This window comes from Natrix helvetica (genome assembly GCF_964273705.1).
Source record: "Natrix helvetica genome assembly, chromosome: W".
Taxonomy (NCBI): domain Eukaryota; kingdom Metazoa; phylum Chordata; class Lepidosauria; order Squamata; family Natricidae; genus Natrix; species Natrix helvetica.
The window spans coordinates 18,058,220-18,130,308 of NC_138555.1; the positions used below are offsets into that span (position 1 = coordinate 18,058,220).

Below are 72,089 nucleotides of genomic sequence, written 5' to 3' on the forward strand. Positions count from 1 at the left end.
TTAAGCATGGTTCTTCCCGTCATCCCAGCGAAAAGTCTTGCTGCTCCAATGCTTACCAGAAGCCAAAGCACCCCTAAGTTGGAGGTCACAACGGACCTCATCTGCAAAATTAAGGAAAGCCTTGTGTCCGACTACTGGTTTAAGGAACATTCAAATGAATGCACCATGAAAGATGGACTAGCCTGGATAGGCGCCAAATTATATGTTCCTGCAAGCATGAAGCCTTTGGTATTACATCGAGCTCATGATTCCCACATGGCTGGCTATTTTGGGTTTGTGAAAACTCTGCATCTCATCAAAAGACAATTTTGGTGGCCCTCTTTGAAAAAAGACATTGAATCATATGTGGCCAGTTGTTCTGTATGTGCGGCTGCTAAGCGACCTCCTGGGAAGCCCCAAGGCCTGCTTCAAGGTGTAGCCCGTCCTGAATCGCCATGGAAGGAAATATCAATGGATTTCATTGTCAAATTACCTGAGAGTCAAGGAAATACCGTGATCTGGGTAGTCACGGATTTGTTCTCTAAACAGGTTCATTTTGTGCCTTGTTTCAAGATCCCTTCAGCTAAGTCCTTAGCTAAATTGTTTATTACACACGTGTACCGTTTGCATGGGGTGCCAGAGGGCATAATATCAGATAGAGGGGTACAGTTCACCTCCCTCTTCTGGAAGGAGTTTTTGAAGTTGATTGGCTCCGCCCAGGGGTTAAGCTCCGCCCACCATCCTCAGACTAATGGTGCTTGTGAAAGAACTAATTCTGTTTTGGAGCAATACCTCCGGTGTTTTATCAATTATCAGCAGGATAATTGGACTGAACTGTTACCACATGCTGAAGTAGCGTACAACAACTCTGCACAGCAGCACCGGTTTCACCCCGTTTAGACTTGTATTTGGACAGGACTTTGTGCCAATCCCGGAGTTGCCCCGTGAAAAACCACAAGTCTTGTCCCTTTCGGAGTGGAGTGACCAGCTCCAAAAGGTTTGGCCCATAGCCCAAAAAACGTTGGAGGCTGCTCATCGAGCACACAAGAAACAGCCTGACAAGAAGAGGGTGAAAGAAAGGGAGTACAAGGTTGGAGATAAAGTTTTTCTGTCTACCAAATTTCTCCAAACTACCCAAAAGTCGAAGAAATTAGGGCCTAAGTATGTTGGTCCGTTTCCTATTGTGAAGATCATTAATCCTGTTTCTGTACGGTTGGAATTGCCAAAGTATCTCAACCGCATTTACCCCGTATTTCATGTTAACCTGTTGAAACCAGTGCACACCTCTTCTTTTCGAACACCCGTACCGCTGCCTCCTGCCCCTCTTCTCATCGAAGGAGAGCAACATTTTGAGATCAAAGAAATTTTGGATTCCAGGAGACGTAGGAATCAGATTCAGTATCTGGTCTCCTGGAAACATTTTCCCCCATTCCAAGCTGAATGGATTGATAAGTCCCATGTTAGAGCTCCTAAGCTTTTGCGGAGATTCTACTCTGCCTATCCCGATAAGCCCTAACTCGTATCGCCATACTTATGTCTAATCTGTCTTGTTCCTGTTTTCTTTCTACCTTTTCCAGGGGTGATGTCCTTTCCTGACGGAGGGTCGGATGTCAGCCTCTGCTTTGCTGCTCGCTTTCGGCTGCCATTGAAACGGGGAGGGGGGGAGATGAATGGTGTTTGGGAGGGGAAGCTTGAGCACAGGAGTGAATGAAGAAGGGAGTCGTTTTCTCACCATCTACTGCGCATGCTGCAGATATGGAATTGCCGCCAAGGCCAACCATCCGGCATACCATCCTGATGATGGGTTTTGAAAGTGCAGCCCACATGACACCTGTGGGGTGTGGGGATTGGACTAGGGGTTGGGATCACTAGGGGGAGGGAGCTGGGTCACATATTGACATCTATGATTGTGCTTTTGCCTCAGATCTTGCTTTGCTAGCTGCTATCTACTCATAACCAGTAAAAGTACTCTTAATTCTGAAAAATGGACTTGAGTGGTTTCTTTCTTGGTTACTGATGGAGGCTGCATTGACAAGCAGGTTCATTCTCCATAGTGAGGGGGAGGAGTATCCAGACTGAGTTAACCTTGTCATCTCATTGATTGGACTGAGCCGCGGAGGCTCTACAAGCGCCGGAACGCTCCGCCGCTCCCCTCAGGGTTGACCGGCGAACCGCGGCTTTTCCAAGCGCTGCGGAGCACCCGCGCTGCCTCCACGTGGCCAGACGATCGCAGGGGAGCCGAAGAAGAAATCCCTGGCCACAGCGGCATCGGCAGGAGGCAGGAATCCAGCGGCAAGGGCGCGCGGCAGCTCCTGGGAGCCTCAGCAGCTTGGTGAGCATTTTTAAAAGTCATGCCCTTTAAGCCACACGGCGCCAATTTGAAGCCAGGAGGATCCACGTAATCCAAGATGGTGGCGCCCAGCAGCTCTGAGGCAGAAGGGAGCCAGTCAGCTGCAAATCCGGCCAGCAGCCCCACCGGAGGGGCAGAGGAGCATCCACCCAGGTCAGTGGCCTTCCCAGAGACTGCCAAAAGGGGGGGGGGGGGGAGGAAAGGCTAAATCCAAAAGGAAGCACCTCTCCCCCAGGCCAGATCCAAAGGAAGGGGGGGTCACAAGCCTTCCAAGCCTCCTTCCAAGTACGAGAGGCGAAGGCATAAGACCTTGGAAAGGCTCTGCAAGATGGCAAGCGACCACAAGACCACTCCAGGCCTGGGCACAGAGGGAAAGACTCCAGGGACTCCCTCTCCCATTGGAGCCATACAGGAGAACCCAGCCTCGCAGGCTAGGATCCCTATAGACACCTCAGGCCTTTGGGGCTCTGCTCAGGGGTGGCAATCCCCCTCCCATTCTGCAGTGGGGGCAGCCCTGCCCACAGGACTACCAGGCCTGGGTGTTCCCCCTGCACAGGGGGACATGGGCTCCAGCCAGCTCCCCCCCCCCCCCCACAGGGGCACCCAATTTTCAAGAGCTGATGATGAGGGCCTTCCAGCAATGCATAGCAGCGGCATGCCAACAGCCACAGGGGGCTCCTCCTTCCCCCCCCCCCCCCAGGGTTCCTGACTACCTGGAAGTCCAGGAAGAAGACCTTCCCAGTTCCTTGGCCTCATCCCAAGAGGACAGCGACCTGGAAAGCGAGGAGGGCGAGATCAGAGAGAACAAGCTGTCTGATGACGAAGGCATGCCGCCTCCTAAACCTACATTCACCAGGTTGTTCCAGCCCTCTTTGTTCAAATCTCTGCTCTTCCAAGGCCAAGACAGCAGCCAAGCTGGGAAACAGAGCTACAGAGGTGCCGCCTCAACGCCAGGGCTTCTCAGCGGAAAACATCTTTGATGAGCAGGCCATCGAGGCTGACATGGTACCTACTCCCAAAGCCTTCCTTGACCTGGTCAAGCACCAATGGGCATCTCCCACCGCAGACCCCTCACCCTTATCCACAGACAGGGTCTTCTTTAACGTGGACCAGGAGATGGTGCAGGTGCTGGCACAACCCTCCATCGATGCCCCGGTCGTGGCTTTGCATACGCCCACCAACATGCCCCGGGAGCCAGAGGATGTGCTAAAGTTGGAGGACAGGAAGGCGGACCTCACCTTGCAGAGGGGCCATCAGGCGGCTGCTTGGGCAGTGAAAGCAGCCACCACAGCCTCCTTCATCAACCGATCATCCTTGCTGTGGCTGCAGGAACTACAGCAACGCACCCCCATAACAGATGTCCGATCGCATCAGGACATCAACAAGCTGGTGCCAGCCATCCAGTCTCTTCGGATGCCACCTTAGTGGCAGCCAGGTTCGCTTCCAGGGCGATTGCTTCTTCGGTGGCTTCCCACAGGCTGCTGTGGCTACGACATTGGCAGGCAGACATCCGTCACAAGTGGCGCCTGGCTTCGGCTCCCTTCACAGGGGACTTCCTCTTTGGCCCAGCGCTGGAGCCGTTCCTGATCGAGAACAAGGACAAGAGGAAGGTCCTTCCCACTGCCCCGAAGAAGGGCAGCTTCAGGACGGCTCCGTAAACCAGATGCTCCTTCTCCCGGGGTCAAGACTCTGGGTCCTTCTTTTGGGGTCAGGATTCCTTCAGGGGATCAGATGCGGGGTACTCAGGGAACAGACAGTACCAGGGAGGATTCTCTACTAGGCAGAGATACTCAGACAGGCAACAGAGAGGCAGGCAGCAGAAGCGGCCCTTTCGAGGGGGCGGAGGGGGGCACTCCTTCCGCAAAAACTAAATCTAGGCCCAGCTCTCCGCCCATTGGGGGGCGCTTGGAGTACTTCGCTGACCGCTGGGACCTCTCCTCCGATAAGTGGGTGCAGAACACCATCAGGCATGGCCTTATCGCTCGAGTTCCTTTCCAGCCCCCCAGTTTCTTCCGGATATGTCCCGTCTCTAACAACCCGACCCGGAGGTTGCTGATGCAGGAGGTCATCCAACACCTGTTGTAGATTAGGGCAATCCAGCCAGTGCCTCCAGAGCAACAGGGTCAGGGACACTACTCAATCCTCCTTGTCATTCCCAAGGCGTCAGGGGGCTGGAGAGCGATCCTTGATTTGAAACGCCTGAACCGTTCCATTCGACATAGGAGGTTCAAGATGCGCTCTCTGCACTCTATATTGAAAGGGATTAGGCAGTGGGACTTTCTCACCTCCATTGACCTCACAGAGGCCTACCTGCACATTCCCATTGCCCAGGAGCACCATAGATATCTCAGGTTTTGTTACCTGGGGCACCACTTTCAGTACTGGGCCTTGCCCTTTGGGTTGTCTTCGGCCCCTAGGGTATTCACTAAGGTCATGGCTGCTCTGGCAGCACACCTGAGACAGGTACCAGTACGTATTTAATGTTACCTAGATGACCTCTTATTACAGTCATCTTCCTTTAAGGGTGCCCTACGGGATTTAGATATCACTATGACAGTCCTGAGAGACCACGGGTTTTCGGTGAATATGGCCAAGAGCCACCTCCACCCCGCTACTAGCCTGATCCACCTAGGGGCTCTAATATATACCCAGACAGGCACGGTCTATCTGTCATCAGAAAGGCAGCTATCCCTCAGGCAGCTAGCCACCTTGGTATCCAGGAAGCGTGGGGTACCCTTAGCCACTCTGTCCAGACTGCTGGGTACCATGGTCTCCGCCATCGGCATCGTTCCGTGGGCTCGTCTCTACACCAGAGACCTCCAATGGTTCCTTTTGCCTTTCCAGCAAAGGTGCATGAGCTGCTCACAGTCCAAAGTACTTCTTCCAGCAGAAGTCTCCCGCTCCCTGACTTGGTGGATGTCCCCGGCGATCATGAAGGGCGAGGTCTTCTGGACACCAGACCGCATGACGGTAACAATGGACGCCAGTCTGAGCGGGTGGGGCGCCCATCTGCAGGCTCAGATGGTGCAAGGACATTGGACTCAGGCGGAAGGGACTCACAACATAAACTGGTTGGAGCTCAGGGCGGTCTGCCTGGCCCTGTTACACTTCCATAGCTCGGTCAGGGGCCATAACATATTATTCCGTACAGACAATATCACCACCAAGGCCCACATAAAAAGACAGGGGGGGACCAGATCGAGGGCCCTCATGAAGGAGGCCAAGCGTCTGGGGCTGTGGGCTGAAAGGAACCTCCTGTCACTGAGGGCAGAGCACATAGTGGGGGTGGACAACACCAGGGCCGACTGGCTCAGCCGGGCCGAGGTGGACAACTTGGAGTGGAGGCTGCAGCCGGCGATCTTCGAAGAGGTGGCAGAGTGCTTCGGATGCCCGGAGGTCGACCTGTTCGCCACTCCACTCAACACTCAGCTCCCGAGGTTCTTCTCCAGGTACCAGACACGGCGGGTGGAAGGGGCGGTCTCTCTTCAAAGCCCCTGGCACAGGGGTCTTCTGTATGCCTTCCCACCCTTACCCCTGATCCCCAGGGTCATATGGAAAATCCTTCGGGAGGGGGCGGAAATGGTTCTGTTGGACCCTCACTGGCCTTGGAGGCCGTGGTTTGCAGATCTCCAGTCGCTTTCACTGGAGAGGCCCTGGAGAATTCCCCAGGAGAAGATATCCCTCAGCCAGGGGTCACTGGAGCACCCAGAACCTCAATTGAACTACTGTCGATCTCCGCTCCTTCCGTAAGAAACTCAAGACCCACCTGTTCCGACTAGCCGGCCTGGCCCAATTGTAACCACAAGTACAACCTATTACTGACCTTCCTGGATGGCTTTTAAATTGTAAATTTTGGGGTTTTAAATTGTAAATTTTGGGGTTTTAATTTGGTTTTAGATTGTTTTTAACTATAAATTAGTTTGGGTACTATACAGACTGTATGTTTACGTTGTTTGTCTAGTGTTTTCATGTCCTGCCTTGTTGTTTTTATACATGTACTGTTTGTACACCGCCCCGAGTCCCTGCGGGGAGAGAGGGCGGTATATAAATTTAATAAACTCAAACTCAAACTCAATTGCTCCAGTTGACCGCCTGGTGCTTGAGCGGAGCTTCCTGAGGAAAGACCTCTTCTCCCCCAAGGTGATACAGACCATCCAGGCCGCCCGCAGACCCTCCACGGAGCTCATTTACGGGGCCACATGGCATGCATTTTCCACTTGGTGTAGCTCCCGGGGGCACGATCCAATCCAGGTCACGGTGCCACAAGTTCTGGACTTTCTCCAGGTGGGTCTGGACAGGGGGTTGGCTTCCAACACGATCAGGAGACAGGTTTCAGCCATCTCATCAGTTCTCCTGTGTGGCAGGAACCAGAGTTTGACTCACCACCCCATGGTCAAGCAATTCCTTAAGGGGGCTTCCAATCTCAAACCGCCGACGCCCACGGTACACAGGTACCCGGGTTTTGGATGCTCTGACAGGTGCTCCATTTGAGCCTTTACGAATGGTTTCTCTTGAGTTCCTGACTCTTAAGGTGGCCTTCCTGGTGGCCATCACCTCCGCCAGGAGCATATTCAAACTGCAAGCGCTGTCCACCAGGGAGGATCTCTGCGTGTTCCACCAGGACAGAGTGGTGTTGCGGTTGGATCCATCCTTCATCCCCAAGGTGTGCACCAGCTTCCATCGAGCACAGGAACTGATCTTGCCCAACTTTTGTCCAGACCCTTCTCACCCGGTAGAGAAGAAGTGGCACACTCTAGACGAAAGGAGGGCTCTGAGGTTCTACCTCAGGAGAACCAGGCCAAGCAGGAAATCCGAAGCCCTGTTTGTCTCCTTCCAGCCGGGGACTCTGGGAAACAAGGTAACCTCCACCACCATAGGCAGGTGGTTGCGAACCTGTATTGCCACTGCCTACCAGTCACAGGGCCTGCCTACGCCAGGTCGTATCACAACTCATTCTACGCGGAGCGCAACCACTTCCATGGCCTGGGCCATGCAGGCCAAAATCTGCAGGGCAGCCACGTGGGCTTCCCCCTCATCCTTCGTAAGGAACTATAAATTGGACTCCTTTGCCTCGGCAGAGGCCTCTTTCGGCCGCAGGGTATTACAGGCGGTCCACAGGGCGGGGGCCCTGCCTCACCAGGCATGAGTTGGGGGCATGGTGCCTCAGGGGTCTCCCTCCCTAGGGACGTGTAGGCTTTGGTACGTCCCAGTCTGGATACTCCTCCCCCTCACTATGGAGAAAGGGTGTTGGTACTTACCTGATACACCTCTTCTCATAGTGGGGGAGGAGTATCCAGCCCCTCCCTGACAGTGTTATGTTGATAAGTATTATGTTGGTTGTTTACAAGGTTATGTTGATGTTTAAACCAATAAAAGCTAATAACTGGAATAAGAGTCTGGAGTGAATGGTGCAATGAGTCGGATAGAGTTCTTCGCCAATAACTGGGTAGTACCTGGTGACCAGTGGGCGTGTCCAAAGAGCTTATCTGACTCAGTTCAATCAATGAGAGGACAAGGTTAACACAGTCTGGATACTCCTCCCCCAGTATGAGAAGAGGCGTATCAGGTATGTCAGGGGAAATTTTCACCCTGAGCTAATGAGGTCTTAAACCGACAGCTTTTCCAAACAGCATATCTTCAAGAAAAACAAAAATAAAAACCCGAGAACATGTTCTAATTAAAAACAAGCTTTAATACAAAAATAAGAAATAAGAAAATAAACAAATCTATCTAATTGTTACATTTTGGCAAGAACAAATGTTGTCCACCTTCTTGGAAGACGAACAGAAGATCAAAAGGGAAGAAGTCTCTGGAATGTGTGATGTATTAGAAACATGTTAAGCATGCGCAGTAAATCATTGCTGATAAGGACCTATGACCTGCGGAGTAACTCTTTCAGCTCGGCTAGCAAACAATTAACGCAGTGACAAGGTAAGTATGAATGCCCTTTTTCCGAGCTTGTGGGTTGGTTTCTGAATGTTTCGTTACCAGGCTAGGTAACATCTTGAGTGGAGCTTAGGGGGCGTCAGTGTTCTTCTGTTTATACGGGCTTCCTTATGGACATCCCCTAAACTCCTCTGAAGATGTAATCTGGACCTTCACCCTCATAATTTGATATGTATCTACAGCTGTGTGAAAAAGTCCTGCACGCTTTCAGTTTTAAGCTGTATTTACATGTTTAATCAACTTTTCACTCAGAAACTACGCAAAATTAGTACTTTGATGAAAATTTCTGTAGTCTGATTCAGATGCATAATTTTTATTAATATAACCAAAGTCTTTTTAAGGTTTTGAGTGAGTTTATGTGCTAAAACAAACACAAAATCCACCTACTACGCATGCCCAAGATGTGTCCTGTCACGTTTGAGGAGAGCTTCGGGGAGATGATTGTCCGTCTTGGGGCTTGCAGGGGTACCCTATTCCATCGTTGGTTCCAGGTCCAGCTATGAGAACTTCCTGGGACCTCGGGGGATACCCTTGAGCTGCAATGTCCTGCCTTATAGCCGGAACATCGTGAGTGAAATGGGGCGGTTAGCGGTGAAAGGAGAATGGAGAGCGTCAGTGGCTGCCGGCATGGGTGTGGTCAGCCGCTGCAGCGGGACGACCGGCCTGGGGTCTCTGCAGCCGGCGTGGGTGCAGTTGGCGGTGGCGGTGGGACGCCCGGTTTGGGGTCTCTACAGCTGCCGCCCCACTACGCCGTGGTGTTATCCCAGTTGCTCCCCCCCTCCTTGCTTATGAACATGATAAATTAGATCAGCGGGGAGGGGCTGAGGCAGCTGGCATAGATACTAACGCCGGCGGAAGATGGCTTCGGGAGTTGGCGTGGGCGCGGTTGGAGTGGGGGGGGTCCTTCGCTGTGCCCCCCCCCCCGGTGTTGCCGCCGTTGCCTGGGCCACCGTACTTGGCCATTTGGCCCCCCCCTCCTGTGATATTATGGACTGGGTCAACGGAGTGCGGCCCTGGCAATGGATGTGAGTGTGGCTGGCGTGGGCAGAGCTTAGCTGTTGGAGTTGGAGCAGCTGCCGTTGCCGCCATCACTGGCCGCTTCACCACCTCGCAAGCTACCATCTGCTGCGATTTTGGAAAGCTGTCCGTTACCCTTACATATTGTCCCCAACATCGACTATTTTTATGATGGACATAAGCTTCCTGCTACCCCCTTGAACACTGCCGGCTGCCCCCTCCCCCCATGGACATGTCATCTCCTTGTTCCATCTCCCCATGATGTCATCCCATTTGGTTGATGCCACACTCTCCTCTATGCTATACTGCGACAACTTTATTCCCTCCGTGAACTCCCCCTTTCCCGGGGATGGCCTTCTGACCTATCAAGACTCTTCCTTAATGACGGATCTTGGGATCCCGAGAGGTGGCATGCGAAGAAGAGACTTCTTAAGGGTTTTTTACAGGGGCTTTTAAACCAAATTTTAAGGGGGGGAGGGGGGGTTGATTCGAATGGCTCAGACAGGCTTGGGGGGGAGTCTGCCAGAGCTAACTAATGGGCGCAGGTTGGGAGGGCTGGGAAGGGTTGGGATTCCGGGGGAGACATTAAGCCATTCCATTGGGAGGTTCACCATCTCTACTGTTTGTGGGAGAAGCAGATATGGTGGGGGCCGAGGGCCAAATGATGTTCGGAGGACGCGGGTTTGCTGTTTAAGAGCGATCGTGCGTTCCGACCCTCATCACCCTTCTCGCACCCCCGGGTGCTCGGGATTACAGGACCCTGGTCTCTGGCTGGTGTCGCTTAATGGCAGGTCCATGGTACATAAGGCTCCCCTCATTTACGACCTCATACAAGAGGGTAGAGCGGACCTGGCATGCATTACGGAGACCTGGTTGGGCCATGAGGGGTGTGTGCCCCTTAGCGAACTATGCCCACTAGGCTTCCGGGCGTTTCACCAGCCGAGAGCCCAGGGCAGGGGCGGGGGGGTGGCGGTGGTTATCAGGGAAAGTCTCAGACCTCAGGAGGTCACTGTCCCTCAGATAGGCGGGTGTGAGTCCCTCTGTGTTAAGTGGAGCCTTGGAGCTCAGGTGGGCCTTTTTGTTACATACCTGTCTCCCTGCTATGTTTCATCGGCCCTGCCAGAGCTGCTGAATTTATTAGCTGGATTGGCGGTTGATTTCCCCAGGCTCATGGTCCTGGGGGATTTCAATCTGCCTTCCATTGGCGAGACATCCGAGTCAGCTCAGGAGTTCATGGCTTCCATGACAGCTATGGACCTAACTCAGTTAATTCAAGACCCCACCCATAATGGGGGACACACGCTTGACCTGATTTTTGTCTCTGGGCAGTGGATGAATGATCTAGATTTAGGGGATATTTCTATTCAACCCTTGTCATGGTCTGATCATTTCCTCATCAGGCTTGACTTCCATACCGCTACCCCTCGCCGCAGGGAGGTGGAACCGACTAGATGGTTCTGCCCCAGGCACCTGATGGACCCTGAAAGGTTCCTGATGGAGCTTGGGACTTTTCCTGAATCCCTTGCTCACAACTCGACCGAAGCCCTAGTGGAAGCCTGGGATAGGGCTGCCGCTGGGGACTTGGATAGTGTTGTGCCTTTGCGGCCTCTGACCCGGTGTCGATCCCGGATGGCTCCCTGGTTTACCGAGGAGCTCCGGGAGATGAAACTCCGGAAAAGAAGCCTAGAGAGTGGCTGGAGGGCCAGCCGGTCCAAATCTGATCGAACACTAGTAAGAATTCATATTAAATCCTACTTAGTGGTGATAGAAGCGGCAAAACGGCAATATTTTTCCACTCTTATCGCGTCCGCAGATAACTGCCCAGCCGCCCTGTTTGGGGTGACCCGCTCCTTACTTAACCAAGGAACTGGGGAAGACCCCTTGCAGGGTAGGGCTGAAGAATTTGTTCAGTATCTGCAGGATAAAATCACTCAGATCCGGACAGGCTTGGACTCTGACTGGGTAGATTCGGGCGAGCCGACGGGGATGAATCTTGAGGAGACAATCTGGGATGGGTTTGACCCTGTGACCCCCGAAGGCATGGACAGGATTATGGGGAGACTCAGTGCGGCCATTTGTGTGCTGGACCCGGGTCCCTCTTGGTTAGTTTCGGCTTCCTGGGAGGTGACACGAGGCTGGCTCCAGACGATTACCAACGCTTCATTGAGAGAGGGGTTCTTTCCCACCGCCTTGAAGGAGGCGGTGGTGAGGCCCCTCCTCAAGAAGCCTTCCCTGGACCCAGCTTCTTTAGCCAACTATCGTCCGGTCTCCAACCTTCGCTTTGTAGCAAAGGTTGTCGAGAGTGTGGTAGCACGTCAGCTTCCCCAGTACCTGGATTCAAGGTATTAATTATGACCTTTAAAGCGCTCCATGGCTTAGGCCCAGGGTACCTGCAAGACCACCTACTGCCACCAGTAGCCTCCCACCGTCCAGTACGATCCCAGAGTTGGCCTCCTCAGGGTGCCGTCAGCCAGACAGTGTCGGCTGGTGACCCCCAGAGGGAGAGCCTTCTCTGTGTGAGCGCCTTCCCTCTGGAATGAGCTGCCCCCGGAGCTTCGCATAATCCCTGACCTCCGGTCCTTCCGACGCGCCCTAAAAAGTTGGCTTTTCCAGCAAGCCGGCCTGGCCTGTTAATTTTAACTTATTTTAAATGTATTGTCTTTTAAATTCGGTTTGTTTTTTGGGATATGGATTTAAATTTTTTTAACTTTTGGGATGTATGTTTTTTAATGTTGTACGCCGCCCTGAGTCCTTTTGGAAAAGGGTGGCATATAAATACAAACAAACAAACAAACAAACAAACAACTTTCCCTTTATTTCCCATTAGCTCTCATCTACTCAACTAATATTCAAAAAATATTGTTTTTTTCCCACTCTGTTCCCAATCTGGGATTCTATCACAGCTTTCTAATCACCTTATTTTTTGGAGTATAAGACGCACCTAGGTTTTGAAGAGGCAAATTAAAAAAAAAATTGTTTGCACTCTGCAGACCTCCCAAAAATGGCCCGTTTTTCGCGAAAACGGCCCCGGTTTTTTTTCCAAAAAAAGGGCATGAATAGCCTTTAGGAGGCTTATAGAGTGCTCCTGGGGGCTTGAGGGCGGGGAATTGAGCAAAGAAACCAGCCTGTTTTTCGCTCATTTCTGCCCTCCCCAGCCCCCAGGAGCACTCTGCAAGACTTCTAAAGGCTATGCATGGCCATTTTGGTGAAGGAGGCAGGGTTTCAGGAGGCAAAAAATGCTGTATTCAGTGTATAAGATGCACCCAGATTTTCAGCCTCTTTTTTGAGGGGAAAAGGGTGCGTCTTATACTCCGAAAAATACGGTAGTGAACTTGCCTTCACTTCATGTTCAGGCCAGGGATAGACACAATGAAAAATGTATGGCACCTGTTTGGGTTTGTTTTGGATCACAGCAAGTTTAAGCAATATTACTACCTTTTTGGTAAGGCCCCTAAGCAGCAAGTTATTTATTTATTTCATGCACATCTCAGCAAAATCATATGGCACTCATCATTTTACACACATGTCATAAAAATATCCTGATGACAAACAAAGGGAAACCACAAGCAACCACAAACAATAAATCTTACTTTAAGATCAGAGGTTTGTTGTTTCATGAACAATTTTGAACATGAATAGCAAACAGCATTATTTAGATTAACAATTTATTGCAATAAGCTTCCACTGGCATAACTGAATCCAACTTTTCAAAATGCCACCAAAGGCTGTGCCTGTCTGGAAAAGAGAGGAAGATTTTCTGTAAAGTAGCAGCCACTCCAAGAAAATACCACTTTGAAGCCCTCAAAGGTTTCACCTCTTGTACATCAGGAACCTTCACAAGCCTCAACTGAGACAAACTGAAGCAGACAATCCGGCATGTGTCTAGGAACTGAGCCATACAGGAATTGAAAAGTTTCTTATTTCTTTCCCAGTGCATCTTTCCCAATCAAGTACCTTTCTGTTGCAGTGGATTAGAGTTCTCGTTATTCCCAACTGATCCATGGATTTACATGGGAAGTTTCCATATGTACAGCATTATCTTCTTGCGTCATTTCATGTCAATTGGCAGTGACTTGGGAAGTTACATCTCAGAATAACAGAAAACAGAGTTGGAAGGGACCTTGAAGGTCTTCTAGTCCAACCCCCTGCTTAGGCAGTGTGGGAAGAAATATCCAACTGGTTCAGTTCCAAGTTGGGAGAAAGACACTGGAAACATGGAGGCTGATTGGAAAGATGGTTTATTGATGAAGCAGAACCACATGGGTGTGTGGTTCTGGGCAGCTGACAAAATGAAGTTGAGAGGAGTGTGGGGTTATACCTTCCTTTGGACTTTTCACTTGAGCTTCCTGTTCCTGTGCAAGAACATGTATTCTATTGGCTGTTGTCAAATTACTATGGGGGTTATGTAGGCGTCATAGCTGGCTCCATAGGCAAAAGGGGAAATGCAAATCCTAGGACCCATAATGCAATGCGCGACCCCCAGTGCGCATGCGCGCACAAAAGGCGCGACCCCCCCCCATTTTTACATGCTTTTTTCACCCTCCCCAGGCTCCAGAGGCTTTATAGGAGCCTGGGGAGGGCAAAAAGAGCCTCCCCCGTCCCCCCGGAGGCCCTCCGGAGGCTTCAGGGATCGTCCGGAGGCTTCCCTGAAGCCTTCGGAACGCTTAAAACGACCCTCCGTGCAAACTCGGAGGGTCGTTTTAAGCATTCAGAAGGCTTCAGGGAAGCCTCCGGACGGTCCCTGAAGCCTCCGGAGGGCCTCCGGTGGGACGGGGGAGGCTCTTTTCGCCCTCCCCAGGCTCCTATAAAGCCTCTGGAGCCTGGGGAGGGCAAAAAATGGCTTTTAAAAATGGTGAACTCAGCTGGCCAGCGCGCGCATGCGCGCTGGCCAGCTAACAGGGCAGCACCTTGCGTGCCCTGACAAATGGCTCCGCGTGCCACAGGTTCGCCATCACTGTCCTAGGTGCTTGTCTGAGCTAATTTTGTAAACCTTTTCTTTGTTGCTTATCTGAGTTTCTGTCTTGCCCCAGTCTTTCTGAATGGATTGCCAAATCTGCATTTCTAAAACCTGGCCTCCTTAGTTTCTGCTTCAGGCAGGGAAACTGGGCTGGTTTCTGAATAGGCTGGCCCAATCTTTCTTAATGGGCACAAAATATCGGCTGGCGGCTATTAAGAAAGACTGAGTCTGGACTTCTGGTTTGGCGTTGTGGCGAGATGGTTGGAGATAGTGGGGCTCTGCGAATCCGAGCCAATTTTTCTTTGCTAGGAGGCCCTAAGGGGCCAAAATCACCCTGGGTGACAAAGAAAGGAAGGGTCCCTTGTTGATCGCGGGAGAGTAAAGGCTCTCCCGCTGGATCCAAAGCACCCTCCCAACTAATGAAGAAGAGAGATGGCCATTATGGCTGGACCTGTCCTGACCGCACCTTAGCAGAAGCAAGAAACAGACTCCTTGTCACAAAAAAACCCTTTATTTACCTCTTGTGAATTAATTGCATTCATCCACCAAAAAGTCCAGGCAATAGTCCTTCAAGGAGTTAACTGCAGTAACAGACCTTATCAGTTCCTTGCGATAATTGCAAGGCCGTGAGCTCCCAGCTGAAAGGTTGCAAATTAAGTTCTGGCAAACAGTGTTTGATGCACGAAACACAATGAGCAAAATCTCCAGAAATGCGAACTGTTGTCTCCTATGACAAACACTCCTCTTTCCTTCTATGTATTCCCCAGACAGGGAGGGGCCATTCAGCATCCACGTGTGCTTTGCTTTCCGAATTGACTCCTTGTCCTCCATTGTTCACCTCTCCTAAGTGCTCTGCGCATATGTGCATCGGGAACAGGCCCCAGCTGTTCTTCCTCCTCACTCATCTCAGCCTCCAAAGGCAGCTACCTCTCCGGTGGCTGGGAAATGTCGGACAGTCCTGGCTCTTTCTCTGTGTCCAATGCAGAGCATCCATCAGAGCCTTTCCCAGACTCCAGAACTGGCCCAAGTTCTTCCCCAACCTCCTCATTGTCAGAGTCTGCTGCCAGCTTTGCTGGCAGCTGGTGGACCACAACACTATCCCTCACTGCAGGGCCCTTTCCCTGGGTCTGACGATCTGGGTGCGGCCGTGATGGGAATTGGTCGTGGAAGGCCTGCACCAAAGTAGGTGCATGCATGGAGGTCGCATTCTGCCAGGTGAAATCCTCCGGCCCATAACCCTTCCACTCAATGAGAGAACCGTCCTTTCAGCCACCGGGAGTCCCAAATGCTGGCAACCTCGTACTTGTGCGGCCCATTTCCGTAACATGGGTCCGGTGGGGGACAGTATGGTTGGCTGAGTGGACAGGCTGGCAGTTCTGAAACAAGGAGGGTTCGATGAAAGACCGGATGGACTCGCAGCATGCGTGGCAATGTCAGGTGATAGGTGACAGGGTTGATGACCACTTCAATGGGGAAAGGGCCAAGGTACCAGTGGTCTAACCTCTTGACTGGCCGGTCTGACGGAAGGTGCCTGATGGACAACCATACCCGATTCCCCACAGCCAACACTGGTGTTCCTTGCCGAGACCGGCCGAGACTTTCTTATAATCAGCCTTGGCTTTATCCACATACTGTCACACTAATTGATGGACAGCCTGTAACTTGGCCAGATAGTCATTATCCGCTGGAGTTGCGTGAGGGGAAGGAACCGAGGATGAAAACCCACATTGGCCAAGAAAGGTGTCATCTGTGTGGAGGTGTGCTGCGGGCTGTTAAACGCAAACTCCGCAACTGCCAGATAATCCCCAATTGTCCTGCTTATGGTTCACAAAACAGCGCAGGTATTGCTCCAGGATCCCAATCACTTTCTCTGTCCCGCTGTCGGTTTTCGGATGATGCACTGATGACAGACAGATTTTCACATCCAAGGCCATCATCAGCCCTTTCCAGACCTGGGCTGTAAATTGAACCCCTCTGTCCGACATGACCCTGTCAGATAGATCGGGCAGCAGGAAGACATGTTGGATGCACACGTGGGCGGTGGTGCGGGCCATCGGTAAACCATGACAAGGAATGAAATGCTCCATCTTCGTCAGCATGTCTACCACCATGAACACGGTCGTAAATTCAGAAGACTGAGGCAAATCAGTCAAGAAGTCCATGGAAATGGTTCCCCAGGGTCTCTCAGGCGTCGGCAATGGCTGGAGCAGCCCTGGGGAGGGCTCCTGCCACTGACTTGGCCTGCTGGCACCGTACACAGGCCACCAGAAGGTACAGGGAACCAGGCTCAAGGTCTTTAAGAGGACAAAGTGCCTTGCCGCAGGATTGTTATGGCATTGCGAGAGGATAAGTCCCTGGAGAGGCCCCACCGGCACATATAGCCTGTCTCCATACCTCAAGAGTTCCTCAGTGAACGTCCATGAAGAGGCGGGCCCCACCTCTTCCCGCCGTTGCTCTACCCAAGTGTCGTGTCACTGTGCTTCCCGTATCTGAGCCCATAAGTCCACTGGCTCCCGAACCACAGAGAAGGACTCTACAGGCAGAACTGTCCTGGGCGGGAGCTGGTCTTTGATGCGGGAGTACTCTGGTTTCCACGAGAGCACCTCCGCCCTTTGGTTGCAACCGCTCGGGATGTAAGTGATGCACAAATTGAACCTGGTAAAGAAGAGGGACCACCGAATCTGGCGTTGGTTCAATTTCCGGGCAGTCTGCAGGAACTCAAGGTTTTTGTGGTCCGTCCGGACTTCAAGTTGATGTTGGGCCCCCTCCAAATGATGTCTCCAGGCCTCAAATACCACCTTAATGGCTAGTAGCTCCTTCTCCCAGATGGTGTAGTTGCACTCAGAATTTAGTTTCCGCGAGTAGTACACACAAGGGAAGAGGGTACCTCCAGGCACGTGAGCCTGGAGTAGCACCGCTTCAACAGCAACATCGGACTCATCTGCTTCCACTTTAAACGGACGGTGGGGGTTGGGGTGTTTCAAGATGGGCTCTTGCATGAATGCTTGCTTCAAGGCCTGGAACGCTTGTTGCTCGGGGGTACTCCATCGAAATGGGATCTTTTTCTGAAGCAGCTGAGTGAGAGGCGTTGTCAGGGAAGCAAAGCCGAGGATAAAGGTCCGATAGTAGTTGAACCTGAGGAGTAGCTGGACATCCTTAACTTGCTGTGGAGGTTGCCAACCGTACAGAGACTCAATCTTGCTCGGCTCCATAGCAATGCCCTCAGGAGAAATGTGATGTCCCAGGAAATCGATGGTTGATTGAAAAAAACTGGCATTTCTCCAGTTTAGCATACAAGCGGTTCTCCCAGAGCCATTACAGGACCAGGCGTAGGTGCTGTTGGTGGCTCTCCCAGGAGGGAGAGTAGATCAGGATGTCATTCACATAGATCATGACAAACTGATCCAACAGGTCCTGGAAAATGTCGTTCATAAAATGTTGGAAGACGGTGGTGACATTGGTCAGCCCAAATGGCATGACGGTATACTCGAAGTGTCCGTACCTGGTGCCCAACTCAGTCTTCCATTCATCCCCAGGCTGGATCCAAACTAGATTATAGGCTCCCCACAGGTCCAGTTTTGTGAAGACTGTGGTTCTCTTGGAGCCATTCCAACAGATCCAAAATGTGGGTCAGAGGATACCAATTGTGTACGGTGATGGCGTTCAGTTTGCAGTAGTCGCAACAGAGCCTCAAGTCTCTGGTCTTCTTCTTCACGAACAACACTGGTGCGGACACTTGAGGCGACGAGGGCTGGATAAAAGCCCAAGCCAGATTTTTGTCCAGGAAGTCCTGCAACGCAGCCAAGTCAGGGTCAGACATAGAATACAAATGCCCCACTGGGCATGATGATCAAAATTCAGATAGATTTTTGGCAACTGACTCATTTATGACGGTTACAGTGTCCTGGGGTCATGTGATCACCTTTTGCAATCTTTTGACAAGCAAAGTTAGTGGGGAAGCCAGATTCACTTAACCAACCATTCTACTAACTTAACAATAGCAGTCATTCACACTGTGGCAAGAACAGTTGAAAAATGGGGCAAATCTCACTCAACAACAGAATTTTTTGGCTCAATTGTGGACGTGAGCTGAGGACTACCTGAGGATATCCAACCACTCTATAGCAGTCAATTCAAAGATTTGTGATTAAAATAAACTATGGATGAGAGACTCCAATCAGTGTGGATGATTGGACTTCTTTTAGACAGGAAATGAAAGATCCGTGTAAATCAGGAGTGTCAAACTCATGTTGTGGCAGCATCACATGACGTATTGGGACTTTTTCCCCCTTCGCTAAACTGACTGTTGGTGTGGCCAGTGCGTGACGCATCCAGCCTGTGGGCCGGGAGTTTGACAAGCCTGATGTAAATGGACAGTCAGTCTATAGCGGGGCAAGGAAATAAATTCTCATAGCTATCTTTAGGAACGTCTGCTCTTGTCTGAGTGTCTCCCAAGTGACAGCTGAACCAGCGATCCCAAAAAGGAAATTTTCTCAGGGACATTGGATACCTTGAGCTCAGAGAGAAGAAGGGAGAATATGGAATACAGAAGTTCTCTTGGCATGCTGGATCTTCCATGCTCATGTGTGAAGCTTTCCTGTATCTCAACAGAGAGGATCAATGGAATCTGCCATCCAGGCGTCCTAAGCACGAACAAGGCTGATGCTCAGTCCAGTGTGAATTTCCAGGCTGGCATATTAGGGATGAACTGTCCAATCATGCTAGTGAATGTCTAGATCCTTAGTTAAAGATTAGCCAGCCAGCATTAAAATCCATGGAATGGCTTAAATTTCAGACTAAAAAAGGCTTTAAACTTTGCAAATCCTGGTCTATCAAATCTGACAAATTTATTGATGGTCATCTCTGACATTCTTTGAGACATTTTTTAAAAAAACAATGCACTTTTTATAACCAGAGTTTTGCTGTGATGAATTTTAAATGTATACGCCTTAAAGAAATGTATTTGTGTGATTGTTTTCCTTTTGGTTTCCTCTATGGGTCAATTTTTGAGCAAGGAGCTATCCTCTGACTGGGTTCATATATTGACCAAAAGCATGTTTGCAGAACCATGGTTAATTGGTAGATTGGCAAACCATAAACAAGCAAACCACAGTATGAGTTTGTGTGGGGTGTGAGCTCATCCCCTTTGGATTTGGAGCTGGGTTACCACTGATCCCTAGAATAATAAAGGCTGTTGATTTATGGACCATGAAACTTAATGGACTTACCCTGTCTCCAAGAAAGGACTTGGCCCTCTTGCGTTCCTTTGGTGTCTATTTCTAGTTACCCCCATCCATCCTCCACCCACCCAAACTTGAAGATGTGACTATAGTTAGCTGTCCCTCCTCCCTCTAAGGGAGCCTATATAACCCCAAGGGAATTCACAGCCAAGTGTCTAGGCTGTTTGCCCTTCTGGCCCCTGGGACATCCACATCGCATCCACAGCTGCTGTTCACCCATCTACCTGCCCACTGGGAAAACATGGTAAGTGAGGAAAAATTGGGTGTGCAGGCAAAAGCATAGTGGATGTCTAAGGAAATCGGGGACTATCTCGGTCCAAACTAGTGGTAAATGTACAGCACCAAGAAAAAAAATGGAATTTGAATAGGGAAGCTTCTCAAATGCTCTTGACGAAGGTTAAAATCAGCAAAAGGAAGGTGTAGAAGGGGTAAAAATTATCCAGGCAATTTTTTAAAAATTTTTTGAGTATTTTCAGTTAGGGCTTTTTTAAATATCTGGACAAATGGAATATGTGTGTTAAGAGGAAGCTTTGACACTGTTAGAGAGACAGGGAGGGCTATGAGAACCCAAAGGCATCTCTGCTGTTTTGAGATGGGGAAGGAAACTTGGAAGAGCTGAAGGAATGTAGACTATCAGATTACTATCTATGGGTGATGATTCAACATCTATCATTCTGTTTCATTTTCTTTGCTTTCTGAAATGGATCTGATCTTGCACATGTATCCCATCCCAAGTCGTCTTCCTGCTGAATAATATTTGGCATTACAGTAGAACCTCTGGACACGAAGACCATGACCAAATCAACCAAAAAATTCACAATTTTGTTTTCCGCGGCCGATTTCCCCTTCCACGCCATTTTTTTTGTAAGCACCAAATTTCCAAAATTAGGTTCGGGTCACGACCAAATCAGTTTGCAACCAAAGTTATGGAACGAATTATAGTCGTGACCATAGGTTCTACTGTATTTGGATTTGCGCCTTCAATCTTGCAGTGAATCCCTTCAAGTCCCTGAATAACTATAATGCTCTTCTTGAATAATACAGCAGGATGTTTTATTACACGTGGAATCTTTTGGTTTTTTGCCTTTGCATTTTTTTTTCAAAAAGTAACAAAGGGTGGCTGGACAGCTGCTGAGCAGACAGGAGCCTCTGAGTCAGACTCCTCAAGACACCACAAGATCCAGACAAAGGAAGCTGGTTCAATTCATGAAAAAGACCCACTTAGATTGTCTGGATCTTCAGGTTGTCATTCCATTTTTGCCTTGCTATCCCTGTTCCATCTTCAGCTCTTCCCAGAAGTTACACACATATCAGTTTTCAGGAGTTGAGGATCAAGAAAGAGCCACTCTGAAGATAGGAAGGAAACTCTTGAAGTTATCTCCAGATAATCACAGTCATTCTAAATAACTTCCTGTGATGTAGATCATAATCCTATATATTCTGTATTCTATTTGTAAAATAACTTTGTTCAGAAGGAGACATAGTTGACAAGGTTGAGAGAGAAAAAGAGTAAAATTTCATTTTATGTTTTTCTTTTCATGTATGGGTTAGATTTAGGAAACCAGCTGGAGTTATTTATATGCCTGTATTGGATATAGTCCACCCCTTCCCCTCTTTTCTATTAGGTACACCAGTTGTGGATTAGTGCTATTTTCTGAAACAGTTGTCATGACCCCTGCTTATTATATCAATTAATTACTTATAATTACTTATTAACTTAAAACTTGCAAAGTGATTTTGGGGAAGATGAAAATTATAATACCCACATACAACATAGTTGCCTAAAAGAAAAGATCACCCTCGTGGAAATTAGGTGTTACAAACCTGAAATGAAGACTTTGAAAAGATGCATTAACTGTATATTTGTGTTGAAAGTTAGAGTAGATGCTTCTGCTGTTTCTCAAACCAAAGTATACACTTTCTTTAGAATCATGAATATTAATGTTTCTCTCCAATGTTCCAAGTTTTCAGACTTTTGCTATAGCAATAAAATTGTTTGTTGGGTTGTCCTTATGGATGAACCCCTCCCCTTCCTTGTATTACAGAAAACAACAAATACTAACAATATTTTGAAAATAAATGCCTAACATTAAAGGACATTTAAGGGAAGTTTTAATTATTAAGTTAAAGTAAAATTTTCTGATATTTTAGTAAGGTTCCCTGCCCCTGGAGACAAAAATGTAGAAAACGATCAAGTATGGCTTACATAATCAAATTCAGGAAACGTCTTGGTTATATTGCTTAGAGTCTACTGTAACTGAAGCCGTTTATAAGTTTGCAAAACCAGACAAATAAATAACTCTAGAAACTTTGCATGGTGGGAATCCTTTCTTAAGATGTGCTTGTGTCACTGATGAATTGACTGCTTACACATTGTCAAAAAAGAGAAAATGCATCAGGACAAAGCAGGACCAAAGGTGCTGGTTTGTGTCACATTTGCAGAGAGAAATGTCAGGGGAAAAACACCCTGTTGGAGATCAATGGACCGTGGCTGATTCCCTTCCGCATATCTTTTGAGATATTGAGAAAAATAAGTCTTTAAAGTATTCTAATTAATAAACAAACTTTAATAATAAAATAATAAAAGTAAATGAAACAGAAATAACTAATTGGTTACATTTTGATAATGAAAGCTACGTCTGCCAAAGTTGGCTGCCGAACAAAGAAGAGAAGAATTTGGAATGTGTAACGCGTGCGCAATAAATCACTTTCAGATAAGAACTTTTTGTTTTATGACCTGCGCAATAAAGCTTTCTTAGTTTAACTCTTGAGTGTCAATTCAGGCAGTTCAGGCCTAGCAAACTTTTTAACATCGTGACAAGAAAGGTACTAAACTATAAATCAGTTCTACAATTTAAGTTGAAGGATAATTCATTTAATCATAAAGGGGAAGCTGTGACTAGGTGACCTATGTATTTCCTTAATGATATTTGTGCTAGGACTTGGTGGACCCAGTAACATTGGTTCACTCCTTTTTTTCCATTCATCTAGTTTCAACTTTGAATAGAGACTCACCTATAAAAGTGGGAGGCTTGGTTGCCCTTGTGAGATTTGAAAAACCTCTCAAATATAAATGAGGAGACCATGAACAATAAAAAGCATATTTATTTAAAATATATAGATAAAAGTATTTTGCAAAAGGGTTCTCGCCAAAAGGAAAGAACGCTGTATAGATCTGAATACATGGTTTAAATACATTTTCAACAAAGCAGCAAAACAATTCAACGCCCTTACTTATCATTGGCTATCTGAAGTTATATATGTTTTTGGCTATTGTGCAACAAGTTCCCGAACCAGAAATCCCCCTGGAAATCCCCTTGCCACATTTCTTCATAACAAGACTAATGTTAATCCTAACATGACAGCTCCTTCCTGCCACTGTTAAAATAGTCAAAGTCAAACTTACCTGACTTGGAATGTTCTAATCAATTTTATAGCCTTGTTTTTCCCAGAAAAAGCTTCTTACATAATTCCTTATCTTAATGTCTCACACAGATGGTTAGCTTAGGTTATGAAAAGTGTAAATATGGAGTCACTAAGGCTCTTTTCTTTACAGGAATAATTCTATTTCTCTCAGCCGTAGATAAGGATGCAGTGAGCTGATCTTGAATGCCCATCCTTCTTCTCTTCTAGGCACCCAAGAAGGCAAAGAGAAGGGCAGCAGAAGGAAGCTCCAATGTCTTCTCCATGTTTGACCAAACGCAGATCCAGGAGTTTAAAGAGGTAAGAACAAGAACAAAGATGGACATGGGAAGGGTTGTCATCCATTAGGAAATATAACAAATGTAGTGATGCCATTAAAGGAGGACTTTGGGGTAAATGATTGGATCTTAATGAGCATCACCTAGGAATACCACCCAGAATTGACATTCTAGGAAATTTTTAACTATCGTATTTTTCGGAGTATAAGCCGTACCTTTTTCCCCTCAAAAAAGAAGCTGAAAATCTGGGTGCATCTTATACACTGAATACAGCATTTTTGCCTCCTGAAACCCTGCCCTTCACCAAAATGGCCATGCATAGCCTTTAGGAGGCTCTCAGAGTGCTCCTGGGGGCTGGGGAGGGCAGAAATGAGCGAAAAATGGGCCGTTTTTTGCTCAATTTTGCCCCCCAGCCATCAGGAGCACTCTAGAAGCCATTTTTTGCTCGTTTTTTGGGGGGGACCACCCCCCAGGAACACTCTACAAGTCTCCTAAAGGCTATTCATGCCCTTTTTTGACAAAAAACAGGGCCGTTTTCGCAAAAAACGGGCCATTTTTGGGAGGTCTGCAGAGCGCAAAAACTTTTTTAAAAAATTTGCCTCTTCAAAATTTTGGTGCATCTTATACTCCAGTACGTCTTATACCTCGAAAAATATGGTACGATACTGAATATATAGGAATGAACTTTAAGAACAAAGTTTCTTGTACTATTCAATTCAGATTCCGTCTTCCCTTTGAAAAAAAAATGCTGACTAATCACAGAAATTTTGGCTGTTATAATAGAACCTAATTAAATGTTTCAGGTGAGCCTGTTTTACATATGCAGGTACATCCAGTTTAGTGTACCCCAGTGTATTGTATGAATCCCAACTGCATTTTCTCAACTTCAGCAGACGTGACTACATATAAAAAGTCTAGATAAATTATAGATGCGTTTTTTTGAACATAATTTACCTCAGGAATCCATTTTTGGGTATTTGTTCATGTATGGGTTTGGTGGTGGTTTGATTTGAGTCTGAACCTTTACAAAAATAGGGATTCTTTGTTCCTGAAATTCTACCCATCAAATAGAGGCCCACCATTCATTAATTTTCCTTTCCTTTGCCTTTTATATAGTTCTATTAGTTGGTCATGTTGAATGTTTTTAAGTTTTAAAGATATTTTCCTAATTTTGTTGTCCATTCCAATATGAATTACAGCCCCCATTGTTCACAGATAGAATGGTTGTTGATTGGGAATAATGGGCTTTATTTTTTGCCACACCTGAGGTGCCACCTTGAGGAAGGCTATTGTAAAGAACGTCCTGAAGAGGGAAAGTGATAGATGGATATTATAGATATTATAGGTGAACCAACCCTTTCCAAAAATGTTCTTCTGTCTCACTATGATATGTAGGCTGAGTGCTAGCTTATTTTTGGTTTCTTCAGTAAATCAAGATTAAGCAAGCTGTGAATTCTTGTGAGGTGTAAAGCAGGATAAAAATTGGATTTGCAAACCATGAGTAATGGCTTATTATGATGTGTAAACCTGGCCATATTTTGGAAGAGCCAAAATAATGAGCAACTATGAGTGTGTCTCCACAAAATCCTATTTTGGAGCTTAGAACCTATTAACTGAGCACAGAAGATCAGCTTTTTACCTCCTATTAAAGTTGCTTTTCCTTTCCCAAGGGTAATTCCAGATTATTCGCATTAAGACACTTGTTCTTTAAATTAATTTGGACTTTGAATAGAAATTCTTGCCTATAAAAGTGTGAGTGAAGACCAGCTTTCCATATGGAGATATTCTCTTTGACACTTAAATTCTTAATCTTCATTTCAGAGGAGCATTTTTTACCCTTTGGCAAGCACTAGACCTTCACACATACCCCACCCCAAAGTTGATGGTGTTTCCTTTCCAAGACTCTTGCAATGCAGCAGGGTCTATTTTGAGTGAAGGAAGACTGAGCAAAGAGGTGACATCTGTGCTTGGATGAAGCAAATCACAGAGCCTTACAAGGAGATCTTTAGAAACCCATTCTGACTGGCTAGTTTGGGGGTGGGGGGAGGCGAGAAGCCACCTCATTTTCATCAAAAATGAAGGTCTTTCAGTCTTAAGATATTGATCAACTATAAAGGAGACCAAAACTACATTAGAAGTAGAGTTGGTAGCAAACTATCATAGAAGCTCCTTTGGATTTTCTTTTTCCTACAACCTATGTTTGTACTTCTTTATTTTTTGAGGGCCTCCTGCTTTTAAAAATAGGAGAGCACAGATCAGTTCTTGTAATGTGCATACCTTATTTATTTAATTGCATGTATCACCTGCCCTTCCTTCAGAAAACCCAAAGAACGAGATTTGCCTTCTTTCTCCCCTTCTTCTTGTTACTTCTCTCCACAAGCTTGCTGTGAGACTGGTAACACTGAAGATCACCTATAGAACTTTGTGGCAGGATGGAACCCATCTCCCCTTAGTCTTTAGGTGCTTCTGGTGGGCTTCTGCATTGTGCAATAATTCTGATGTAATAATGGAATTTCAGGAGAACTAGGTGATGATTGCCTTCATTTTAATTCTTTTGCCCTTCCTACTATTCCTTAAGGATAAAAAGATTACATTTCTATTTGGTGGCGGTAGAGTCCACTGGGTAGATCCATGGTGTAAACACAGTCTCTTAGTCTTTGGTCCCAGAGTTTATACTGCTGAAATGTATAGGCATTTGTTGGCATTTTTTAAATGAAATAAATGATGTTTGAGAAGGTTGCTTGAATATGGACTAACAGAAGTAACAATCTTAATATTTAGCTCTAGGGATACCAGATCTGGATTGACATTCACTGGATGGCAGGAAGAGATTTTTAAAAAGCCTAATTATTGACTATTATCTAGCAGGCATCAGGATTTTTGCAGCCCAGGTTAATTCTGGGTTCAGCTACTCATTTCTCCTTGGCCAGTTTGCCTCTTTGGGGATCAATCAATTGTTTTTTGAGCTCTGCCTAATTCTACCCTGGATTGAATTTCTTTGAAGAGATCCTGCCATCCGGAACAGTGAAGAGGGTGAACTGATGATTTGACTCAGGATGAAGTTGTGTGCCATACATAGTATTTTTCTAGCTAGAATGTTTTTTAGACTTTTGTACGAAACAGGATAGGTTTGCCATCAAGATTTCTGGACAGCCTTGGTTCTCTTTGCTTTGCTTCACAATATCTCTTTATCCTTTTGTACTTAGAATGTAATTTCCTCAGAATAGAGGATCTTTCTCACCCTTATACAGCAAGTTCTGAGTAAAAGGCAACTGGTCTGCTTTTTTCTTGAAGAAGAAGAAAATGTTTCACTTCTCATCCAAGAAGCTTCATCTTCTGTGATGGTGGGGAGTATCACATCGCCTGCCATCACAACTGATGAGAAATGAAATGTTTTCTTATTTTTCCTCAACGAAGAAACAGTCCAGTTGCCTTTTGAAAGAGCACCTTTGAGATACAGTGGGGCAAAAAAGTATTTAGTCAACCACCAATTGTGCAAGTTCTCCCACTTAAAAAGATGAGAGAGGCCTATAATTGGCATCATAGGTAGACCTCAACTATGAGAGACAAAATGTAAAATAAAAGACCAAACAATCACATTGGCTGATTTGGAAAGAATTTATTTGCAAATTATAGTGGAAAATAAGTATTTGGTCACCTACAAACAAGCAAGATTTCTGGCTCTCACAGACCTGTACCTTCTTCTTTAGGGGGCTCCTCTGTCCTGCACTCATTACCTGTATCAATGGCACCTGTTTGAACTTGTCATCAGTATAAAAGACACCTGTCCACAACCTCAAACAGTCACACTCCAAACTCCACTATGGTGAAGACCAAAGAGCTGTCAAAGGACACCAGAAACAAAATTGTAGACCTGCACCAGGCTGGGAAGACTGAATCTGCAATAGGCAAGCAGCTTGGTGTGAACAAATCAACTGTGGGAGCAATAATTAGAAAATGGAAGACATACAAGACCACTGATAATCTGCCTCGATCTGGGGCTCCATGCAAGATCTCACCCCGTGGGGTCAAAATGATCCCAAGAACGGTGAGCAAAAATGCCAGGATCACACGGGGGGACCTAGTGAATGACCTGCAGAGAGCTGGGACCAATGTAACAAAGGCTACCATCAGTAACACACTACGCCGCCAGGGACTCAGATCCTGCAGTGCCAGACGTGTCCCCCTGCTTAAGCCAGTCCATGTCCGGGCCCATCTGAAGTTTGCTAGAGAGCATTTGGATGATCCAGAAGAGGATTGGGAGAATGTCATATGGTCGGATGAAACCAAAATAGAACTGTTTGGTAGAAACACAACTCGTCGTGTTTGGAGGAGAGGGAATGCTGAGTTGCATCCAAAGAACACCATACCTACTGTGAAGCACGGGGGTGGCAACATCATGCTTTGGGGCTGTTTCTCTGCAAAGGGACTAGGACGACTGATCCGTGTACAGGACAGAATGAATGGGGCCATGTATCGTGGGATTTTGAGTGCAAACCTCCTTCCATCAGCAAGGGCATTGAAGATGAAACGTGGCTGGGTCTTTCAACATGACAATGATTCTAAACATACCGCCTGGGCAATGAAGGAGTGGCTTCGTAAGAAGCATTTCAAGGTCCTGGAGTGGCCTAGCCAGTCTCCAGATCTCAACCCCATAGAAAATCTTTGGAGGGAGTTGAAAGTCCGTGTTGCCCAGTGACAGCCCCAAAACATCACTGCTCTAGAGGAGATCTGCATGGATGAATGGGCCAACATACCAGCAACAGTGTGTGCCAACCTTGTGAAGACTTACAGAAAACGTTTGACCTCTGTCATTGCCAACAAAGGATATATAACGAAATATTGAGATGAACTTTTGATATTGACCAAATACTTATTTTCCAGCATAATTTGCAAATAAATTATTTCCAAATCAGCCAATGTGATTGTTTGGTGTTTTTTTTTTACATTTTGTCTCTCATAGTTGAGGTCTACCTATGATGCCAATTACAGGCCTCTTTCATCTTTTTAAGTGGGAGAACTTGCACAATTGGTTGCTGACTAAATACTTTTTTGCCCCACTGTAACTGTTCTGACCCCCCCCCCCCCTTCCTCCGTTGCCCACACAGTACACACACTCCGGAACAGTACAAGGGAACAAGGTTTATTACACCAACAGACAAGAGGCTTTGTGGCAGCAAGCCACCAAGACAGAACTCACAAAGACAGAACACACAAAAGCAGCAATCCAGCTTGCCAGGATCCCAGACTAGAGTTGCTGTCCAAAGTCCTTTGTTGATTGCTACGCAGAGCCTGTCCAGAGTCAACCCTTTTATAACCTAAAAAGGGCATCTCCCAACAGCACCTGAGAGCTCTTTACTGCCTATAATTACGCCCACGCTCCTTGCGTTTGTGGGCGTGCCGGAAACGAGCATCCCGAAACGCCCTACTAAGTCCTGAGTCACTATCCTCTCCGCTGCTCCAAGGCAGGGCAACGGGAGTCCTCCTCCTCTCGCTCTCACCGCTGCTCCATGCCTCTGGCGCCACCTGGTGGCCGACCAGACTCTCGGATTCCTGCTCAGCCTCCGAATCCTGTCCAGGATCGCACATCTCTTCTGTAGCTGACTCGTATGGAGTATCACTCTCGGAGTCTGGTGACAGCGGCACCGGCTGGGCCACAACATGTAACTATGACCTGGATGATTGAGAATCTCCACAGACAAGTACTGAGTACATTGCTGACACGGGGTGCTAATGTTACATTAGCTCTCTTGGCTTCCACCCAAAGTAGTCAGGTGTATGTGTGTGTGTGGGGGGGGGGGGAGCATGATTTGGAAAAGCTTCCTGAGGTACTTCTCCAGCCAACATCCAAATTACAAGATTAAATAGTTGAGATGATGCAACTTCCACTCCACCTATATTTATTCTCTGGAAGTTCATAGTTCCCCCTTCTTTCACAGCGTGGAGAATCCATATTGCTCCTTAGACCAGGGCTGAATTCACACAACATGTTGAGCCTGAAAATCTGAGAAACAAGCCCAGTTTCTCCACCATTTTTATTCACACAATACTCCTCAAGCAGTACTTTAGCTTGGATTATTGGCCTTTGGGATACAAAAAGAAATGGAATTTGAAATCCAGGCTGGTTGTAGATTACACATCTTGACACTCCTGTATCCTAAACGGTAGCCATTCTAGGTTTGGATGACACAGCGAACATTACCCTTGGGTTAAAGAGCCTCATCCCTCTGAATAAGACAGCAAGAACTTGCTTGACAGGATGGGCTTTTTGATTGAGTTTGCCCTGCCAGTGCAGTCCCTTTCAATTTGCTGAATTCTAGCATTTCATTTTTATTTGGAAAGAGATAGACACATAGCATTTAGCAAGAAAAAAAGAAAAAAGGAAGGGGCATAACCATGAGAGGAGGGGAGGAGTGAATTCCACCAGTGCCTGCCAGCCTTTGGAGACCTCATTAACAGCCCTTTCAGAATGTACCACCTGTCCCCTTAGGGAGGGCTTGGGGTTTAATATGAGACAGTTTAAGGTTGTTCACATTCCTGGCAGAAGCCAAGAAAGATATCAAACCACAGGTGTTTCTTAGGCCACAGCTGCAGAAAAGGGAGGAGGGAGAGGAGGATTGCACTAGCTGAAGTTAACTTATGTCTCCAAACCTATAATTGCTAGATAAGCAGACAACTAGACAAACCACTGAAGTCTTTTTTATATCCAGTCCAGAATGTTTATTAAAATACTTTAATTTTAATTGTCCAGTTAACCTACTGAGGGCTAAAGAACTGCTATACGTGTCTTGAAATATACACAAACATGAGTGAGCTACTATTTTGTGCCTAGGGTTCAGCGGCAGCTAGTTAATTTTTCATTTCCATCTTACCTGCTCTCTGGAATGAGGTTCTTCCTAAGATCCAGATGGGGCCCACTTCTCTGTTATTTAGAAAATCCATGAAGATCTGGTTCTTTACCCAGGCCTTGGGTAAAGGAAGGGAGATCCCTCACTTCAACACGCTTCTCATCTTTTAAGTTTTGTTGATTTTATTGTAATTTGTTTGAGTATTAGGGGCCTTCCAGAGTTGTTGAGCACCAGGTGGCATACAAGTTTAACTGTTGATAATGAAGATGATTACCAAAATCACTAACACATCTTCTTTCTTTGGCTCTATATGCTTATTATACAATACATTAATCCAAATTAAATAAAATTATAGCTTATTGTGCTACCTAAATCCAGCTGGATTTGTGTAGCACAATAAGCTAAAATTGTCAGCCCTGAAGCCATCTTTAACTTGGAATCTTCATGGCTGCCACAGCGGTGGATGGGCAAGCTGTGGGAACAGGAGGGGGGGTGGAGACAGTTGGGACAGTGACCTGATTGGACCATGTGATGCCCATGTGGATGCAAGGGAAGGAACTTTGACTTTACTTTGGGTGGGGAAAACCCAGGGGCTTCAGATTAGGGTTTTCCCAGATGTGCCAATATGACAGCTCTAATAAATTCAAGCTTTGAGGAAAATGCCTGCCTTGGAGTTTTGATTTCATTGGGGGTGTTACTTGGAACCCTGACACTAACCCAAATCTCCTTTTAAAAACTACCAAGCAGTTCCCTGCACTGCGGGATTGCTGTCCGAGGTCCTGAGCCCCGGGCGCCTTCCCAGTCTACCGGGTAGTGCAAAGACTCAGGGAAGACGGAGGAGAAAACAGCAACCATGGAGTGAGCTACCAGGACTAGGTCGGAGATCGTCTGCAGGACCATCTGCTACCCCTCGGCAACTGTGGTAGCTGAAGCGGAGGCTGTGGAGGCCAAACGTCTGCAGGGCACCTGCATCAAAGAGCTAGCACCCTGGCAGATCGTGCAGATGCATCCTTTTGAATGGGGTACGGGAATCCCACCACCCCAGGAGTCGGTGGGCGTTGTGACCTTCCAGGAGCCCCAAATCGCATTGGGACAGGCCAAGTGTGCCACAGTCTTTGAGTGGAGAGCAATGAGACCCCACGAGTGTAGTGAATCCAGAGTCTTCAGCCGCCATCTCGAAGCCAATCGCTAGTTGGCCTCCTGGAGAGATTTGGTCAGTTCAGTGTGGGCAGCATCACCCAACTCCCCCCAAGCGGCCAGTCTGGTTGGGTTCTGAGTCAACCAACGTTCACCTTCCCAGGCCAAGGCAGCACGACTGTCCAGAGTGGAGCATCTGCCTCGTTCCACTCAGCACAAAACGAATCATGCCAAAATCTTGTCAATCTCATGTCAACCCTGAGCTACAAATATTCTCCTTTATTAACATATATAGTCAGTTTAGATATGTGTTGAGAGTGGATAGGTTTAAATCCAAAAGCTATTATAAAGTAGTTAGTTTGCCATTTTGAGATTCTGGCAACTGTTCATTTTGGTAGGACAGGGAGAGGAAGGTGAATTTTCTAGAGCCCAAACGTGTTGGGTTTATGTATTATGCTATGCCATAATGTGGTTTCTTTAGTTTTTGCTTGGTGTAGCAGTTGAACCAAGCCATTGCTAATAGCTCAACAAGCCCATTTAATATAATGCATGAACTTGGTTAATGTATTTCTTTCTCACCTGCTTCCTAGGCCTTCACTGTTATTGACCAGAACAGAGATGGCATCATTGACAAGGAGGACCTGCGAGATACATTTGCTGCTATGGGTAAGAAAAAAGAAAACTGGATGGATGATCAGATCCTTAAATCAAATCCTCAGCAGTTAAACTTTCTTCCTTTCTCCATAGGTCGCCTGAATGTGAAGAATGAGGAGTTAGATGCCATGATCAAGGAGGCCAGTGGCCCCATCAACTTCACTGTCTTCCTCACCATGTTTGGAGAGAAGCTGAAGGGTGAGAGAGTCTCTTGTTCTTCTCAGTCTTGTTCTATATGACAGATAACCTGTTCCAGAATCTCACTATTCTTCCTGTCTTGTCTCATCAGGTGCTGATCCCGAGGACGTCATTATTGGTGCCTTCAAAGTTTTGGACCCCGAGGGCAAGGGGAATGTCAAGAAGAAATTGTGAGTGTTTACATCCCATTTCACTTCCAGCAGAAGCATTGAATCTGTTCAGACCTAATTCTAAAATGGCTGTTACTAGGTTCCCATGATCTCCTCCTCCGTGTTGCAGGCACTTTGCAGTATTCCCCCTGATTAATTGCTTAAGCAACCCATATCTTGCCATTAAATTATATTCTAGACTAGTCGGTTGGAAAACTGCTTCACTACGGAACTGGAACAGCAGTAGGTAGCATTCTTCGCCATCACGCTCCATTATCCTGTAGCTGTAAAAGGCAGCAGCAGACACGGTCTTCTTGAGAGGAACCTTGGTGTTTGGGTCGCACTGAGGTATATTAATGTAATAGCCATCTTCTCCATGGCAGAACATCAGAGGGTACTGGAGAACATCATAGGCACGGTGCGTCTCACTGATTCGTAACAACTTGTTGTCTCTGTTGTGGAGAACGATATCTCTCTTCTCAAAATCCTGGCCGACAATGAGAACAGCCACTTCTTTAGTCGTGGGGGCATTGAAACGACCTTGGTGCTCTCCAGAAGGCTTCCTATCGGCATTAATCACCACTTGGAAGTTCTTGTGGCCTTTAGGAAGAGAATCAACAGCAGCCTTAAGTTCCAAAATATACTTGTGTTCACGCAGCAACTTCTGCAGTTGGCTAACCAGTTGTGGATTAAAGCCTGGGTAGATTCCACAACAGATGTCCCTCTCATTGTCATCATCACCAACAAAGTATATCTGGAGAAATGAAGGCTGCTGCTGAGGTCCCGCCATGATACTCCCTATCCTATGGTAGACCTGCCCCTGCACTTTGAATGGTGCCGTAAAATTTCCCTCCTTCACCTCTCTGGCTCCAAAAGATGTCGTTTAGAAGCATCCATTGTACTTCTGGACAGCAGAAAGAAAGTGCTTTGCCATTGGATGTTGGTGGGTGAGAAGGCTGTGTAAGGGTTCAGGGTAGGGCTGTCTACTGACTTGGGGATGAGTTTGACGATACTTGTGTGCAGCTTCCCTTACTTGTGTTTTCCTAATTGCATCTTTAAATCTTTTTTTGCGTTTTTTACCTCTTTTCCCTTTAACTGGTGTTACAGTAGAACAGTGATGGCGAACCTTTTTCTTACAGTGTGCCAAAATTGCGTGCACGTGCCCACTCAATCCTCCCCACCCACCTGCACATGCTTGCGCAATCCCCCCATACATGCGCATGACCCCTCCCCAGGCTCCGGAGGCTTTCCTGAAGCCTGGGGAGGGCAAAAACGGCCTCCCCTGGCCCTCCGGAAGCCGGAAACGGATCGTTCCCCAACTTCCAGTTGGGCTGTTGAGGTCGTTTTTCGCCCTCCCCAGGCTTCAGGAAAGCTTACGGAGCCTGGAGAGGGTGAAAAATGGCTCCAACGGCCCAACTGGAAGTTCGGAAACAATCTGTTTTCGTCTTCCAGAGGACCGCCAGGGGAGGCCGTTTTCGCCCTCTACAGCCTTCGGAGGTTTTCCTCAAGCCTGGGGAGGGCGAAAACAGCCTCCCCTGGCCCTCTGGAAGGACGAAAAATCAACTCGCTGGCACACACAGCCGTGATAGGTTCGCCATCACGGCAGTAGAAGGAACAGATTCCTCTGAACTGAGGAGGAAAATAAGAGGGGGAAATCCGCCTTTGCCTACCAGCATCCATCTGTATTCATCTGGCTAGCATCCTGTCAGTGTGTGAGAGAGTTGAGGGGTGTTTGGAAAGTGAAACCTTATTTGCTGTGTGAGTAAGAAGGAGACAGGAAGGAGCCTGGCCGTGGCTGAGCTCAACTGTTATGTAGTAAAGCTGCTTGCTGCTGTGAAAGTAAAATAGAAACTGAAACTCCTCTGCTTGTGTTTTGCATTTGGAACAGATTTCTTTTCTTTTCTCTTTTTAAAGTTTTTTATTTTTTAAACAAACAAACATACATATAACATAAAAATATCATCAATTACATATGTGTTTAGCATGTCGTTTGGTCACCAACTTTTGGGCATCACCGCTTTCAATTGTGTATAAAATCAGCAAATATCAACCCAATATACATGAATACATTGTTATCATTGTAAATCATATATTCAGTTTACTCTTATAATTCCTTCATTTTATACATGTATTCTAAAAATTAAATTCATATCTATGCCAACTATCTGCTACATCATTATAAATCTATTTAATAATATATCTTTATAGTATCACCCATCTTATTCTGGTATTTCTTGCAGTATATATAAAAAAAAAGTTCACCAACATTTTATATTTGTATATCATTACTTTCAATTGTATGTAAAATCATAAAATATCAAGTGTATATAAATATATCTTTATCATTGTGTATCATATGTTCAACTACAATTATTATTTCTTCATTTTAAACAAAATATTCTAAATATTCAATTCATATATATACCAATATTCCACTACATTGTTATGAATCTATATAATCTATATAATAGTAATATATCTTTATGGTATCTCCTATCACCGTGATGGCGAACCTGTGGCACGCGTGCCACAGGTGGCATGCGGAGCTATTTGTCAGGGCCCGCGAGGCTTTGCCCTGTCAGTTCCAGCACGCATGCGTGCGCTGGCCGGCTGACCAGCTTTCATTTTCAGCCATTTTTTTGCCCTTAACTGCTGCTTCTAGCATGGGGAGAGCAGATCGGCTGAACCCGTCTCTCTCTCTCCTTCCTTGGATGGATCTGGTGGGATGATCAGGCTTTCTTGCTGAGCTTGAGGAGGGGGGAGGCGGAACTGTTGCCCCAGCCACCTCTGGGTCTGGAGAGACGATGCAGCAGGGCAGGAAAGAATCCAGCAGGCTGACTTGAGCGCAGGTGGGCAGTTTGCCGGCATGTCCTTTGCTTGTTGGGGGTACTCCCATTCGCCCTTAGTGACGGGGAATGCTTTGTCATGCAGGCGAAGGCTGGGCCCCCCTCTGCAACACGCAGGGGGCTCCCCGCAGCCTCGGTTCATACATGAGTAAGCTGCCCTGAGCTGTTGGAAGTGGTGAGTGCGGATGGGCGTGCGCTAACCTTCTCCCCATTACCATCGCACCTGCCCAGCTTGCCCCCCCCCCCCCCCCCGCTGGCTCCCGAGCTAGGAGGCAGAATGTCCTCCTCCATGGGAGAAAGGCACAGAAAGGGTGTGCGGTAGGGAAGCAGGTTCCCGGAGGTGTGTGTAAGAGAGAAATATCGGACTGGGGGTGGGGGTGTTTCCCCGTTTGCTGCAGGAGCAGCGCTGGGCTGAAGCACCCCGCTGGGCATTTGGAGCTTCCATGAAATCTCCCTCCGTGGACTTGAGGGGAAAGCCCCCCTTTTCCCCCCTTCTCAAATTGCGGGAGAGCGGCACCTCTCAACAGGTTGCTGAGAGCGCCGGCTAGCTAGAGAGACTAATCCACCAATGAACCCTAATCATAGCCTCGGCCCAGCAGGTGGGTGGGCAAACAGGCGCTCTCTCTCTCTCCCTGGCTCGCTTGGACTGCATTGATTTCTTCGTTCAAGCGCCACGGTGACCCATGCACAGGCCAGGCGCGAAGCGCTGGCCGCAGAGGCGAGAAGCCAAGCTTGGAGAGCTAATCGTAGGTGGTGCACACTCTCCCTCCCTCTCCTTCCCTCTCTCACCAGGCACACCACGATTTGAGAAGGGGGAAAAGAGCGGGAGGCTTTTTCCCCCTCAAGTCCACGGAGGGAGCAGTGCTGGGCTGAGGCATGGGGAGCTTTGCTTTGTTTTCTTCCTCTCCCTTCTCTACAATCTGTGCAAAGCATTCAGTTTCTAGTGCAGCTGTTGCTCTCACGTTACCTTGAAAAGAACTCAATATTTTCCCCCTCTGAGTCAAACACACTGTTCAGAGTGCCTTCAATGCACGACTCCTTTTTTAAATTCCTATGAACAGCAGTACATATGTTTATTCAATTGTATCTTTTTAATCGTCCTCTGCTTTGAGCTTGAAAGGAGAGGCTGGGCTGAAATCTGCAAAACACTCTTGAAGTTTTGCCATGACTTTTTGCAAAACTGTCAGAGTTATTATCCCCATGTCAGTGAAAATGAAAAGCAAAGCTCCCCACTCCTCAGCCCAGCGCTGCTCCCTCCGTGGACTTGAGGGGGGGAAAGCCCCCCTTTCCCCCTTCTCAAATCACGGCATGCCTGGTGAGAGAGAGGGAGGAAGAGGGGACGAGGCTACGATTAGGATTCATTGGCGGAATAGTCTCCCCAGCTAGCCGGCGAGTTCGGCAACTTGTTGAGATGTGCCGCTCTCCCGCAATTTGAGAAGGGGGGGGGGAAAGGGGGCTTTCCCCTCAAGTCCACGGAGGGAGATTTCAGGGAAGCTCCACCTCCCTCAGAATGAAAATGCCCGGTGAGGCACTTCAGCCCAGCGCTGCTCCTGTGGCAAACAGGGGGACACCCCCCCACTTGTCCAATCTCTCTTTAACCCCCCCCCCCGGGAACCTGTTTCCCCACTGCACACCCTTTCTGCGCTGGTGGACGGCGCTGGACATCGGGGGGCATTGCACTTGCAACCACCCGCCAGCCACCAGGGAGACCGCTGGTGTTGCCAGGTGGCTCCTGGCACAGTTGAGCCGCGCTTGGCTCAGCGATGTGTGTGTGTGTCATGAGGCTTCAGGCCAGGACCACGCGAGCACGGCCACCCCACCAAGAGTAGTGTTTGCCTCTGTTGCCTCTGAAGGCGGCGGGGAGCAGCAGGCACTGCGGGTGCAAGTGGAAGGCGCTGGAAGCCTCCGGAGGGCCTGGGGGGGTCAGGAAGGCCATTTTCGCCCTCCCCAGGTTCCTAGAAAGCCTCTGGAGCCTGGAGAGGGCGAAAAATGAGATCATCGTGGACTCAAAAGAGGGTGGGGTTTACATGCGCATGCGTGGGTGGGGGGGTTGCGTGTGAATGCGCACGGGGTCACGTGCATAGGATTATGGGTGTGGCACGCCCACCCATGACCCCCCTGCGCCCCCCCCCCCCGCTTTTGGCACGCGATGCCAAAAAGGTTCGCCAGCACTGTCCTATCACATTATATTATTACAATTCAAGATTATGATAATTATATCCATTGATAGAACACGTCCCAGATCTTATAAAATTGTTCATCTTCTTGTTCTCTAATTTCAAATGTCAATTTACTCATTTCAGCACATTCCATTGTTTTTCGAATAACTTCCTCCTGCGTTGGTATTTTCTCATTTTTCCAATTTTTCGCAAATACAATTCCACCGTGTTTCCCCGAAAATACGACATGTCCTGAAACTAAGACCCTGCCAGATTTTCACGGTGGGCAAAAATATAAACCCTCCTCTGAAAATAAGCCCTAGTGAAGGAGTGGGTTTAGCCAGAACAGGGGGCAGCCCTTCCCTTTCCCGGTCACCTCAGGGCTTCTTGGCCCCTTAATCGGATCAGATGGGCCACTCCGTTCACAAAACAGCTGATTCACGGGTGCTGCTCAGGCCTCTGCCTCCAGCAAACTCCGGTCGCTTTTGCAGCCAATTGCGGCTGCAAAAGAAGCTGGAGGCCAAGCAACACAACCCAAATGCCTCATGCCCTCCTTGCCTAACGGTGACAGTCACAGCTCGCATTTCTGTCCACAGAAGAGGAAAAGAAGGCATGGAAATCAATACACCTGGGACATTGGAAAAAGCCATGCAAGGAGACACTGCTGCCGAAGTGCAGGAAATCTCACCCCCCCACCACCTGCCAATCGTCCTTTCAAAGAGGAGTTTCACCAGGATGAAAGCGACACAAACGCCGCCTTCAGCCACCTCTACGTCCTGGTGAAACTCCTCTTTGAAAGGACAATCTGCAGGTTTGGGGGGGGGGGGAGATTTCCTGCACTTCGGCAGCAGCGTCTCCTCACAGGGCTTCTTCCAATGTCCCAAGTGTATGGATTTTAATGCCTACAGGAGGTCGCTTCTCACCTGCATATTCACATTGAAGGCTCAAAATGGGGCGTTTTTGCAAATGGCTTGAAAATGGGGAGGGAGATATTCCTGCCTCTCCCCCCCCTGTTCTGAAGGTCAGCACAGACTGAGAACAGGATAAGAGACAAAATTCCCCCTCCCCATTTTCAAGAGGTTTGAAAAACGCCACATTCCAAACCTTCACATTATCCAGGATTGCAGGATTGAAGGCATGCGGGAGGGAGGATTTTGTCTCTTATCCTGTTTTCAGTCTGTGACCTTCAGAACAGGGGGAGAGGCAGGAATATCCCCCTCCATATTTTTAAACGGTTTGCAAAAACGTTCCATTTCGAGCCTTCAGCATATTGCAGGATTGAAGGCTCGGAATGAGGCATTTTTGTGAACGGCTTGAAAATGGAGAGGGAGATTTTCCTTCCTCTTATCCTGTTCTGAAGCTCAGCACAGACTCAGAATAGGATAAGAGGCAAAATCCCCCCCACCCCTTTTCCTGGCAATCGTTCTTTCCTTGGGATCTCAGTGCAGACGCACATCCCCCAAATGCTCTATCCGAAGCCTTCTCTGCATCTGTGCAGAGCTCCCAAGGAAAGGATGGTGTGTATGTGTGTGTGAGAAAGAGATCCCTAACCCTCCCCCCCCCTCCCAAGGCAGCCACATCCCTCCACTAACCTGCTTTCCTGCTTCATTCTCCACTGCCATGTGCAGGGCTAGAAAAGTAGATTGTGGGACTACTTCCAACTTCGTGAGATTTTTTTTTTTTTGCGAGAACTTAGAAGGTATTTTCTGGCATTTTTTTTACCATAGGCACACAGTCTACTTTTCTTGTCCTGCACGTGGAGCGGAGAATGGAGCTGGAAAGCAAGTTAGTGAAGGGATGTGGCTGCCTTGGAGGGGGAGGTGTGTGTGGGTGTTCGTTCGTTCTTCCAGGAAGAGCCCCCCCCCCCCGCGAGGCCAAAGCAGCACAGTCAGCAGGACAGGCGAAGGCCAGGATGCAAGGAGAACTTGGGTCATTGTGGCCGCAGGCAAGCAGGTGGTGGGACGGAAAGGGTGGGGCTGGTGGGCTTGCTGCTTCCTGCACCTGAAAAATAATAAGCCCTCCCCCTCTAATAAGCCCAAGGCCATATTTCGTGGGTCAAAAATATAAGACCCTGTCTTATTTTCGGGAAAACATGGTAGCTGCCTTTAAGATATTTATGATCAAATATTTCAAGTCTTTATTGTATGTATCTGGTATAATACCCAACAAAAAAGTCTCTGGTTTGAGGTCTATGTGTTTGTGTATCATTTTCTCCAACCACATGTGGATTTTAGTCCAATACCTTTTAGCTTCTATACAAGTCCACCACATGTGGTAGTATGATCCCAGTATCTGATGACATTTCCAACACTTTTCCGATTTATTTTTGGACATTTTTGCTATTCTCGTTGGGGTTAAGTGCCACCTGTAAAACGTCTTATACAAATTTTCCTTATAAGCTGTTGACATTGTCATTTTATAATTTTGAGACCACAATTTCTCCCATTTCTCTAGTTCAATCCCATGTCCAAAATTTTCCCCCCAAGCTATCATAGGTTCTTTAACTTGTTCTTCTTTTAGCTTAACCTCTAGTAAATGTCCATATAGTTTTTTAATTACTTTTTCATCAGTACCTGTCAAGATTTTATCTAACTCAGTCTTTTCATCATAAAAACCTTCCATTTTGCAGTCTTTGTCATATCTAGATTGTATTTGCACATATGAAAACCGATTCATTTCTATTCCTTCCTGTTTCAGCTCTTGCATAGATCTGAGTTTACCCTCTGCATTCAATATTTCACCATATCTAACTGTTTGTTTCTTTTTGTATATTATTGGATATGAAAAAGCTTCAATAGTTGATAGCCAGACTGGTATTCTTAAATAATATTGCTTTTTAATCTTCTCCCAATTCAATAACAAAGCCTCCCTTAAGTAATGTCTTCTAAAGTAACCCTGTGTTTTGATTCCTTTATACCATAAAAAAGCATGCCATCCCAACAATAGGTCATGTCCTTCTAAGGTCAATTGTCTGGAATTCCTTAGTGTTATCCACTCCTTAACCCACATCAAACTCCTTGCCTGGTGATATAATTCCAAATTGGGTAGGCCCATGGCTCCTCTTATTCTAGCATCTTGTAATGACTTTAATTTTATTCTTGCTTTTTTCCCCTGCCAAATGAACTTCAATACTATTTTATTTAATTTGTCAAAGTAATGTTTCCCTAGTCTAATTGGAATTGTCTGGAACAGATATAAGATTCTAGGTAAAATGTTCATTTTGATTGTAGAAATTCTCCCTGTCATTGATAATTGTAGATTTTCCCATTTCATTAAATCAGACGCGATCTGTTGCTTAAGTTTATGATAGTTGTTCTCTTTAAGCGTGCTACATCTTTCAGTTAAATATATCCCCAGATACTTAACCTTGTTTGTAGCTTGGATCTCCAATGCTTCTGCCAATTCTTCCTTTTGTCTCGATGATATATTCTTTGTCAAAATTTCCGTTTTATCTTTATTTATTTTCAAGCCAGCTACTTTCCCATATTCCTCTATTCTCTCAATCAATTTAGGTGCCATTTCAAATGGATCCTCGAGAATAAAAACCAAATCATCTGCAAATGCTTGTAGTTTATATTCTTCTTTTTTGATTTTCATACCTTTTATTTCTTTTTCTTCTCTAATCTTTCTATTTAATACTTCTAATGTTAAGACAAAAAGTAGAGGTGATAATGGACAGCCTTGTCTCGTACCTTTCTTTATTTCAATGGAATCTGTCAATTCTCCATTTATCATTATCTTTGCTGTTTGTTTATGATATATGGTTTGAATGGCTTGTGTGAATTTCTTGCCGAAATTCATCTGTTCCAATTGTAAAAACATAAATTGCTAATTCACGTTATCAAATGCTTTCTGGGCATCTAAGAAGATCAAAGCCATTTGTTTTTCAGGGTGTGCCTCATAATACTCCAATGTATTCAGAATTATTCTCATATTATCTTTAATTTGTCTTTTTGGTAGAAACCCATTTTGGTCGGGATGAATAAAACCATTTAAATATTTTTTAAGTCTTTCTGCTAGTATCGAAGCAAATAATTTATAATCTGATTTCAGCAAGGAGATGGGTCTATAGTTCTTAATTTGTGATAGATCAGCCTCCTCTTTGGGTAGGAGCGTAATATATGCCTCTGACCATGATTTGGGTATTCTACTCTCTGACATCACATCATTCATAACTTCCAGTAGAGGAAGGGACAACAAATCTTGAAAAGTCTTATAGAATTCTGCAGGCAGCCCATCTGGGCCTGGAGCCTTACCATTATTTTGTTTTTTAAGTGCTTCGGTTAATTCCATCATAGTTATTCTACTTTCTAATATTGTCTCCATTTCTTTAGACATCTGAGGAAGGTTGGTTTCTTGTAGGTATTGTTTAGCTCCTCCCTCTTCTAGGTTCTCTTGTTCATACAGCTTACCATAGTAATCTTGTATAATTTTCTTCTCAGCAATTCCGTAACAAATTTGCCCTTTGTTAGGGGGTATCTCCGTTGGGAGACAAGAGAGTAGTGCAGCGGAATGTGCAGCTGGAGAGAAAAACGTTGCTAGTAGAAACACACGAATAGAGTCACAGACACTGCTAGTAAAATTAAGTAGCTTTACTACTAAATTTGCTTCACAAGCAGTGATAGTAGATAGTAGATATTAGTCCAAACATAATTCAAAGAACAAACAATTGCTTACAGTCACAGTTCACGTTCCAGTCATCAATCATAGGACAAGCAGAGAATCAGAGGGAGAATGAGCTCTCCTGACTTCCTCTTATAGCAAAGCTAATTACATCTGTTAGGTACATCCACTCATTTAAAGTAACAGCGACCTTTTGTCATTGTAGATAGATATATATTGCCTGTCCAACACTAGGAGTATACTCCCAACATCCTCCCCTTTGGTTAGCCAATATATATTTACAATTTCAAGCCATAATATTCACAACTTTCTTTGTGTTTAATAGCACCCTGAGCCTTTGTGAAATGGTCGGCTATATTATCCTCTGACATACAGTATGTTAACTCCACTAGCTTATTTTTAATACTCTCCCATACATTTGAATAGCGCAAATCTGTATGCTTCGTTCTAGTTTTAACTGCCAAATTAGTAGCCATTTGGATAGCTGCCTGATTGTCCTCGTACACGGTAATAGAATCATTTACTTCTATTCCTAGATCAATCAATAACTGTTTGTAACATATTATATCAGTACATAGTAGTGAGAGACAAGAAAATTCTGCTTCCATAGTAGACAGAGTCAGATGTTTCTGCCTAATAGATCTCCATCCAATCAATGCCTTACCCAAAAATACAGCTATTCCTGACGTTGACTTTCTTGTGTCTATATCTGTAGCAAAGCTTGCATCAGCATATGCGGTCAGCTTTAGCTCCTCATTAGGTTCAAGGTATAATGCATAGTGCATTGTTTTCTTCAAATACCTTAAAATCCTTTTTACAGCCTGCCAATGCCTCAGTTGGGTCTGAATTATACCTAGCTAATTGGTTTGTGCTGTATGCAATATCAGGCCTTGACCAATTGCTTAAATATGACAGACTTCCGATTAGTGATTGGTACAAACCCTTATCAAACATAGCACTTTGATCATTGCTATTGTTAAACTCCTGACTCATAGGAGTCTTTGAGGGTTTACATAGTTCCATTTTGAACTGTTTCAGTAAATTGTTTATCTTATCCGTCTGTGATATTTTAAACCCTCCCTTGGTTTTATCAATCCTTAATCCTAAATATTGACGTATTTCACCCAAATCTTTTACATTGAAATGGTTTCTCAACTGTTCAATTATTTTAATAGCCTCTTGTTCTGTCTTAGTTAACAAGGCTATATCCTCTGTAAATAAAAGAAGTAATGAAACATTTCCATCTCTTTCCATCCTAAACAGACATGGATCAGCTAAACCAGCTTTAAATCCAATACCGGTTAAAGCGTTTACTACACACTGGTTCCACTCATAACCAGACTGTTTTAAGCCATAAAGACTCTTCTTCAGAATCCAACATTCAGACTTGTCATTGTCTTTGATTCCTGCTGGTTTTTTCATGTAGATTGTGTGTTGTAATGGTGCATGTAGATAAGCAGTTTCTAATCAAATAGTTATTTTTTGCAGCCCAAACTAAAGTGGCTCTAACCGTAGTGGATTTTAGACTAGGTGCGAACACTGCATCATAATCTGTGACTGGTCAAAACCCTGAGCCACTAGTCTAGCCTTATATGTTATGGCTCAGTCTACGCCAGTTTTTATTTTGCATATCCACTTACTCCCTATTGTTTTCTTGCCTGGAGGTAAATCAGTGTTTTCATAAACTTTCATATTCTGCAAAGACTTAAGTTCTTTAGTCATTGCAGTTCTCCATTCCTTTTGATCTTCTGGAGGAAATGTGGTCAATTCATGATATGTTGCAGGAACTTTGTTAACCTGATAAGCCATAGTTGCCTGATACCTATCAGGTGGCTTAGTTACTTGTGTAGAACGCCTTGGTAATTCAGGATTTATTACCGGACTTTCTATTTTCACTTGTTCCTGCTCTACTACTTCCTCTTGAGTAGACAACTCATTTTTAATATCCAAACCTGGTTTCTCATCATCTTCATGAGTGCTAGGCTTGGTTTCTATAATCACATCATTATTTAGTTCTAACCTATTCCATCCTATATGTTCCATAAATTTGGCATTTGCACTACTAACGACCCTTGTTGATCCTCTTTGCCAAAATCTGTAGGAGCTGTGATTAGAATTATAGCCTATAAAAATTAGCTGTTGGCCTCTTTTTTGTCCTTTATGTCTCAATTGTGAGGGAATATGAACCCAAGCTGGAGTTCCAAATATATGAATGTTACTGAGGTCTGGTTTCTTACCATACCATCTAGTATACGGTATTTCACCAGTTGTGGTGTTAATCACGTTGTTTAAAATATGATTTCCACACATCATCGCCTCACCCCATAATGATTCAGGCAAACCAGCATCAACTAGCATAGTTCTAACCATAGATTGTAATGTCTGCCCTCTTCTTTCCACAAATGCATTATGCTGTGGACGATAAGGTGCAGAACGTTTATGTTGTATACCAGCCTTTTGTAACATAGTTGTAAAATTTGAGTTTGTGAATTCTGTACCATTATCAGTCACTACTGTAATAATCTTATGATTTGTTTTTCTCTCTACAAATTTAACCCAGTTAGTGAACCGTTGAAATGTTTCTGTTTTGTTCTTTAACAGAAAACAAAAACCATATCTTGAATAATGGTCTAAAATGCTTAGTACATAACAGGCTCCCCCCAAACTAGGTTTCATTGGCCCTATTAAGTCAGCAAATACCACTTCTAGTGGTTTCTTGGTCTTAAACCCATTTAACCTATTAGCCGGAGTAGCTCTACTCTTCTGTTCATTACAAACATTACAATTTATATACTGGCTACATGGCTTTATCTTCACTCCATCAACTAACTTCACTGTTTCTTGCAACATTTTGAAATTGATATGTCCCATTCACCTATGCATTAAATGAATACACTCATTGTGGGGTTTAACATTCGAACATACAGCATTAACAACATTGGAATCATACATTACATATAACCCATCTTGTAGCTTAGCAGTAACCTTAATATTCCCTTTTTCAATAAAACAATTATCCCCTTTAAATGTTACAATGTAGCTATGATTAACCAAAACTTTAACCAAAAGCAAATTAAACTTAATGTTTGGTACATATAACATATGCAATGTTTCAGAAATACATGGACATTTAGCAATACCTTCACCCGATACCTTTAGCCTCCAACCATTTGCTAAAGAAACATGTTGTTTACTTGTAACCAACTTTACAAAAAAATTTCTATCTTTAGTAATGCACATTGATGCCCCACTGTCGATAATCCACAAATTGTGGTTAAATGATGCATTGTTATCTATAGTCACATTAATATCATGTTTTCTAGATTGTATTTCTGTGGTTTTGGCTTTTTGCAAAACCTGACAACGTGTTTCAATTTCAAGTTCCTGCATATTACAACTCAGTTCCATTGTAGCCCACATCATGTCAATTCTGGAGTATGATAAGTGTCTATTTGAATAGGAAGTGTATTTTTTTTGTAGGATTTCTTTCTCTCCAAACATCTTTAAGGTTTATTTCATCTGTCATTTTAAAAAAGGCTTTAGGTAATCGTTTTCTATTTATCTTTGTAACTTTTTCTGTTATATAGTCCAAATTTTGATCTAGAATTCCATTAAAATCTCCCATCGTGCAAATATCAGCATAGTCCAATTCAATTATTTTCCTATGTACTTTTCTGTAAAATTCATCTTGTTTATCGTTAGGGGCATATATTGCAATTAAAAGTATTTTCTTCGAGTTGTTCATAATTTCCACCATCCAAATTCTTCCCTCATCGTCTGTGTAAATTTGTTTTGCTGGAATTGTATCTTTAACATAAAATATCACTCCTCTTTTCTTACAGCTTGCCAATGCTGTGAATATTTTCCCCAATTTTGGTTGCACCAATAAATGTTCTTGCTGTTTTTGAATATGTACTTCTTGTAAGCAGATTATATCCAGTTTTAATTTTTCTAATTTATGAAATATTCTTCCTCTTTTAATTGCTGAGTTAAGTCAATTTATGTTAATTGAGATCATTTTTTTCTCTTCCATATCTATATTTTATAATTAGGATTTATAGCTCTAGTTGATCTCAGTTCTCATTGTTCTCTAATGTCGACACCACCTATAGCTCCCTCCTCTGGATCCCACCTACAGCACCTTCAAGTTTCTCCATCTCAACTGTACATGCCTCTTGAAGGTCTAACAATAGGTCTTCTCTTCCAGTCTTCTCGGCCTTTCCTCTCAGATGTTCATTGAAGAATGCTTCTGCCTTAGCAAGATGGCACACTTCCGCTGTCTTTATGCCCTTTGAAATTAGACTCCTCCTATAAAAACTACTGGCATTGTACTTTTGCCTCCGTGACTCTCAGAAACATCTCTTGCTACATACTATCTTGGATCTGGAATATCCGACTTAATTGGCTGGAATTGAAATATATAGAAGGTTTCTATTCTTGTCTGGACTGCCTGCCTCGTGATCTCTCTTGGTTGTCCCTTTCCACAGTCGCCATTTCTCTGTATGGACATAGATACTCCTGAGTTTTTTTTCTTCTATGATGGCTCCGAAGAAACCACCTGGGAAGCCAGGTTCTGCTCCAACATCCTCAACATCCAGTCCCATTGGGCAACAGTCTTTAACATCCTTTCTACAACCCAAAGCCCCTGAGGAGGAATCTGTAACTCATCAAAAGATTCTAAAAGGGCAGGAAGAAATGAAAAATCAACTGAGAGAGATGAATGAACAGCTCAGAGAAAATCAAAATCAAACAGCACAAAATAAACAGAGACTGGACGTTCTGGAGGAGGGGGCAACTGAGATGAGGGGGGAGGTGAGGGGGGTCCAGAGAGGAAATTTAGAACTTGAGAACCACCTGATAAAAATGGAATTTGAAAGGATGTATTTTTTCCTTAGATTTCAAAATGTAATTGAGACTGACAATGAAGACTTAAAGGAGATAATGACAACAATCTTAGCTGAATATATTAAAAAAGACAAACAGCAGTTAGGGTGGGATATTGACTTGGTTTATAGAGTTAATTCAGCTTATGCTAGAACACACAATGTTCCAAGAGAGGTCCATATTAAATTTCTTAGAAAGGCTACAAGAGATGAGATTTTGGGGGCACAAAGGGGGCAAACATTAAAATACAAGGACAGAGAGATAGCCATTCTGAAACAAATACCGAAGAAAGTAAGAGATAAGAGAAAAAAATATACACAATTAGCTAAAAAATTATTTGATAAAGGATTTTGGTTTCGGTGGCTTCTGCCAGAAGGTATGCTGATTTTCTGGGAGGGCGGTAGAGTTAGAATTAATACAACCATGGAGGCGGAGGCCTTCATGGAAAAAAACAAAGCTCTCCTAGACAAAGCAGAGGACATTACACAAGATATGGGAGGTGCCAAGGCTTTGCTGGCAGGCGGGGGGGAAGAGGCAACAAAGAGAAAACTCAGATCACAAAAGTAAGCTAGAAAAATAATGCAATTGCTGATATAATGAATTTTTTTTTGTATGATACAAAGTAAATGATTGAAATTATTGAAAGATACAATGTAAGAATAAGCTGTCAAAATCTAGTTAAGTAATAACATCTTGTTTATTATTTTGTAAAAGTTATGAGTCTTGGGGGGAATACCATTTCCTGCACGATGTAGCTGTCAAAATTTGTACACATATCCAATACCCCTTTCCTAAAAACTTTGCAAAACCAATAAAATTCTTTTAAAAAAAAGAATGCTTCTGCCTTATCGATTGTGTCTATTCTGTATCTTTGTCCTTGCCATGTAAATATTAAACCTTCTGGTATGAGCCATCTGTAGTTAACGTCTTTTTAAAGTAGAATCTTAGGAATTGATATGTTCTTCTCGTCTCTCTCACTCTTCTTGGAGTTGAAGGAGACTACAATCTCCTTCCCCTTATATTCCAATTTTCTTTTTTTTTTCTTTTTTTAATAATTTTTATTGTTTTTGTCTTTTCATCACATATTACAATCTTTATATCAACAGTTTGTACAATGTTACATCGTCATATCTATATATGTTTTCCTCTCTTTACCATATATTACAATCATTATGTCATCTTATCTATACATTTTTATGACATTTTACATATTTACCTACTTTTATATACAGTTCTATGTTTATTTATGTATATTGTTTTCGGCTTAATTATTTTTCTTATTTTCCAACCATTCATACCAATTATTCCAAATTTCGTAGTATTCCGATTCTTCTTTGTCCTTTAATTTTAGGGTTAATTTGTCCATCTCTGCACAATCCAAGGTTTTTTTTAATCACTAATTCGTCTGGCGGTATATTATTTTGCTTCCAGCATTGGGTGAAAGCTATTCTAGCTGTGGTTAATATATGTGTTAGTAGATATTTAAATTTTTTTTGTGTAATTCCCTTTGATTATTCCTAGTAAGAAGGTTTTGGGTTTATATTTTATTTGTTCCCCCGTAATTTCTTGCGCCCACTTCCAAATTTTTTTCCAATATTTTTGCGATTCCGGGCAGGTCCACCACATATGATAGAAGGTCCCTTGTTCTTTTTTTACATTTCCAACAGGTCAGTTTCAGGGTTGGGTACATTTTTGCCAATCTTGTTGGTGGTAGGTGCCAACGATAAAACATTTTGTAAATATTTTCTTTCAATGTTGCTGATCTCGTTAATTTATAATTTGTATTCCAAATTCTTTCCCAATCCGCTAGATCTATATTATAACCAAAATTTTTGGCCCATGCTATCATACAACCTTTAACTATTTCTTCTTCTTATATCGTCAAGAATTGGTAGTCTCTCCTCTGTTTCCTCACTCTTCGTGGAATTTGTTTTAGTATTAATATCTCCTTCCCCTTGTACATCATTGGTTCGTCTCTTGTTATTTTATATAGTATGTCTCTTACTTTTTTCCTCGCGAACCTGATGTGCACTTCTCTGGGTAGTCGATGTTTTCTTGCATAATTGGTGGTAACTCTGTAGATGTTGTCCAATTCATTTATGATCTCTTGCTTATCTCTATTTACAGTTTCTGCAATTAAGCCGGACATTATCATAGTTAGGTCTTCATCTTTTGCCTCTGTCACATTCTGAAAGCGGAGGTAGAAAGCTGCACGGTCCATCTCCATATGAATAAGTGATTCCTCAAGATTTTTATTTGATGCTTTCATTTGTTGTTCAACCTGGTTTATTTTAATTTCTGTCTGTTCTGTTCTTTTTTCTACTTCTTTTATTAATTGTTCATTCTTTCCCAGAGCTTGTTGTATGGTTTCCATTTTATCATCTAATTTCTGTATGTCTTTCTTGACTTCGCTTTTCATTTCACACATCTCTGCTTTCATTTCATTCATATCTATTTTCATTTCATCGTGGTTTTTTGTTGCTGTTTCTTGGAGTTTTAACATAGTTTCTTGAATGGTTTGCAGCACTGTCTGTATATTTTCAGTATTTGACCCCGCATGTGTTTTTTCTGTTTCATTCATTTCTTCTGTTGATCCTTTGGGTGTTGGGGGGGCCGTCAATCCCCTTGTTGTTGGATTTATTGCAGGGTTGATGTTCGTCTTTTTCCCGGTTCTTAATGCTGTTGATGTTATATTTGCCATTTCTCTTATAGTTTTATCTTGTTCTAAAACTATCTTGTATATATTGTCCCAAATTGGCATTCAATCTTCCCCCCCCCCTTTTTTTTTCTTGTATTAGTATATCCACAGTAATCTTAATATACTATATAAGTTTTAAATAATACAGCATAATGATAATAATAATATATATATTATACAATAATATCTAGAGGTGTTGGCAGAAGGGGTTATATAGGCAAGGAGGGAAGATGGAAGGGTCTCAATATTTGTTCATATTAACATCCACAATACAATATTTTAAGTACTTAAGTGCTTAGATTGTTCACTCTGTCCTTAATAATATTAAATTTTAACTTGTTTAAATGATTGTGGCATATGTACAATATACAATATATAAGTATATATAACTAGTAACTGCTACCGGGTTTCAAACTTACTTATTTATAGTTATAACGATGTAGCAATAAATATAGATATAAATAGAGCTATTTGTCTTAAATATTAATTAATTTAAATATTTGATTATAAAGATTATAACAATTGTATATAGTTATGTATTGTTAATATAGACAGTTCATTCACCGCTTTTTCCTCTGTGTTTCTTTAAGTTCAGAGCTTCTTTAAGTTCTTTTCAGTTCCTTTCTTTCAACTTTACACAATTATCCGGGCTCTTCTAAGTTGTTACAATGTTGCTGTTTCGTCAGCTTTCTCTTCCGCCTTGATACTTTGTTGCTCTATAATTGATGACCGTCCGCTGCTGTTCCCCGGTATAGCGCGATCTTTTAATGTCTCCTTCTGTCTCCTTTCTCCTGCTACCCGAGTCCACAGGAACCCCAGACAGATCGTATTTTTTTCCCCCTCGTTTCTTCAGGCTAGTTTTAGATTTTAAGGTTGTCGCTCTCACCTCTTCCAGTGGCCTTTTTAGTGGGATTCTCTCACCAGATCTCTGGAGTATCCCTGTTTGCCCGTTCTCCTCTATAATCTGCGGTACGTCTTTCCCAGCCTGTAGCTCTCTGCTGTTTTCACTTGTATCAGGCGTTGCAACAATGTAGCAAAAGTTGATTCAAATCTCCTCCCTTCTTCTATTTGGTGGTTTGCCGAGGCTTCAGGTCCACCATTCAGTGAAGCAAGCGGTGAACGCTTACACATTGGGTTAAAAAGGGTATCCCCGGTCGTAACAGGCGATCGCCTTCCGCCTCGTTCGTTCTGGGGTGTCCCTACTTCTCCGCTTCACCCTTCAAGCTCAGCGTATCCCCCTGGGGGATCCTCCAAACGTGTATATCGGGGTTCGAAAAGCAGAGCCCTGCTTTCTTCCCCGCACTTGCCTCAATGTCACCACCGGAAGTCATATTCCAATTTTCTATATCTTGTTTTCTGTAGAATTTGTGATTTAATTATTTTCTTGGTAAATCTTACATGAACTTCCCTCGGGAGTCTATTTCTCACTGCATATCTTATGTAAACTCGAAACGCCTCATCTATGCCATTTATAATCTTCTCTTGGGTTATCTCTAACACATATTTCAATAATTCTGATATTATTTGCACCAGGTTCTCACCTTTTTCTTCTATGTTTTGGAATCTTAAAAAGAATTCTGACTGATCCATCTCCCATCCCAGTATTCCGCTATTATCTTTTTCCACTGTGTTCAATCTACTGTCAATATTCTCCATTTTCTTCTCTCTTTCTTCATCCTTTTCTTCGATTTTTTGTAGTCTATCTTCATATTTCATCATCCATTGTAGAATAGTTTCCATTTTTTCTTCTGTTTTACCTGTCTTTTGTTCTATATTTTCTATTCATTGCTCTATTGCTTCCATCCTCTTTTCCATGTTCTCCATTCTTTTTCCAATAATTTCCGATCTCTTATCAATGCTCTCTCCTCTTGCTTCTAGTTTTTGTATTCCTTGCACAATTGCCTCTAATATTACACCCTTGTCCTTTTCCTTGTCCTGTTGAAGCATTGTCTGTATTGATCTTTGCCCTCCTGCAGGTGAAGAGGAGGGGGTTGTTGTTGCGGAGCCAACAGTTGCTATTTTTCTACTCATCTTCCTTTTTGTATTTTTGTTTTTAATCGTGAGGGGTCAAAGAATAAAAATAAAACAATAACTAACAGTTAAGACAGCAATAAAAAAGGCCAAAAAGAAGAAAAGGGGGAAAGAAAAAGGGAAAAATATGCAATAATATGGAAAACCAAAAATCAGGAAGGAAAAAAGAAAAATAAGAAATAAAAAAAATCTTTGATCTCTTCTATGTAAAAAGGTTATGAAAAGAAGAGGGGGGAAAATAAAATAAAAATTGTTGACATTTCCCTTAGTCCAGCGCCCTTGAAACACTCTGAGAAAGAGAAAAAAGAAGAAAAAAGAAAAAAAATCAAAACAGAAAAAGTAGACAGAGTGAAACCACAGCTTCCAAAACAAAGTAAGATAAACACTGCCACCAAAAGAGAACAAAAAAAGAAACGTTCAAAATTTATTTATTTATTTATTTATTTATTTATTTATTTATTTATTTATTATTAGCGTTTATATACCGCCCCCTCTCCCGAAAGGGACTCGGGGCGGTGTACAGTCCGTATTAAAATACAACAGATTAAAACGTAGAAATAACTATATAAATACATGTATAAGAGGAGGGTAAAATATGCCAAACTGTACAGCTAATAAATAAATCAATACAAAAGTTTAAAATATCAAGTTAAATTTAAAACAATATCCCTCTAAAAACCAGTAAGAATGTGTATGCCAGGAGGTAGACATTAAAATTATGCCAAACCAGCCAGTCGGAACAGGTGTGTCTTCAGTTTCTGTCGGAAGGAGCGGAGGTCAGTAGTGGTTCTAATATCGGGGGGGAGGTCATTCCAGAGGGTTGGGCCCATCACAGAGAAGGCCCTACTCCTTGGTGTCGCCCGTTGGCATTGCCTCGTGGACGGCACCAGGAGAAGGCCCTCCCTGTGAGAGCGGATTGGCCGCAGGGATGTATGTGGGAGGATGCGATCCCGCAGGTAACTAGGCCCTATGCCATGGAGCGCTTTAAAGATGGTGATCAGAACCTTGAAACGCACCCGAAAGACCACAGGTAGCCAGTGCAGCTCGCGCAGGAGTGGTGTTACGTGGGAGTACCTAGTACTCCCCATGACTACCCGCACGGCTGCATTCTGGACTAGCTGCAGTCTTCGGGCGCGTCCCAAGGGAAGCCCCATCTTTATAAGGTGAAAGCCTCTCCAAGGTCACTCTACGCTTCCCCTTTAAAAAGAAAGATTTTTATTTATTCTTTCAAAGTCCCTTTCGAGTCCCTTTTTGGGAGAGGGGGCGGTTTAAAAATCTAAGAAATAAATAAATAAATAAATAAAGTAAATTTCCAGATACTGATAGTTTCCCAAGAAACATCTGCGTTCCTCTCACTATCATATCTGGCTGAATAGCCTTGAACAGCTTCTCTCCAACCATTCATGCAAGAATAAAAACATTGTTCCAAATCCACTAGGTGGCAGTAATACTTGTTTCAATCTCAATCCTTGTTACACTGTAACACTCTGCCTTTAACTTTCTCTTTAAAAAAAAAGGAGATGGTGAATAAAAAGAGAAAAAATTCTAGATCAATTCCAACTTAATTGTAACAATAATTCCAAAAAATCCAACAAAGTAAGCAAGAAGATAAGTGCAAGGAGCTAGTCCAAATTAAAATCAAATTGCCTCGTGAGTCCAGTCAGGCTTCCGACATTAAAAAGGGAAAAAAAGAAACCTTCAATTAAGTATTTCTTAAGTCCGCCACTTATTCTCTTATCAGTCTTTCTTTCTTTTAAGTAAAATCTCCAGGTTTTAGGGTATTCTCCCTCCAAGAAAAAGAAAAAAAAATTAAAACTCTCACCAAATCGACATGCTTCTCTCTAGCACTTGCGTTTTGGGGCAGTCAGCAGTTTCAGCAGCCAAAAGGCTGACTCTTAGTCGCCGGCACCATCTCTATGGCACGGTTTAGGTCCGGATGGACCATCCAAACAACCAGAATTCGGCGGCAATCCCGGGACTCCAGGAAACTCCGACCGTTCCACCGTGATGCCACGCCCCTTTTTCTGGAACAGATTTCTTTTGAGGTGGGGAGGGGGAGTAGAACTCCTTAGCATGAGAGGGCTGTTAGGAAAGTGAAACAGTATTTACTGTGTGAGCAAGAAGGAGACAAGAAGGAGCCTGGCCGTGGCTGAGCTCAACTGTTCTGTAGTAAAGCTGCTTGCTGCTGTGAAAGTGAAACTGAATCTCCTCTCCTCTGCTGCTGTTTTGCATTTGGAACAGATTTCTTTTCAGGTTGGGAGGGGGAGTAGAACTTCTTAGCATGAGAGTGTGTTAATAATATAGGAAATACTAATGCTCTGATGGTCATTTCGAAAAATATTTTCTTAGTGAGCACCTAGAAGCCAAGAGGAACATATGTGGAAATTTTGAACTTTGTAGCCTTTACGGTTCTGGAGATTTCGTGATGATGCATGAGTGGTATTTCACTTTTATATATATAAATAACAATTGGATCAGAAGTCACATACATTTAAGGCCTTTGTCACATACCATGTTTCTTCTTGTCTCACTACAGCTTGGAAGAACTCTTGACTACCCAGTGTGACCGGTTCACTCCAGAAGAGGTAAGAAAATTTCTTTGCATCTTCTGATGTCCCATTCTTTTCTTTACTCAGTTAAGAGTCCCCTTTCCCAGATCTTTTATTTCAGTATTATTTTTCCATGTTGTCAACAATTCAATTTAAAATCTGTAGAACTAGGATAAAAGGATAAAAAGATAATCTGAGTATACTGTATTGATTTCATTGAATCATTACATTAATTTTAAATATATATGAGGTCAGTCTGAGGCCAGAGTCAATGCTGAACTTTTTTTCAACTGAATAAGATTCTTCCAAGGATTGCACAGCACTTTTCTGTTACCACAGAATAAAAACAGATATTAACACTCACATTCTCTTTGCACATAAGTCAGCTTAACCACAGTGAGCAAAACCATACTTGAAAATCAGAGACTGAAGGGATCAAGCCAGGAAAGAACTCTATAACAATCTATATTGTTCTCTTTTAACACAAATCTGAATCCTGAATAGCACATTAAACAAAGCATTTATGAGATATCCTTCTTTTGTTAGCCACCCACAACTCTTCTTGGGCAGTGCCAACAGGCACAATCATTCTCTTTCATGGCTAAGGAGCTGGCTGAGGAATTCTGAGAGTTGAAGTCCACCAGTCTTAAAGTTGCAAAGTTTGGAGACCCCTGATTTAGAGTGACAATTGAAAACATTCAAAGTCATCAGCCGCAATCCTATCACTTCTCAACATAATCTTCTCTCTTTCTGGCAGATCAAGAACATGTGGCACGCTTTCCCTCCAGATGTAGCTGGCAATGTTGACTACAAGAACATCTGCTATGTCATCACACACGGAGAGGACAAGGAAGGGGAATAAAACCTTTTTTTCACCCTTGCTCTGTGGGGAAATCCACCTAGACACCTCCAGGCTGGGGAATTTCATTTATGCTGGTCCCTGATGATCCACACTTTTGTAACCAAACAACAAACATCTCAATCTGTTATATATTATCTTATGGGGAGAAAGATTATGCCCCCCCCCCCCAAAAAAAACCCCACCAACCCTACCCTATTCACTACAACTAGTTTTAACCTAACTGGGACTTCACACCATCAAATGTCTTAATAAAAATGAGGACAGCTCTGTTTCTAATGCCCTTGTTTTCACTGTCTGCTCAGGCCACAGAATGTTAGCACAGATTCAAATGGTACCCCTATTCCCATTTTTAAAACTAATTCAGGTTCTGAATGTGATTGTTTTTCTTCCTTTTAGCGCTGTGATGGTTAATTAATTAACTCAGGTTTTTTTTAGTGTGGCTGGTACAATTGTTAGAAAATAGTTTTAATAGACAAGATCACCTCTTATGTTGCTAGTACTAGAGTCTCATCTAAAAGGAAAGAAAGTCTGCTTCTGGATTCAGAACACATTGTTTTTAATCTATAATTCAATTTAAAGAATTATTTGATTAAAATAGGCTAATTAATCATGTATTTTTAAAAAAAACTCAGCAGGCCTAATATTGCTTCACTTACACATTTATTTTTATATCTGGGCTCCCATATAGGACCCTCTGTGTTTTCCCACCCACATCCTTGGTGATGTCTGCACATCATATTATGCTTCAGTAATCCTTATGTTGTCTGTTGCTCTTATACTAGTGACTGGTTGCTCCATGTCCTGAGTTTCATGTTTACATACCGGTAACTGTTAGTTCACTAAATCCATTCATGCCCTTTCCCTGGGAAAGATCACTTTTTTTTAATATTGTGGATTCTTTTAGCCTGGAGATAATCTACTAAGAGGGGGAAGGTGATTGTTGGTGATGGGTGAGATCAGAGCCACAGATACAATACAATACAATACAATACAATACAATAGTAGAGTTGGAAGGGACCTTGGAGGTCTTCTAGTCCAACCCCCTGCCTAGGCAGGAAACCCTATACCAGTGGTGGGCAACCTTTTTTTTCAACTGAGCCAAACCTCGCCAAAACCACGATTGAAATTTATTTTGAGAGCCACATTTTTAAAACCGAAAATACATAGGATGGTACACTGTTTTTAGTTTCAATAAACTCTGGCATTTGAAGCACGCAAGTTTTAAAGCTGTCAAGTTACAAGATCCTTGCATCCCTAACCCTTTAGGAAAAAACCCCCAAGGGGTCTTCAAACCTGACAGCTTTAAGACTTGTGGACTTCAACTCCCAGAATTCTGAGAATTGAAGTCCACCAAGGGCATCAATCATATTAGCCCAGGGATCTGCAAAATTGGCTCTTAAGACTGGTGGACTTCAACTCCCAGAATTCTGAGAATTGAAGTCTACCAGTCTTAAAACAGCCAACTTTGCAGACCTCTGTGTTAGCCCAAAGCCTGGCGCTGGGCGGGCCTTGCTCCCCCATTGGTGGAGCCCCAAGAAGCGAGGAGGGAAAAAAAGAGACGGAGGCCAAGGAGCTTCCCCCCCGCCCCCTCCCAGCAAAAATCTAACCGGGGAGCCGGGCGGGCAGTAGCAAATTAACCTCAAAACGTATCAACGCTTGGAAGGACGTTGTGAACAAAAACCAGCGTGCAACATGAAAGGATCCCAAATGACTTAACGTTTGTAATGCTGAACTGTCCAAGAATGCTAAACCAATTTGTGATTGCAACTTCCTCGAAAGCCTTTTGAGCGCACCCGGATTAAGGTTCCCTTCCCACAACTTTGTTACCAAATCCCATGGCCACCAAATTAACTCACCCATTTCCACATATACCCAATCATAAAGTAATCAACACTGACTGGATTGGCACACACAAACACACAAATTAAAAATCATAAAGCTGAAGGTGAGCCTGTTTCTCAACCTTGACAACTTTAAGGGGTGTGGACTCCAATTCCCAGAATTCCCCAGCCAGCCATACTCCAATTGTAATTTCGTCTTAAAATAGGATAGAAAGGCTCATGGCAAGAAACTCCAGGCATCCAAACAACTAAAAGGTCAAGGCTGTGTGTTAATTCTGTTTCCCACTTATTTCACAAAGTGGGCTGATTTATTTATCCCACTCATTTATGCCATGCTGTCTTTCGTTTTTGAAACATTTTACAGACTAAGCCTTTTTTTAAAAAATGCCATCAATGTATACACAATTTATTGAGCTGGTATAGGTTCTCCTTGAGCAGGCGGCTGAATTAGAAAACCTCCAAAGTCCCTTCCAGCTCTGTTCTATTCTAAAGACTCTTGTGCTCAGCTCCATTCCAAACAATACTGACACGGTCAGTACTAGTTTTCCTGATTTCCTGATTAGGGAGGATCCTGAAGTCGGGCGGGGACGAGAAGCGAGGAGGCAGAAAAAGAAACGGAGGCTAAGGAGCTTCCCCCCGCCCCTCCCAGCAAAAATCTAACCGGGGAGCTGGGAGGGGGCGGGGGGGAAGCTCCTTGGCCTCTGTTTCTTTTTCTGCCTCCTCGCTTCTCGTCCCCGCCCGACTTCAGCATCCTCCCTAATCATTGTGGGTCGAAAAAAGGGAAAGGGGCGCTTGTTTTGAAGTGCCTGAGAGGAGGGAGGGGAGGGGGCGCCCGGCACACAGAAGAGCCGCATTAAAATGTGTAAAGAGCCGCGTGTGGCTCGCGAGCCGCGGCTTGCCGACCACTGCCCTATACCATTTCAGACAAATGGCTATCCAACATCTTCTTAAAGACTTCCAGTGTTGGGGAATTCACAACTTCTGGATAGCAAGCTGTTCCACTGATTAATTGTTCTAACTGTCGGGAAATTTCTCCTCAGTTCTAAGTTGCTTCTCTCCTTGGTTAGTTTCCACCCATTGCTTCTTGTTCTACCCTCAGGTGCCTTGGAGAATAGTTTGACTCCTTCTTCTTTGTGGCAACCCCTGAGATATTGGAACAATGCTATCATGTCTCCCCTAGTCCTTCTTTCTCTTAAGCTAAACATACCCAGTTCCTGCAACCGTTCTTCATATGTTTTAGTCTCCAGTCCCCTAATCATCTTTGTTGCTCTTCTCTGCACTCTTTCTAAACACATCTTTTTTACATCGTGGCGACCAGAACTGAATGCAGTATTCCAAGTGTGGCCTTACCAAGGCATTATAAAGTGGTATTAACACTTCACGTGATCTTGATTCTATCCCTCTGTTGATGCAGCCTAGGACTGTGTTGGCTTTTTTGGCAGCTGCTGCACACTGCTGGCTCATATTTAAATGGTTGTCCACTAGGACTCCAAGATCCCTTTCACAGTTACTACTACTGAGCAAGGTACCACCTATACTGTACCTGTGCATTCCATTTTTGTTGCCTGAATGTAGAACCTTACTCTTTTCACCATTGAATTTCATTTTATTAGATAGTGCCCAATGTTCAAGTTTGTCAGGATCCTTCTGTATCTTAAGCCTATCTTCTGGAGTGTTGGCTATTCCTGCCAGCTTGGTGTCATCTGCAAATTTGATGAGTTCCCCATTTATTCCCTCATCCAAATCATTGATGAAGATGTTGAAGAGTACTGGGCCTAAAACAGAGCCTTGGGGTACTCCACTGCATACTTCCCTCCATGTAGATGCAGTTCCATTGAGGACTACACGTTGAGTGTGGTTGGTCAGCCAGTTACGAATCCATCTGGTGGTGATGCTGTCTAACCCACATTCTTCTACTTTATCTAATAGTAGGTTATGGTCTACCTTATCAAAAGCCTTACTGAAGTCCAAGTAAACTATATCAACGGCATTCCTCTGGTCCACTAATTTTGTCACATTATCAAAGAATGCAATAAGATTAGTCTGGCATGATCTGTTTTTGACAAATCCATGTTGGCTTTTGGCTATTACTTTGTTTGCTTCTAGGTGTTCGCAAATTCGTTGCTTGATTATTTTTTCCAGAATCTTTCCTGGTATTGAGGTCAGGCTGATAGGTCTGTAGTTTCCTGGATCTAATTTTTTCCCTTTTTTGAAGATGGGAACCACATCAGCTCTTTTCCAGTCCTCTGGTAGTTCCCCGGTGTTCCAGGATCTCTGAAAGATATAATTCAGTGGTTCTGAGATTTCGTCTGCTAGTTCCTTCAGAACCCTGGGGTGTAATCCATCCGGTCCTGGTGATTTGAACTCGTCTAGGGTAGACAGGTGCTCACTTACCATTTTCTTCCCTATTTCAATTTGTGTTCCTAATCTGGTTTTTGTGGCGCTGCTTTTGATAGGTTGGACTGTTTTATCCCTTTCTGTAAAGACAGATGCAAAACATGAGTTAAATAGTTCTGCTTTCTCCCTGTTGCTTGTCACCTTCTTGCCACTTTCTCCTAGCAATGGACCAATTGTTTCCTTAACTTTTTTCTTGTTTTTAACATGTTGGAAGAAGCTTTTTTTGTTAATTTTTACTTTTGTGGCAAGCCTTTCTTCATTGTGAGCCTTAGCTTTCCTCACTTCATCTTTACAGGCTCGGGCTATTTGCTGATATTCTGCCTTAGTTATGTCCCCCTCCTTCCACTTTTTATACTTACCTTTTTTGTCTTTCAGTTTGTCAGATAGTTCTTTATGCAGCCATGCTGGTTTCTTTTGGGAGCTGTTATTTTTCTTCTTCATTGGTATTGTGCTAGACTGGGCTTTTGTAATCTCATTTTTCAAAATTTCCCAAGCTTCTTGAGTTGTTTTCCCCTTGAGGATTCTCATCCATGGAATTTTTCCCAAGCTCTCTCTAAGTTTATTGAAATTAGCTTTCTTAAAGTCCAAGACTCTAGTTTGACTTTGTTCTACTACTTGTGTTTGCATAATGTTGAATTCCAATATTGCATGGTCACTTGCCGCCAGGGTTCCTATGGCTTCAACACCTTCTATCATTTCCTCTCTGTTAGTGAGAATTAAGTCCAATATGGCTGATCCCCTTGTTCCCTTCTCTACTTTTTGGAAAACAAAGTTGTCTGCTAGGTTTGTTAGGAACCTGTTGGATCTTCCACTTGGTGCAGAGTTTGTTTCCCAGTTGATGTCAGGGTAGTTAAAATCTCCCATTACTATTGTGGTGTGCTTCCTACATACCTTGGTTAGCTGACTAGCAAAAAGTTCATCTACTTCCTCTGCTTGGTTGGGTGGCCTGTAGTATAGACCTATGGCAATGTCATTTCCCCCACAATCTTTAATATTGACCCAAATGCATTCAAGATAGTTCTCATCATTGTTGTGCTCTATTTCTGTAGAGACGTAGTTATTTCTTATATATAGTGCAACTCCACCTCCTCTTTTATTTGGTCTATTTCTTTTAAATAATTTAAATCCTTATAGCTGTATGTTCCATTTGTCGGTTTCATCCCACCAAGTTTCTGTAATGGCAATAATATTGTATCTGCCCTCTTTTACTTGAATTTCTAATTCGCCCTGTTTATTCCTCATACTCTGTGCATTGGTGTATAGACATTTGAGTCCATTTTGATTGACCTTGTGTTTACTGTCTACATAACCTGTGTTATGCCTGACTGCCCCTATTTTCTTGCCACTTGTGTGATTCATGCACATGGTATGGCAATCACTATTAAATGCTTGGTTTTGCTTGACAGCAGGAGTGATAATCTTACCCTCACACACATCTATGTTACATGCACTTATAACCCTATGAATTTTAGTTTGCTGGGGACAGAAATGTTCTGTATCTATTAATTCTCTGTCCCCGCTCTTCAGTTTAAATGTTTATCAAGAAAATCTGTGAATTTAATGCCAAGTAATTCAGTCCCTTTCTTGGATGGGTGCAACCCATCTCTTTTGTACAGTTTTTCATTGGACCAGCTACAGGCATCATGACTAATAAAACCAAAGCCTTCCCTTTTACACCACTCCTTTAGCCAAACATTAAACTCTGCTACACGCTGGCCCTTCCCTTTTTGTTCCTTATATACAGGTAAAACCTCTGAAAAGATAAGCCTACAACCTATACTATTAAGTTCATACCCCAAGTTCTGGAAATCATTCTGCACAGAAAGTACATCTTTCTGGGATAGATCATTAGTGCCAAGATGTATAATAGCATCAACATCACAGTCCTTACTTGCATTCTTGACTATCTTAAGAATACGTCTCTTGTCTCTGCTGGCAGTAGCACCTGGCAGACACCTGACCTCTTTTAAAACCTCCATATCCTCTCCTAAATTTACATCCCTTACGATTGAATCACCAACCAGAAGGTGACTTCTCTTTTTACATACCTTGATCTTCTTCTGCGACTGATGTGTGATACCTGGTTCCCCATTTCGCATTTCCGAAGAAAGTTCTTCATTTTGGACCACGACCCCCTGCTTATTTGAGTCATCATTGTCACAACTACCTTGACCTATCTCTTTAGTGTCCCCATTAAGGTCAGCAAGGGCACTATATCTGTTTTGCTGGGTCACAGCAAAAGCTTTGTGTTTATGGTTCACAGCTCTCAACCTGCCAGATCCCACAGTTGTCCAGACTGCTCTTCTCCTGCAAGATCTTTGTGGCAGAGGGGGCTGATAGCATGGCATCGCCATAGAGTGGAATGGCTGAAGTAGACACCTAGTTTCTGCTTGGAGAGCACAGATTACAGATTCTAGATAGGTAATCTGTCTATGTAGACTAGTAATTCGTTTACAAAGGGGACAGTATCCAAATTTGAAAAGAGTACTGCGAACGACAGGTGCAAAACAGCTATTACATTGAACTAAGCCGGTCATTTTGAAATAAAATAAAATCACAATCTCAAGCACACTAATCCAGAATGTATTATTGCTATTTTGGTTTATAGATATATGATTCAAACTAACGGCGCGCAGGCCCCCACCTCAGTCTCTTTGTCTCTGTGACTCACCCCCCTTCTATCCAGCAGCTCCAATCCCAGCATCAGGAAGGTTCAAATGATATGGAGTTTAAGGGCCCCCACCTCAGTCTCTTTGTCTCTGTGACTCACCCCCCTTCTATCCAGCAGCTCCAATCCCAGCTTCAGGAAGGTTCAAATGAAATGGAGTTTAAGGGCCCCCACCTCAGTCTCTTTGTCTCTGTGACTCACCCCCCTTCTATCCAGCAGCTCCAATCCCAGCTTCAGGAAGGTTCAAATGATATGGAGTTTAAGGGCCCCCACCTCAGTCTCTTTGTCTCTGTGACTCACCCCCCCTTCTATCCAGCAGCTCCAATCCCAGCTTCAGGAAGGTTCAAATGAAATGGAGTTTAAGGGCCCCCACCTCAGTCTCTTTGTCTCTGTGACTCACCCCCCTTCTATCCAGCAGCTCCAATCCCAGCTTCAGGAAGGTTCAAATGATATGGAGTTTTAGGGCCCCCACCTCAGTCTCTTTGTCTCTGTGACTCACCCCCCTTCTATCCAGCAGCTCCAATCCCAGCTTCAGGAAGGTTCAAATGATATGGAGTTTAAGGGCCCCCACCTCAGTCTCTTTGTCTCCGTGACTCACCCCCCTTCTATCCAGCAGCTCCAATCCCAGCTTCAGGAAGGTTCAGATGAAGAGGAATGAATCAAAAGTTGTGAAATTGCCTCTCCATTTTGGTTCTTCCTTTTCAATCAGCCATTTGTGGTAGGTGGAGTGTAGTGGGATGGGGAAAGAGAGAAAACACAGTCATTTTACAATCCAGGGCTTTTAGATTAACTGAGGATCATATTTTATAAGGGGTCTGATACAAAATAACTCTAGCTAGGGCTGCTGGATCTGTGATGCAAAAATCAGCCAAACATGACAGAAAAAGGTTAGGAGGATCACAAGTGGCATCTGGATTTTTGGTAGCACTGCTGTAACATGTAAATATCACTGGGCATTAAAGAAAAGGTAAGTGATACATTTTCCCTCCATGCTTATAATGCTCATAAAGTGGCAAAATGATAATTTTGAAATTCACAAAATGAGAGTACCAAAGCAAAAAGATCGATTTAACCTGGCTTTGCAAAGGTTTCTACTATTTTAAGGAAGAGAAAGCCACTGTAGGGATTCTTCAGATAATTAGATTTGAGACTTCCTAAAATTTCAGCTCAAATTCATTGTGTCTGAAAGAAAATTCCAGGAAGACGTCAGCTATGCCTGGTTGTAATTTGCCCTGGAAAGTGTGTAATAGTGCTGAGGAATGCAATAGGTAAGGTGTGATGAAGATACCACAATACCACAATTTGGGTGAGTAATTGCGAAGTTGGACAACTCAGATTGGACATACATACAGATGCATGACAACTCTGGGAAAATATGGGGTGGAAGACGAGAGCAATGCTGATGTTACTGGCAACAACAACTTTGACAAGTGACAATGGAACAACTACATTTTTAAAAAAAGATTTATTTGGCCATTTTAGTGAAATTGATTGCAGCAGACATGGAAGGCACAGATTAAGAGAAAGTTGGAAGGAAATGGTATACATTTTATTGCTGTCAAAAATCACATACACTGAAGAAGTTACAACAGCAAACCCATCTTCCCTCCCTTCAACCCTGATGCTGGTTCTGTTCCAATGATCCTGTGAAAGAAAATAATCCTTTTTTAAAAAAAAATCCTAGGTTTTACCAGGCAAACCCTGTACAAGAAATTTCCCGTCTTCCAGAATTTTTGGAGTGCAACTCACATCATCTTAAGATCAGTACAGTTAATAAGCAGCAGATGCAACTCAGCCCCTTACTCTTCAAACCTGTTCAACTACCCATCTCCCAAATATTTTAATGGGACTGGTTGGCTGTCCTGTCTTGGCTCAGAAAACAAAATTGGGCAGTGACTGCTTTGGGAGTCTGATCCCGGCTGATTTTGAGGGAGAAACCTACCACTGGCTGATTGGGTGAGGCAACCGAGGGAGATCACATCAGAATTGGGCCCCACAAAGCGTACCACATTCTCAGTGATTCCTCCACTAGCTTCAATAATCACACGGAGGAAGGAGGCCTTTATGGTGCTAGCTGTAGGCAGTGGTGTATTAACCATTAAGCAGACTAAGCACGTGCTTACGGCACCAGGCCCAAAGGGGACCACAGAGTTGAGAGAGAAAAAAAAGTGAAGATTTGTACAGTATGTACAAAGGAGGGGGGCACCAAGATTTGTCAGATCTTAGGGCACCAGTGAACCTTAATCCACCACTGGCTGTAGGATGCAAATCCTGCAGAAGAAGATAAGAGAGATGAGCAAGAGGAGGAGGGAAACCAACCCTTTGCAGTCTTATGACGATAACTATCAGAATTATGGATATATATGGAATATGAGGTCCAAATTGGGTGCAAGCCAAGTGAGAGAATGGTCCCACATGAGAAGAATTTTATACACAACATGTAATCTGGTGTACTGAAGGCCTTGTGGCCCGCCAGCAGAGCTGGCAGCAGAGTCATACAGGAGGTTGGGGAGGAATATGGGCCAGTTCTGGGGGTTGAGGAAAGCTCAGGTGTGGGCTTTGTGTCAGAGGAAGAGGGAGTTAGCAGCAAGGCAGAAGAACAGCTGGAGCCTGTTCCCAGTGTGCACATGCGCAGAGCTGCCAGAAGACAAGAACAACTAAGAAAGCAGGGCTGACTTAAAGCCACACCTTGGAGGTGATTGGCCCCTCCCATAGGAAACAAAAGAGGAGGACTGGGGAGGGGGCTTTTGCAGGAAACAAGTTCATTTGGTCTTGTGAAGAGAGAAAAGTTATGTTTGTAACTATAGGAGACTGTGCCAAGTTTTGCCTTACCTGGCGTTTGGAACTACAGGTGAAACTCGAAAAATTAGAATATCGTGCAAAAGTTCATTTATTCCAGTAATGCAACTTAAAAGGTGAAACTAATATATGAGATAAGACTCATTACATGCAAAGCAAGATAGTTCAAGCCGTGATTTGTCATAATTGTGATGATTATGGCTTACAGCTCATGAAAACCCCAAATCCACAATCTCGGAAAATTAGAATATTGTGAAAAGGTGCAATATTCTAGGCTCAAAGTGTCCCAGTCTAATCAGCTAATTAAGCCATAACACCTGGCAAAGGGTTCCTGAACCTTTAAATGGTCTCTCAGTCTGATTCAGTAGGAATCACAATCATGGGAAAGACTGCTGACCTGACAGTTGTGCAGAAAACCATCATTGACACCCTCCATAAGGAGGGAAAGCCTCAAACGGTAATTGCAAAAGAAGTTGGATGTTCCCAAAGTGCTGTATCAAAGCACATTAATAGAAAGTTATGTGGAAGGAAAAAGTGTGGAAGAAAAAGGTGCACAAGCAGCAGGGATGACTGCAGCCTGGAGAGGATTGTCAGGAAAAGGCCATTCAAAAGTGTTGGGGACTTTCACAAGGAGTGGACTGAGGCTGGAGTCAGTGCATCAAGAGCCACCACACACAGACGGATCCTTGACATAGGCTTCAAATGTCATATTCCTCTTGTCAAGCCGCTCCTGAACAACAAACAACGTCAGAAGCGTCTTACCTGGGCTAAAGAAAAACAGACCTGGTCAGTTGCTCAGTGGTCCAAAGTCCTCTTTTCTGATGAGAGCAACTTTTGCATCTCATTTGGAAACCAAGGACCCAGAGTATGGAGGAAGAATGGAGAGGCACACACTGCAAGATGCTTGAAGTCCAGTGTGAAGTTTCCACAGTCTGTGTTGATTTGGGGAGCCATGTCCTCTGTTGGTAGACTGTGCTTCATTAAGTCCATGGTCAACACAGCCGTCTACCAGGATATTTTGGAGCACTTCATGGTTCCTTCCGCAGATGAGCTTTATGGGGATGCTGACTTTATTCCAGCAGGACTTGGCACCTGCCCACACTGCCAAAGGCACCAAAACCTGGTTCAATGACCGTGAGATTACTGTGCTTGATTGGCCAGCAAACTCACCTGACCTGAACCCCATAGAAAATCTATGGGGCATTGCCAAGAGAAAGATGAGAGACATGAGACCGAACAATGCAGAAGAGCTGAAGGCCGCTATTGAAGCATCCTGGTCTTCCATAAAACCTCAGCAGTGCTAAGGAAGGAGGGAAGACAGGCCCCGAATTTTGGTTCAAACTTTGGTTCATTATAACAATGCAAAGACTGGTCAAGGAAAAAGATAGTTGCAAACAGTTGCAGGGTGAAATCAATGAGGCATAACATTTATATTTTTATCTGTATGTTCAGACAGACCATGAGGGGTGTATCCTGTTATCTGTCTAGGACAGGGGATAGTCCCGTGTTTGTCTCACAGATGTTAAATGTTCCTTGACGTATTTTTATTCTCGGCTTTTTCTGTACTTTTCCATTTCTCCTTTTATCAATTTAGCAAATGTATGCCTGCGTATATGCTTACGTCAAAATGACTATATAAGATTGTTGTTTGAGACTGTTCGGGGTTCAAACCCCTTTATGCTGTTTGAGCTGTTTGAACCTGCGCAATAAACTTTCTTGCATTGCAAAGAGCTGGTCTTTGAGTTCTCGATTTCCACAACAGTGCCACAGGCTGATAGCTTCCATGCCACGCCGCATTGAGGCAGTAATTGCTGCAAAAGGGGCCCAAACCAAGTACTGAGTACATATGCATGCTTATACTTTTCAGAGGTCTGATATTGTTCTATGTACAATCCTTGTTTTATTGATGGCATGTAATATTCTAATTTTCTGAGATTGTGGATTTGGGGTTTTCATGAGCTGTACGCCATAATCATCACAATTATGACAAATCACGGCTTGAACTATCTTGCTTTAATAATAATAATAATAATAATAATAATAATAATAATAATAATAATAATTTGAATTTATTAGCCGCTCCCTTTCCAGGCAGGACTCGGGGCGGCGTACAATGGAGCATATAGAACATAAAACATGTGTACAAACACATAAACATACATATATACAAAGACACACATGCACGGAGGAGGTAACAAATTACAACATTTTGACAGTTAAAAATCACCATTAAAATACCCCAATTGTAAGAAACCCAATGTACAATTAAAATTTAAAATTTAAAAAGACAGTCAGGAGGAGTGAGAAAAATTACGGTTGAGCCAGGCCAGATAATTGAAAGAGGTGGGTCTTCAGCTGTACACGGAAGGAGCGGAGATCGGAAGTAATCCTGATGTCACGGGGGAGGTCATTCCACAGGGCTGGGCCCATCACAGAGAAGGCTCTGCTCCTGGGTGTCGCCCCCCGACACTGTTTGGCGGACGGCACCCGGAGAATTCCCTCTCTGTGTGAGCGAATTGGTCGTAGGGATGTGTGGGGCAGGATGCGATCCTGCATGTAACTAGGCCCTGTGCCATGAAGCGCTTTAAAGATCATAATCAAAACCTTGAAACGCACTCGGTAGACCACAGGAAGCCAGTGCAGCTCGCGCAGGAGAGGTGTTACAGGGGAGTATCTAGTCCTCCCCATAATCACCCGCGCGGCCGCGTTCTGGACCAACTGTAGTCTCCGAGTGCATCTCAAGGGAAGCCCCATGTAGAGAGCATTGCAGTAGTCCAGGCGAGACGTCACTAGCGCATGGGTGACTGTGCGTAGGGCATCCCGGTCCAATAAGGGGCGCAATTGGCGCATCAGGCAGACCTGATGGAACGCCCCCCTTGCCACGGCTGTTACATGGTCATCCATGGACAGCCGGGCATCTAGGAGGACGCCCAAATTGCGCACCTGTTCCATGGGGGCTAGTTGCACGCCCCCGATGGCCAGAGATGGAAGCACCTGGTTGAACCGGGAGGCCGGAAGCCACAGCCACTCCGTCTTGGAAGGGTTGAGTTTTAGTCGGTTGCCATCCATCCAGACCCGTACGGCCTCCAAACACCGGGACATCATTTCGACGGCCTCACTGGGGTGGTTCGGGGTGGAAATTTATAGCTGAGTATCATCAGCATACAGATGATATCCCACCCCGAAACCACGGATGATCTCGCCCAGCGGTTTCATGTATGTGTTGAACAGGAGAGGCGAGAGCACCGATCCCTGTGGCACTCCACATGTGAGTGGCCTCCGGGTCGATCTCTGCTCCCCTGCCAACACACATTGCGTCCGGTCAGAGAGGTAGGAGCCAAACCACCGTAAAACGGTGCCCCTGACTCCCAACCCCTCTAGCCGGTGCAACAAGATACCATGGTCGATGGTATCGAACGCCGCCGAGAGATCTAATAGGACCAGGATAGAGGAACAACCCCTATCTCTGGCCCTCCAGAGATCATCAACCAATGCGACCAAGGCCGTCTCCGTGCTGTGCCCGGGTCGGAAGCCGGACTGGCGCGGGTCTAGATAATCATTTTCCTCCAGGTGACGTGGGAACTGCTGTACCACCACACTCTCTACAACCTTCGCTAAGAAAGGAAGGTTGGAGACTGGACGATAATTGACTAGGTCCGTTGGGTCCAGGGAAGGCTTCTTGAGCAGGGGCCTCACCACCGCCTCTTTCAAGGCAGCCGGTAGAGACCCCTCACCCAACGAGGCGTTCACTAGGCCCAGGAGCCAGTCGCGCGTAACCTCCCAGGATGCCAGTACAAGCCAGGAGGGACACGGGTCCAATAAACATGTGGTGGGTCGCAGACGTCCACGCAACCTGTCCAAATCCTCGATGGCAACCGAGTCAAACTCCTCCCAAAGCGGTCCCTCAAGACTCGCCACGGGCGTCTCTACTGAACCACTGAAAGGGGCCCATCCCATCCGGATTTGAGCGACTTTGTCCTGTAGATATTTCCCAAACTCCTCTTCTCTGCCCTGTAAAGGGGCTTCCCGCGGTCTCTCAAACAAGAGGGAGCGAGTCACCCGAAACAGGGCGGCAGGGCGGTTATCTGCGGACGCAATAAGAGCGGTGCAATGTTGACGTTTGGCCACTCTTAATGCCACGAGGTACGTCCTCAAATAGGCTCGTGCCTGTGCTCGGTCAAATTCGGAACGGGAGGATCTCCAACGACTCTCTAGGCGTCTCTTGTGGCGTTTCATCACCCTTAGCTCCTCGGTAAACCAAGGGGCCAGGGTGGTTCGTCGCCGCAGGAGAGGCCGCAAAGGCGCCACCCGGTCTAGGGCCCCGGTAGTCGCACTATTCCATGCGTCTACCAGGTCCTCCACTCGGGGGCGGGTCAGGTCCACAGGAGGTGGCCCAAGCTCCGTCTGGAACCTATCTGGTTCCATCAGGCGCTTGGGGCGGAACCATCTAATACCTTCCAGTTCCGCCTCCTCGCGGCGGGGGGTAGCACCAGGGAAGTCCAGCCGGAGAAGTGAGTGATCTGACCATGACAGGGGAATAATGGCTGGATCCCCTATTCCCAGATCACTCATCCACTGGCCAGAGACAAAGACAAGGTCCAGCGTGTGGCCTCCCTCGTGAGTAGGGCCCTGAATTAACTGGGTCAGGTCCATGGCTGTCATGGAAGCCATGAACTCCCGAACCCCCTCAGACGCTTCTCCCATCGACGGCAGATTAAAATCCCCCATCACTAAAAGTTTGGGGGTCTCAACCGCCACCGATGAGATCAGCTCAAGGAGTTCAGGCAGGGCCGCTGACGTATAGCGAGGAGCCAGGTATACTATCAGCAGGCCCAACTGCCTCCCTGGGCCCCATCTCACGACAAGGGACTCACACCCGGATGTCTGTGGCACGGTGAACTCTCTCGGCTCTAAGTCTTCCCGGATAATCACTGCTACCCCGCCGCCCCTTCCCTGGGCCCGAGGCTGGTGAAATGCTCGATAACCTGGCGGGCACATTTCCACGAGGGGTAAACCTCCCTCGTGTCCCAACCAGGTCTCGGTTATTCCTGCGAGGTCCGGCTCCCCCTCCAAAATTAGATCGTGGATGAGGGGGGCCTTATTGACAACGGACCTCGCGTTGCATAACAGCAGTCTCAGGCCTTGGGTCTGTAGATCCTGACCACCTAGTATGCAGGGGTTGGTACAAACGACCGGGAATGACCAAAAACCCCGGTCTCCCAACCGACTACGCGCTCTTGATCTGTCCTCGCACCTGCCCCTCCCCACGACCGTTGGTATCAAAGAGCCCTGCACAGGAATGCTATCTCCCCTCACCTCCCCCACTCCGCTCCCTCCTCCTTCGACCACACCTAGATGCCTGGCTCTCCCATCCCTCCTGACCTGTTCCCCCCCCCCATCCCTGGAACCCCTTATAATTTTTAAAAAGCTATTAATTAAAAAACCCCTCAATGTGCGCTTCCTCCACCTCTCTGGGTTAATGAACCCGTCCTCAAGGTGGGCCCTCGAAAGGGCAGGAGGCCATACCTGCGAGAGGGGGGACTCTCGCAGTAGCAGTAGGTCAGACCTTGTGTACGTGAGAATCATACAAAAATCATACAGTTATATCACGGGGCAAGATTATTTCAAGTGCTGAAGATGGAATCATAGTTTGTCGTGAAATTGTCCTTACCCTAGATGGAAAGGGTAAGTTGGTGGGCTAGCTGACTAGCTAGATTTATCTAAGGAGGCGCTCAAGATGGTATTGGAGCCGATTAAAGCAGGATGTTAATGAGAGAGCCATAGTCATGATAATAAAGAAAATAAAGAAAATTGATGGAAATCGGAGTTTTGGCAAGGGAGGCAGTTGTCAACAGGGGTAGAAGGGAAAAAGTCAAGCCTTCAGCAGATGTCCACTTTGCATGTAATGAGTCTTATCTCATATATTAGCTTCACCTTTTAAGTTGCATTACTGAAATAAATGAACTTCTGCACGATATTCTAATTTTTTGAGTTTCACCTGTAGTTATTTGGCAGCTCATATTTGATAAACACCCATCTGAAAGACCGGAGCCTTGTGGACTGTGAATGAAAGGAATTCACAGTTGTGTAAATCAAAGGGGTTTTGCCAGGACCAAGACTCTGCTTCTTGCTTGTTAAGGAAGCCTGGGTCAGAACAGGCCTCTCCAGAAGCAGAACCTTCACAAATCATGTTTTGTTCTGTAGGAAGTTAGCACCCACCCCTCCCTCCTAGCAAAATGAAATATTTTAGGAAATACCAAAAAGGCAGAATATTATATTTCCCTGGATGAGAAAAGGAGAAACATGTTTTTAAAGACGAAGCAGCTCCCTGCAGCTTTCCCCCTCTGCCGCTTTAGTCAATGATCCATTAAGGCCTGAGCCAGTCTATTCTACATAAGAAAGGTAGGATTAATCCTCTACCCATCTCACCACATGGCACCTAGGAAGATTACATCAGCCAGCAAGACAAACAAGCTTGGGTCTCAGGACAGCCTACAAAGTTAGCTAAGACCCCCTGCCCCCTGGGAGTCTGACAACCAATCAGAATACATTTCTTACACAGGGACAGGAACAGGAAGTGGGGCCAAGGAGAGGGTATAAAACTTGGGGACTCTCAGCATCTCTGCCCTTTTTCTTCTTCACCCAACATCTTGAAGCATGTGATCCCCCTTTTCACCCAGGAGCTCCAAGGCATGTGATCCTGTCCACCATTAAACCATCTTTCCAAGCAGCCTCCATTTTGGGATGTCAGGTCTGAATAAATCACTTAAATACATTTTGGAGTAATAGGTCTCCCCCCCCCCCCCCCCCCCACATGCCTGTGTTATACAATCTTTTGGTACTCAGCAAACAATTTCCAGACCAAAAATCCCCTTGCGGAATTTCCCTCATCCTCTTTCACCATAAGAGGACATAATAGGACCATAACAAGACAATCAATCCCATTATGACAGTTTCTTGATACTAACACTGGCTGCTTCCAGTAATGTCAGGCTGACCTGGCCTGGAACTTTTCAATCAACTTTATAGCCTTGTTTTTCCCCAACACGAACCCTTTACATAATATCTTATTTTAATGTGTTACAAAGGTGCTGCTTTATGAAAAGTGTAAATATGGAGTTGCTCAGGTTGTTTTCTTTTACAAGAATAACCCCATTTCTCTCAATCCTGCCTTTTCTGTTTGACCAAAATTTATTCTTGTAAACCATCATGTATATCCTGTAACATAATACGTACCTCCTGCCTATTTACTGTATTTTTCAGAGTATAAGACGCTCCGAAGTATATGACACACCTAGCTTTTGGGGAGGAAAACATGGGAAAAATATCTGCCTCCCAGCAATTTGCCTCCTTGCAACAAACAGCAAACAGTACAGACAATATACACTGTAGTGTTACATTTCAGACTATACTTGTACAGATGCTGATAAAATTGATGTGCTTCTGGAAGTATAGTTATTCTCTGCTATTTAAAAGAAGATACAATAGCACTGGGCCTCTTCAGACCAAGCATTTATTTTAAAAACCTTCATTTTGTTAAGCTGTCTAGAACAATA

General features: G+C 44.6%; 1 protein-coding gene across 1 annotated transcript; it reads left to right on the forward strand.

Annotated features, from left to right (window-relative positions):
* The first annotated feature begins 19,586 nt into the window (after positions 1-19,586).
* Positions 19,587-55,104, forward strand: LOC309400489 (myosin regulatory light chain 11). The gene is made up of 7 exons (XM_081969011.1): positions 19,587-19,733; positions 23,123-23,212; positions 31,766-31,841; positions 31,923-32,027; positions 32,119-32,197; positions 53,954-54,002; positions 54,724-55,104. Exons 1-7 carry the CDS (start codon positions 19,731-19,733, stop codon positions 54,826-54,828), a joined length of 507 nt encoding a protein of 168 aa, XP_081825137.1. The 5' UTR covers positions 19,587-19,730; the 3' UTR covers positions 54,829-55,104.
* Positions 55,105-72,089: the final 16,985 nt, after the last annotated feature.

Bases quoted from the DNA above. Each gene is read 5' to 3' on its own strand.
- LOC309400489 (XM_081969011.1), top strand. The intron at 23,213-31,765 runs GTAAGAACAAGA...CCTGCTTCCTAG, and splicing joins AGATCCAGGAGTTTAAAGAG to GCCTTCACTGTTATTGACCA. The intron at 32,028-32,118 runs GTGAGAGAGTCT...TTGTCTCATCAG, and splicing joins GTTTGGAGAGAAGCTGAAGG to GTGCTGATCCCGAGGACGTC.